General features: G+C 44.2%; 1 protein-coding gene across 2 annotated transcripts; it reads right to left on the minus strand.

Annotated features, from left to right (window-relative positions):
* Window positions 1-14,389: 14,389 nt before the first annotated feature.
* Window positions 14,390-60,688, minus strand: LOC135505950 (EH domain-containing protein 3). Of its 2 annotated transcripts, XM_064925230.1 has the most exons (7): window positions 60,521-60,688; window positions 59,903-60,100; window positions 48,257-48,433; window positions 45,144-45,241; window positions 24,876-25,288; window positions 17,176-17,340; window positions 14,390-16,601 (listed from the first exon to the last, which is right to left on the minus strand). In XM_064925230.1, coding segments are annotated over exons 1-7 (1,584 nt in total). In that variant the 5' UTR covers window positions 60,523-60,688; the 3' UTR covers window positions 14,390-16,070. The 2 variants fall into 2 exon arrangements, with proteins under 2 accessions (XP_064781302.1, XP_064781301.1); XM_064925229.1 differs by having other exon boundaries at window positions 59,903-60,688.
* Between the last annotated feature and the right edge of the window lie 2,046 nt (window positions 60,689-62,734).

Below are 62,734 nucleotides of genomic sequence, written 5' to 3' on the forward strand. Positions count from 1 at the left end.
TGCAATGAATGTTTGTTTGACTGCTCTGTTGTTGGTCAATAGCCTTGAGGTTCGTGTAAACCACAGTGTTTTCTCTGAAAGGAGCTGTTGTGTAGCCATAGACATAAAAATACATTTCAGAGTGTGCATAATCTGATATTATACAGTACCATGTTTTACACTGAAAAAGGGAGATTGTCTTTAATGAATTGTAAAATGTCATCAGCTCTGCAGCTTGCAGATAGAGGTCAACAGTAACGGTATAGCTTTGGTCTTGTGAACATTTCTGGCATGTACACGACAACCAGCGTCCCACTCTTCATCTCCTCTCACAAGGCTACTTGTCCTGGGTTCAATGATCCACACAGTCATTCCACATTACTGTGGTCCTGCTCACCCTCATTAATGCCATGTAAACGATTACTGTTGGAGACGGTCAATTAGCACCAGGGTGTGAGGTGGTGTGGTTCCAGGGTCGGGGCCGGCCACGTGACTTCCCCATACTGCCAGGTTGGTGAGGTAACCTTCCTGGTGACGACTCCGGACCACGGGCACAACTCACTCCACCCTCTACCCTCCACCCCATCATAATATGACTCTGTCTCAAACCTCACCCCTGCTAACCATCGACCCCTGCTGCCCCCCAAGATCAAGAACAATCTCAAACCTAAACTTTAGGAGGCTGTGGGGGTTTCTTTTCAATGTTTTATTTTCATTTTCAAATATATACAGGTTAATTTCAAATAATTCATATAAATGTCATTTTCTTTTTTTATTGGAGAGAACAAAACACAGAACATACAATATGCAAGATAATACAACAAATACATGTATTTTTAAAATATATATGTATATATTAGCAAAGTAACAGCAGTCACTAGAGGGGGCTGTGCCCCTCCTTTAAGACAGCACTAATAGGAGTCACATCAGTATTTACAGTCACTATGACACTTAAACTAGTCACACTTGTGCCTTATGAAGGCTACGTCTCGCCATTATCAAAAAGAGCATTCGTCTTGAGAATACCAGCATCATTCCAACTCTTGAAGACCATATCTAGATTATTCACAATGGTACCAGACAATGGGGATTCTGTATTCCAAAATGCTTCTGTACTCAATTCTAAGATTTCTGGGTGTTAAACTCTTAAAGATGTGTTAAAGATTTTGTATAATTTAAGGCCGTAGTTTTGAGTAGCGCTCACAAGCCAAAACAAATCCCAGAAAATGTTGCACAAATGCATACAACGTCATCCATTTTGTATGATATGTTACGTCATGCAAAAAAAAAGTACAACAAAAAATGCTTAAGATCCCATTCAATTTCTTTAATTGCATCAAAAAGAGAAACAAATGTACAACCAATTGTCTCAAAGGTCTAAGAAGAGGAATTATTATCATCCAATCAGCATTAGAAACTGGGTGGTTCGAGCTCTGAATGCTGATTGGCTGATAGCTGTGGTCTATTTAAGCAATAAGGCCTGAGCAGGTGCGGTATATGGCCAATATACCAAGGCTAGGGCTGTTCTTATGCATGATGCAATGCGGAGCGCCTGGACACAGTCCTTAGCCCTGGTATATTGACCATACATCACAAACCCCTGAGGTGCCTTATTGCTATTGGTTACCTGGTTAACTGGTTACCTGGTTACTTGGTTAACTGGTTACCAACATTATTAGAGCAGTAAAAATAACTGTTTTGTCATACCCGTGGTATACGGTCTGATATACCACGGCTGTCAGACAATCAGCATTCAGGGCTCAAACCACCCAGTTTATAACAGACTTTGTGGGGCCCCAGTGTTGAGGATGAGCGAAGTGGAGTTGTTGTTTTCTACCTTCACCACCTGGGTGGCGGCCCGTCAGGAAGTCCAGGACCAAATTGCACAGGGCGGGATTCAGTCCCAGGGTCCTCGAGTTTAATGATGAGCTTGAAGGGTACATGGTGTATTCCTCTTGTACATATGTACACAGTATTCCTCTTGATGTATGTTGATTCCTCTTGATTCCTCTTGATGTATTCCTCTTTACATTGATGCTGTTGACCCGGATCACTGGTTGCTGTGGAAAAGGAGGAGGTCAAAAGAGGGGTGAGTGCAACAGATGTGAAATGGCTAGCTAGTTAGCGTTACATTGATGCTGTTGACCCGGATCACTGGTTGCTGTGGAAAAGGAGGAGGTCAAAAGAGGGGTTGAAATGGCTAGCTAGATGCTAAATAGTGTTTCAATCGGTGACGTCACTTGCTCTGAGACCTTGAAGTAGTGGTTCCCCTTGCTCTGCAAGGGCCGTGGCTTTTGTGGAGCGATGGGTAACGATGCTTCGTGGGTGACTGTTGCTGATGTGTGCAGAGGGTCCCTGGTTCCTGCCCGGGTATGGGCGAGGGGAAGGTTTAAAGTTATACTGTTACACTTGGATACAGGAACAATGGTAGCCATCTTGAAGCATGTGGGGACAGCAGACTGGGATAGGAAGAGATTGAACATGTCCATAAACACACCAGCCAGCTGGTCTGCGCATGCTCTGAGGACGCGGTTAGGGATGCCGTCTGGGCTGGCAGGCTTGCGAGAATTTACACGCTTAAACGTCTTACTCACATCGGCCACAGGGAAATAGAGCCCACAGTCCTTGGTAGCGGGTCGTGTCGGTGACACTGTATTGTTCTCAAAGCGAGCAAAGAAGGAGTTTAGCTTGTCTGGCAGCAAGACGTTGGTGTCCGCGACATGGCTGGTTTTCCTTTTGTAGTCAGTGATTATCTGTAGACCCTGCTACATACGTCTCGTGTCTGAGCCGTTGAATTGCGACTCCACTTTTTCTCTATACTGTTTGATTGCCTTGCGGAGGGAATAACTACCCTCTCCATATTCCCAGTGACCTTGCCATGGTTAAATGCGTAGCTTCGCACTTTCAGTTTTGAGCAAATGCTGCCATCTATCCACGGTTTCTGATTGGGGTAGGTTTTAATAGTCACAGTAGGTATTACATCTCCTATACACTTCCTGATAAACTCAGTCACCGAATCAGTGTATTCATCAATGTCATTCTCGGAAGCTACCCGGAACATATCCCAGTCCACGTGATCAAAACAATCTTGAAGTGTGGATTCCGATTGGTCAGACCAACATTGAATAGTTCTTAGCATGGGTACTTCCTGTTTGAGTTTCTGTCTATAGGAAGTGAGGAGCAAAATGGAGTCATGGTCAGATTTGCCAAAAGGAGGGCGGGGGAGGGCCTTATAGGCATCACGGAAGTTGGAGTAAGGGGGGTAGAGTTTTGGCAGCGTGAGTACTACAATCATCAATAAGTTGATAGAACATCGGGATCCTTTTTCTCAAATTTGCTTTGTTAAAATCTCCATGGGTGAACTGTCCCCTCCTGCAATTCCTGGTCACCCATGAGTGTGTGGCCAGAAATTTGGCTTGTCACCTAAAACCCTAACAAACTTTTGCAAGTTCCCGCTTGTTATGGGAACTGCACCGCCCGCAACCGCAGGACTCTCCAGAGGGTGGTGCGGCCTGCCCAACGCATCACCGGGGGCAAGCTACCTGCCCTCCAGGACACCTACAGCACCGACGTCACAGGAGGCCAAAAAGATCATCAAGGACAACAACCACCCGAGCCACTGCCTGTTCACCCCGTTATCATCCAAGAGGAGAGTTCAGTACAGGTGCATCAAAGCAGGGACCAAGAGAATGTAAAACAGCTTCTATCTCAAAGCCATCAGACATTTAAATAGCCATCACTAGCAGAGGCTGCTGCCTATATACATAGATTTGAAATCATTGGCCACTTTAATAAATGGAACACTAGTCACTTTAATAATGTCTACATATCTTGCATTACCCATCTCATATGTATATAATGTATACTATACTATTCTAATGTATCTTATTCTATGCCGCTCTGTCGTTGCTTGTCCATATATTTTTATATTCTTAATTCCATTCCTTTGTGTGTATTGGGTATATGTTGTGTAATTGGTAGATATTACTTGTTAGATATTACTGCACTGTCGGAGCTAGAAGCACAAGCATTTCGCTACACCTGCAATAACATCTGCTAAACAAGTGTATGTGACCAAATTTGATTTGATTTTTTAGATTCACAGTAGAGGTGTTATTTTTGGTTAAAGTGAAGGCACTGCAATGTCTCTGGCTGCAGTAATTCAAAGGACTGTGGTAGGGTCTGACGGCCTGGGTAAGGATGAATAGACAAGGGGCCTGGTGCAGAGCTGCTGTTAAGCAGTTGACTTCCATCTAGCAAATATTTCAAAACATAGAAACGCAAGTGTATGTTCTTATACAGTATTTGCTAAATCCCTGTGAATGTGTATTTTGATGAAAAGGAAGTGCCTATATGTACAGGTTAACACTTGTAACCGATTGTAGAGTATCTCATATACCATGGTATCTAGTCTAATTCACAAACAATGCAAGTCAGCCTGTAGTTGACAGCTTTGCGTCTGCGTCAAACTGAGGTCTGAGGTCAATGAACCCTCTTTATTGTCCTGGCTCTTAAGAAGATATAGACGTTAAACTCAATCAGACATTTGGAAATACTGTGATATCACAAGAACATCCTTGGTGATAAAAGATTCCTATTGTTGAACTATGTGTCCGCTGCTGAACGGATTCCAGGAAACATTTAGTATTTTAAAATATTATACATTGTCTCTCCTTCTCTGTGGAGTTTCTGGAAGTCCACCTCTCCCTCCCATCCACTCAGGAGCTGTAAAAACACTGGTTTCTAAAATGATACACAATTATACACAAACAAAGATGAGACATCAGACAGTTGATTATTATGCTGCCTTTTTTGAGCATGCCTCTTTACCTGTTCAAATGTCATTTAAATTAATGATGCACATTGATTATTTAAGAACTTTTATGCCTTAGGAGTTTAGTACAACTGCCACACTGTTATATACTGTATTATCATAGCTCAAGAATTAAAGGTCTTAGTAAATTGTGTCTTATTATTGTAATAAGGAGTTTTGAAAATAATCTTTGCATGCTAACCCGTTGCTATGAATTTCAAAGTAGAAAAAGTCTGAATTCATAGACAATGAATTTGAATTCATTGTCTATGAATTTCCAACATTATACAATTTCAAGGTGGCTAGTATTAGAGAAACAACAAAACATTGTACTTTTATTTATTCACCCAGAAGTAATCAATAGGCTACATACGCTGCATTCGGAAAGTATTCAGACCCGCTGACATTTTCCACGTTTTGTTACCATTATAGCCTTATTCTAATATGGATTAAATAGTTTTGCCCCCCCTGATCAATCTACACACAATACCCCTTAATAACAAAGAAATAACAGATTTGTAGAAATTTTTGTAAATGTAAAAAAAAAAAGAAAACTGAAATATATTTACAGAAGTATTCAGACCCTTAACTCAGTACCTTATTGAAGCACCTTTGGAAGCTTCTCTGCAGATTCTTTCAAGCTCTGTCAGGTTGGATGGAGAGCGTCGCTGCACAGCTATTTTCTGGTCACTACAGAAATGTTCGATCGGGTTCAAGTCCGGGCTCTGGCTGGGCCTCTCAAGCCACTCCTGCGTTGTCTTGGCTGTGTGCTTAGGGTCATTTTCTTGTTGGAAGGCAAACCTTTGCCCCAGTCTGAGGTCCTGAATGATTTGGACCGGGTTTTCATCAAGGATCTTTCTGTGCTTTGCTCCATTCATTTTTCTCTTGATCCTGACAAGTCTCCCAGTCCTTGCGGCTGAAAAACATCCCCACAATATGATGCTGCCACCACCATGCTTCACCATTGGGATGGTGCCAGGTGTCCTCCAGATGTGACGCTTGTCATTCAGGCTAAAGAGTTCAATTTTGTTTTCATCAGACCAGAAAATCTTGCTTGGTCTGAGAGTCCTTGAAGTGCCTTTTGGCAAACTCCATGCGGGCTGTAATGTGCCTTTTACGGGCCACTCTACCATAAAGCCTGATTGGTGGAGTGCTGCAGAGATGGTTGTCCTTCTGGAAGGTTCTCCCATCTCCACAGAGGAACTCTGGAGCTCTGTCAGAGTGACCATTGGGTTCTGGGTCACTTCTCTGACCAAGACCCTTCTCCACCGATCGCTCAGTTTGGCAGAGGCGGCCAGCTCTAGGAAGAGTCTTGAAGGTTCCAAAGTTGTTCCATTTACAGTGCCCTGCGAAAGTATTTGGCCCCCTTGAACTTTGCGACCTTTTGCCACATTTTCAGGCTTCAAACATAAAGATATAAAACTGTATTTTTTGTGAAGAATCAACAACAAGTGGGACACAATCATGAAGTGGAACGACATTATTGGATATTTCAAACTTTTTTAACAAATCAAGAGCACCGCTCCAACCCCAGCCTCGGATGCGTCCACCTCTACTATAAACGCCAAAGAAGGGTCCGGATGCGCCAACACCGGCGCCTCAGTGAACATCGCCTTCAACTTATGAAAAGCTCCGTCCGCCTCTGCTGACCACTGTAAACGCACCGGCTCCCCCTTCAGCAGTGAGGTAATAGGGGCAGCTACCTGACCAAAACCCCGGATAAACCTCCGGTAGTAATTGGCAAACCCCAAGAACCGCTGCACCTCCTTTACCGTGGTCGGAGTCGACCAATTACGCACGGCCTTTACGCGGTCACCCTCCATTACCAACCCAGAGCTGGAAATGCGATAACCCAGGAAGGAAACTGATCGTTTGGAAAACTCACATTTCTCCGCCTTCACATACAGGTCATGCTCCAGCAGTTGTCTAAGAACCTTGCGCACCAGAGATACATGCGCAGAGCATGTAGCGGAGTAGATCAAAATATCGTCAATATACACCACTACGCCCTGTCCGTGCAGGTCTCTGAGAATCTCATCCACGAAGGATTGAAATATAGCTGGAGCATTCTTTAAATCGTATGGCATGACGAGGTACTCATAATGGCCAGAAGTAGTGCTAAATGCAGTTTTCCACTCATCTCCATCCCGAATACACACCAGATTATAAGCACTCCTGAGATCCAGTTTAGTGAAGAACTGCGCTCTGTGAAATGATTCCACTGCCGTAGCAATGAGAGGTAGTGGGTAACTAAAACCCACCGTGATGGAATTTAGACCTCTATAATCAATACACGGACGCAAACCACCATCTTTTTTCTTCACAAAAAAGAAACTCGAAGAGACAGGTGACATGGAGGGCCGAATGTACCCCTGTCCCAGAGCCTCGGTGATATAAGTTTCCATAGCCACCGTCTCCTCCTGGGACAAAGGATACACATGACTCCTGGGGAGTGCAGCGTTACCCTGGAGGTTTATCACGCAATCCCCCTGCCTATGGGGTGGTAATTGGGTCGCCATCTTTTTACTGAAAGCGATAGCCAAATCGTCATACTCAGCTGGAATGCGCACGGTGGAAACCTGGTCTGGACTCTCCACCGTTGCACCGATGGAAACCCCTACACACCTGCCTGAACACTCATCAGACCACCCCTGGAGAGTTCCCTGTTTCCACGAAATCGTAGGATTATGAATAGCTAGCCAGGGAATCCCCAGCACCACTGGAAACGCAGGTGAATCGATAAGGAACAAACTAATTTGCTCCTTGTTATTCCCCTGCGTAATCATCTCCAACGGAATTGTGGCTTTCCTCACCAGCCCTGACCCTAATGGTCGACTATCTAAAGAGTGCACGGGAAAAGGGGGGTCTACTTTTACTAACGGAATCCTCAACCTCTGAGCGAGTCCGCGATCTATAAAGTTTCCAGCTGCGCCTGAATCTACCAGTGCCTTATGCTGGAGAGAAGGAGAATAATTAAGGTAACAAATTAATAAGAACATGTGACCAACAGGAAACTCTGGGAGAGTGTGGTGCTTACTCACCTGGGGTGACCTAGGAGTGTTCTGCCTGCCTTCTCGATTCCCAGATGAATTCCTCCTGCACCGACCAGACGTGTGCCCTCTCCGGCCACAACTGGTACAGGAGGAGCTTCCTCCTCCGATCTCCCTAGACGCAGTCCCTCCTAGCTCCATCGGGATAGGAGCAGGAGGGTCAGGAGGTAGAACTGACAGGACCCTTTCAGAACGTCCGCGAGCAGCTAGCAGATGGTCCAACCGGATCGGCAGGTCTATCAGTCCATCCAGGCTAAGTGTAGTGTCCCGACAGGCCAGCTCCCTGCGGACGTCCTCTCTCAGGCTACATCTGTAATGGTCTATCAGGGCCCTGTCGTTCCACCCTGCTCCAGCGGCCAAGGTCCGGAACTCCAGCGCGAAGTCCTGCGCGCTCCTCGTCCCCTGTCTGAGATGGAACAATCTCTCACCCGCCGCTCGACCTTCTGGAGGGTGATCGAACACGGCCCTGAAACGGCGGGTGAACTCCGGGTAATTGTCCTTCGCTGAGTCGGGCCCGTTCCAGACCGCATCAGCCCACTCCAGGGCTCTACCCGTAAGGCATGTGATGAGGACCCACACTCTCTCCTCGTCCGAGGGAGCCGGCCGAACGGTGGCCAGGTAGAGGTCTAGTTGAAGCAGGAATCCCTGGCACCCCGTCGCTGCTCCATCGTACACCCTCGGAGGCGTAATGCGCAGAGCGCTGGAACTGGATCCAGATGGGGGAGATGGTAGAGTTGCTGGTGGGAGGGTCGGTGGGGTAGTAGGGAGACCATTCCTCTCTCAACGATCCATCCTCTCCATCATTTGATCCATCGCTGATCCTAGGCGATGGAGGATGGACGTCTGATGAAGGACTCTCTCCTCCATAGTGGGAAGAGGAGTGGTCGCTGCTCCTGCTGACTCCATATCGTGGTGCGGGCTTCTGTTAAGAGAAAATGAGTGAGGAGGTGTGGAGTCAGGCGCAGAGAGCAAAAGATGTGGGAAAAAAAATACTCTTTAATGTCCCGGAAAAATAACATGAACAAAAGTAGGAGAACAAATTATCAGAAATATTAACGGACAGCGTGAAACCCAAAATACAAACAAAATACACTCAAACATAGAACAGACGAACAAGCCCGCACGACACAGAAGCGGGCTGAACAAACTATATATAACCCTACCCTAACAACCAAACAAGAAACAGGTGATACCAATCAGACAAAACCAAAGGAACACAGAACAACGGATCGGTGATAGCTAGTAGACCGGCGACAACGACCGCCGAGCGCCACCCGAACAAGAATGGGAGTCACCTTCGGTAATATTCGTGACAGTGCCTAGTTAAATAAAGGTTCAATTTAAAAAATAAAGTTTAGTAAAAGCAGGACCTATCTGAGGGGGCATGAGCCTTTGTGCCCATTATGAGCATAATGCCACTGATGGTTACTACTTTCATATCACAGACAACATTAAGAGTTCAAAAGCAGATCTCTCATTTGATCTCATGATTTTCTATTCAGTAGACATAGTATACCATAGCTTTACATACAATTATTGTGGACATAGTTATGGATTTGGTACTGGGTGAAAACACAAGCCACATTGTGGATGGCTGTAGGGGGAACTGCAGTGAGGAGTAGTCGGCTGTATTCTCAGTCAGTGGACAGGGGTTGGAAAGGGACACGGACAGAGAGCACAGCTGTGACAGGGGCAGCATTTCCTGTAGGAAGTGGAGAGAGTGCCGGAAGTTTGCAACGTATGTTGTACTTCTCAGCTACCTCCGCAGGTCCGTGTGTGTATGTCAAGGCCAGTGGCCTGCTCTTGGCCAGCCCTGGATTCAGGGCTGGGCCTCCCCCTGTTCCCTTAAACCCCCACCTCTCCCCCAAATATCTCCCACGCACACTTACAGAATATCCCGTGACAACATGCAACATTCAGCTTTCCCTTTTCCTCAACGTTATGACACCCTATGGAGTCAGCTGATACTGAGAGTCGGGATTCAATGCAAGGAATAATATAGCACAGCGCACTATAACTGACTTCTACAAGTAAAGCAGGCATGCATGCTCAGCATTTACTATGGATGCAATCTCCACGAACACCGGTCAAAATGCCTTCTAAAAGGTGCATCGTCGCTGCTATATAATAATATATATAAGTTAAATAGTTTGGTCTGAACTGAAGACATCTTCATCTTCATGTCATTATATGAACCTGCAGTAATAATCAGTAATGTCATCCAATTTGTCATTTGGGTGGGTTCTCATCAAGGGGACACATGGCGCCACGTCTCTTCTTATGACCATGACTCTTTTGGCTCCCAGTTGTAACAGTAATCTGGCAGTTTGTGTGCGTGTGTTAGGATTGCACAATGCTGGTGACTTGAAGGATTCCCGGAATAAAGAGGGAATAAGCAGGAAATCCGGAATCCTCCAAACAGGATTTATAGAAAACCGGGGAATTTAAGGAAAGTTATCGTAATTTTGCAACCCTAGCGTGTGTGTGTAGCTGGGATGTTGTGCAGACCAGGGGCCGTATCTGAGGTGACTCACCTCCCCATGGCCAAGAGACACAGGGCTGGGCCAGGAAAGAGGGAAACACACTGGAGCCCTCCAGCCCATGTCCCGTCTCCCTGCTCTGGTCCAGGATGGAGCCACTCTCTGCCCTCCAAGTATACATAAACAACACAGTCTGGATAGCTTGCCCCTGACTCTATAGAAGGGGGAGGGGAGAGGGACTTTGGGAAGGAAGGTGAATGCAGGCAACATCATGGTGTCCAACACAGCTGACAAATGTGGATGTACCGGCCATGTGGATGTGTGGGAAAGAGCAGAGTGATGCAACAAACAGGAAAACATCAATCACGGAATTGGTGACACTTATGATTAACTTCATGACAGTAACCACGGATTTATTCTGCAGATACTAACATTGAGAGGATATGATCGAAAATATGTATTGTAAGAATTTCCCAAATAAAAGTTAACTACCTGTATCATCTTTCCAGTCCTTCCAATAAATATTCTGTTTGATTCATGTCTGTTGGTTACTGTATCCAAAGTACAGAGAAATGGAAAGAGACATCCACTTTACAAACTTCTCATCTATGGTCCAGTCCAGAAGAAAGTTGAAAAACCATAACATGCCAACATTTTGGTTGCTGTATTTAAGGCTCTTGACCTCCCCACTGCTCTCTACATATAGTCATAACAACCAATCGTGACCCACATCTCTGGCAGGGAAACCACAACAACAAAACTCCAACCACTAAAACATATCTTCCCTTCCTTTTCCACACAGTTTCTGAAAATAAAGACATGACATTAGGGAAAAAGGTTATAGTGGGGACATGGTACTACTCCATGTGGACTTACTAAAGAAGAGAGTCAGGGACACAAGCAAACAGCACAATACACTTTGTAATACTGTAAAGTAATGAGGTCTTTATTCCGTTTTCCTAACAGAGCATACTATGAGGAATGTTTTACCATCCAACTTCAGACCAATTAGAGAACAGTTACATAGAACAACAAACACTTGAAAATTGCCACTAGCTTTCTGTAAGTCGGTTAATCACACACATGGAGAATTCTGAGAGACTGAGAGTGGTTTACCAAGGAGACCTCTCATTGTTAGTCATTAAAAATACAACTGGCAAAACAGATCCATATCCCAGAACCCCACTCTCCATCTCTCTATATCAATGACCCAGAAAATAGACTGCACAAACTACACCAACACTCCCACTTGTGATACATACCATTAGCCATTAGCTCAGAGAGTGTCACCGCAACATCTGTCTGAGTATTCTGCACTAGCAGAGAGGGAAGAATGTGTGATCTTATTTACAAGTGGCTGTGTAATGGATTTAGTTGTGATGATGAACACAGAGCAGGCATCCAGTGTTTGTATCGAGTTATCATTGAACTGGTTGTGTACATGTAGCTGTTGAACACAGGTGACATGAGATACAATCAGGAGCTGCAATCTAACTGAAAATACAATACAGTCAAAAGTTTGGACACACCTACTCATTCAAGGGTTTTTCTTTATTTGTACTGTATTGTCGAATAATACGTAGTGAAAACATCAAAAGTATGAAATAACACATATGGTATCATGTAGTAACCAAAAAGTGTTAAACATATCAAAATGTATGTTATATTTGCCTTGATGACAGCTTTGCACTTTCTTGGCATTCTCTCAACCAGCTTCAACTGGAATGATTTTCCAACAGTCTTGAAGAAGTTCCCACATATGTTGAACACTTGTTGGCTGCTTTTCCTTCACTCTGCGGTCCAACTCATCCCAAACATTCTCAATTGGGTTGAGGTTGGAGGATTGTGGAGGCCAGGTCATCTGACGCAGAACTCCATCACTATCCGTATTGGTCATTTGGCCCTTACACAGCCTGGAGGTGTGTTTTGGGTCATTGTTCTGTTGAAAAACAAATTATAGTCCTACTAAGCGCAAACCAGATGGGATGGCGTATCGCTGCAGAATAATGTGGTAGCCATGCTGTCTCTGCCTGACCGGTTCCCCTCTCTCCACTGGGATTCTCTGCCTCTAACCCTATTACAAAGGCTGAGTCACTAGCTTACTGGTGCTCTTCCATGCCGTCCCTAGGAGGGGTGCGTCACTTGAGTGGGTTGAGTCACTGAAGTGATCATCCTGTCCGGGTTGGCGCCCCCCTCGGGTTTGTGCCGTGGGGGAGATCTTCATGGGCTATACTCAGCCTTGTCTCAGGGTAGTAAGTTGGTGGTTTGAAGATATCCCTCTAGTGGTGTGGGGGCTGTGCTTTGGAAAAGTGGGTGGGGTTATATCCTGCCTAGTTGGCACTGTTTTTGGACGGGGCCACAGTGTCTCCCGACCCCTCCTGTCTCAGCTTCCAGTATTTATACTGCAATAATACTTCTCTCTCTCCCTCTCCCTCCCCTCCCGGAGGACCTGAGCCCTAGGACTTTGCCTCAGGACTACCTGGCCTGATGACTCCTTGCTGTCCCCAGTCCACCTGGTCATACTGCTGCTCCAGTTTCAGCTGTTCTGCCTGCGGATATGGAACCTTGATCTGTTCACCGGACATGCTACCTTGTCCCGGACCTGCTGTTTTTTTCAAATCTCTCTCATCCGCACCTGCTGTCTCAAACTCTGAATGCTCGGCTATGAAAAGCTAACTGACATTTACTCCTGAGGTGCTGACCTGTTGCACCCTCTACAACCACTGTGATTATTATTATTTGACCATGCTGGTCATCTACGAACGTTTGAACATCTTGGCCATGTACTGTTATAATCTCCACCCGGCATGTCCAGAAGAGGACTGGCCACCCCTCAGAGGCTTGTTCCTCTCTAGGTTCCTTCCTAGGTTCCTGCCTTTCTATGGAGTTTTTCCTAGCCACCGTGCTTCTACATCTGCATTGCTTGCTGTTTGCGGTTTTAGGCTGGGTTTCTGTATAGCACTTTGTGACATCGGCTGACGTAAAAAGGGCTTAATAAATACATTTGATTTGAGGCTTGTTAAATGTGCCTTGAATTAAAAAATAAATCACTGACAATGTCACAGCAAAGCACCCCCACCTCCATGCTTCACGGTGGGAACAATACATGCTGAGATCATCCGTTCACCTACTCTGCGTTTTCCAAAGACACCAAAAATGTCAAATTTGGACTCATCAGACTAATGTCCATTGCTCATGTTTCTTGGCCCAAGCAAGTCTCTTCTTATTGGTGTATTTTAGTAGTGGTTTCTTTGCAATTCGACCATGAAGGCCTGATTCACGCAGTCTCCTTTGAACAGTTGATGTTGAGATTTTACTCTGTGATGCATTGATTTGGGCTGCAATTTGGGCTGCAATTTCTGAGGCTGGTAACTCTAATGAACTTATCCTCTGCAGCAGAGGTAACTCTGGGTCTTCCTTTCCTGTGGCGGTCCTCATAATAGCCAGTTTCATCATAGCGCTTGATGGTTTTTGCAACTGCACTTGAAGAAACTATCAAAGTTCTTGAAATTTTCCACTGACTGACCTTCTTGTCTTAATTAAAGTAATGATGGACTGTCATTTCTATTTGGATATTTGAGCTGTTCTTGCCATAATATGGACTTTGTCTTTTACCAAATAGGGCTATCTTCTGTATACCACCGCTACCTTGTCAAAACACAACTGATTGGCTCAAACACATTAAGAAGGAAAGAAATTCCACAAATGAACTTTTAACAAGGTAGACCTGCTAACTGAAATGCATTCCAGGTGATTACCTCATGAAGCTGGTTGAGAGAATGCCAAGAGTGTGCAAAGCTGTCATCAAGGCAAAAAGGGTGTCTATTTTGAAGAATCTCAAATGTAAAATATATTTTGATTTAACACTTTTTGGGTAACTACATGATTCCATATGCATTTCAAAGTTTTGATGTTTTCACTATTATTCTACAATGTAGTATAATACTGTACATCTCTGGTACTGTATATCTCTAACGGGTGTGCATGAAAAAAGTAATCTTGTAGATTCATAACTCAGGACTCTTACCGTAATTAGTCTAAACAAAAGCAGGAACCAGAATGAGAAATGCTTGGCTCTGTCACCTTTATTAGTTGCAAGATCTACTCAATTTGATGACAACAGGATACTTAGCGTACTATCAGCAGCAACAGATGAATACACAGCAGAAGAGAAGTAGAGCAAGTATCAGTCAGGGAAAGAAACCGACCACTTGTGTACAGTGTGAGTGGAATAAACTCCCTTAGATACTGTGCAGTATAGTCTTTCAACATTTCAATTTCCCCTAGGAACTACTTTCAGATGAGTGTTCCCTCACTATGATCCCAATAATAACTGTCACTGTATTACTATAGCTACAAAATTAAACTTGCCCTGGACCTTTTCTACATACAATTCTCATATATTTCTGACCTATTCCACCTTTCAGTTTCTGAATAATCAGGTACAAGAACACAGGGTATTTGGATTATGACTTCATAATATTTATGGTGGATAATATCCAGAAGTGGTCTCAACTACAACACTGGATATCATAGAATATAGAGCATAGAACAGTCTCTATGATAGATATACACTGTATGCCGATAGAAAATTGAACGTCAGAGTATAGCAAGACTATAACTATAGTATTTTTTTGTGCTATTTATCGAGGGAAGCAATCGAAGATAATTGGATGCGAGTTGTGATTTGAAACCTTTGCTTTTTAATGGGTTATGCATCCAAGGAGCACAGATGAACAAGGGAATATTTGTATGTATACTGTACTGTGTCCAATTGGAAATGCCCGAACAGGACATAAACATCATCTCCATTGTCAGTTCACCTCCTTATATCTATGGAAAGATTGAAGTCTCTTTCTCTCAACAGTGATTAGAATTACATAAGTATGCTAAATAATAGATTAAATAGGTATTAAACATACAGACGTTTGACAAGGATACTAGTTACTAGAAGGCAATTTCAAACACTATACATTTAAAGGTCTACCAACTCTTAGATTTCCGATATCCCAGCTATACAGTTGTAACAGTCTCTTGGTCAGGCTATGAAGGGCCTGCATGTGTTAGGATGCTGCCTGTTCACAAGAAGAAAATATCATATGCCTACACTACCTACTTATAAAAAGGATTCCTGTCACTACATTTGACCGTTATTGTGTTTTAAAGTGATAACTAGAAGGATTATTAAGAATTAGTATTGATATTAGTTTATCCTTTTGAAACATGCCCATTTTCTGGGGAGATATGAAGCAGACTACAAAACAGGCTCAATAAAATACAAATGAAACACAAATCATTTATGCTGGAGAGAAACAGACAGTGTTCATGTATCCAATGATAATGCAGGTTATTGTGTCACAGATAGCACACTCTCAGTGGTGTATAACAATAGGGCATGTGGGCGGTGCAGAGTTCAATATCAGTTCCCTCGACTCTGAACTTTGAACCAGAACCTTTACCCCCTTCAACCCAGTTCAATAAAAAATAAAAAAAATAAATCAGACATCTCCCAGAAGAGCAAACTAATCCCTTTGCTCCCACTAAGCATAAACACAAAGTTTCTGCTTTTCTTTGTTTCTTGGTGAAGTGTGGTTGTCCAACCTTGATAAATTTACCCCCACACCCCCCATAGATCCTTCACTGTCCTTCCTCTTACCCACTCCCTCTCTTCTTCCCTCTTACTCACTCCCTCTCTTGTTCAGCGCCCTGAGGAGGTGAGCGTGCAGGGGTGTGGTGGGGGGGGGTGGTCTACTCAGCAGTGATTTTCCTCTTGGAGGGGGGGATGAGATGACTGGGGAGGTCGGCGGGTAGCTCGTGCCCCTCCAGTTTGACTTTGATCAGGTGATTGGCCAGGGCAAACTCCTCGTCATCCAGCATCCCATCCTTATCGATGTCAGCCAGCTTCCAGATCTTCCCCAGCACCGTGTTGGGAAGCTTGGACTTCACCATCTCTTTCTTGGCGTTGGCACCAGTCACCTTCCCGTTGACCGGCGACAGCGTGTAGAAGATCTCATCGTACATGGGCTTGTCGCGGGCCACCACCCACTCTGCCTCATCGATACCCTCCCCGGCGCCCTCCCCATAGCCGTGGCCGAAGGGCCCGTTGAGGGTGCCATCGAAGGCCCCTCCCTTCACCACCTGCTGGGGTCGGTTGGTCTCCTCCTGTCTGACCAGCACCATGAGACCGGCGATGTCGTGGGCCAGCATGTCGTCCACCGTGTCCAGCAGCTTTATCTTCAGGGGCTGGAACTTGTTCAGGTCGTGGGCATTAAGTTGCTCCTATAGGAGGGAAGAGAGGGAAGAGGTAAGTGGTAAAAAGAGCAGTGTCTTACTCACTACAAACAGTTTGGGGTCAGTTGATGCATCTCTACATTCTGTTTTGTGTGAGAGGGAGTCGGAACAAGATACATGACTGTCCTGGTCTGTGCATCAGAGATACAGTATGTCAGAAAGGATCAACATGACTACTGCTTACTTTCTGAGCCAAGTCATGTTGGTGCTTCTCTCAGTGAGGAAAACAAAGTGCTCATCAGGCCCAGATGGACTGGGGGTGGTTCAGATCTAATTCCTGATCACAGCCAATCAGAAAGCAGCTTGTTTTGTCACCATTGCTCGAAGTAGTCCCAGTAGGACATGTTTGTATGTTAGCTCAGTAATCAGAGGAAAACAGCACAGATTGTGGGCTTTATCCATCACTCCCTTGGTAAACATGGCATTGTGATGGCATGGCATGTTCGTAGTCATTTTACATTTCAAGGTTTTTAGGTATTTATGGTATGATGTCGTCTGTCCAGCCCATATTTGACACCTACCCGTAGCTTTACTCAAGAGAAGCCCAATCTTTCTATCTCACCTGCATCTTCTTGAGGTTGGGGAAGTCTCCAGGGGAGATCTGGTGTTCTCTCTCAATGCGGCTGTAGATCTCTCCCAGACTGTTAATCAGCTCCTTCTTCTTGCCCTCCTTCCCAAACACACTGGGCATCTCCTTTTTCAGAGAGCTGATGATATAGGCATGGACCTAGCAGGGCACAGAGCATTACACAGTCTACTCAGTGTGGACTGTTTGTTAAGACTGAGTAGGGCAGCGAAAAATCACTCATATACTGGGGCGGCAGGGTAGCCTAGTGGTTAGAGCGTTGCAAGTTCAAATCCCCGAGCTGACAAGGTACAAATCTGTCGTTCTGCCCCTGAACAGGCAGTTAACCCACTGTTTCTAGGCCGTCATTGAAAATAAGAATTTGTTCTTAAATGACTTGCCTAGTTAAATAAAGGTAAAAAAATTAAAAAAATTAAAAATTACAAAAAATACTGCTTCCTCAAATACTGGACCCATACAGGTGTTGCAGCCAGCTTCTATTGGGTCATAGCTAGAAAGATCGTTTTGTTTATGTGTCTATTGTACCACCAAGGGCTCTTCAATGTTCCTCCTAATATCTCAGATGTCCTTGAAACTGAAAATAATTAACATTATGAACATTCAAACAGGAAGGAAGCACTTAAAGCAGTTTTATGGTTTTATGAGAGAGCATGTGACGGGTATCACACCCAGCTACACAAGAGGTTTCCCTTCCTTAGGGTTTCCTAGAACTGAGAGGGAAGGGGAAAATAACCTCATCACACGACTGACTCCCCTTGAGATTTCTGAGAGATATTTCACCAGAACATGTTATGCATGTGCTATATCAGAACGCAGAACTGAACATGGGATGTGTAGTTCAAAAGAGAACACAGATTACATACAGTGCATTCGGAAAGTATTCAGACACCTTGACTTTGTCCACATTTTGTTACATTACAGCCTTATTCTAAAATGTATCAAATTAAATAAAATCCTTATCAATCTACACACAATAACCCAAGTGAAAACAGGCTTTTAGAAAGGTTTGCTAATTTATTCAACCTTAAAAACAGAAATACCTTATTAACAAAAGTATTCAGACCCTTTGCTATGAGATGCGAAATTGATCTCAGTTGCATCCTGTTTCCATTGATCATCGTTGAGATGTTTCTACAACTTGTTTGGAGTCCACCTGTGGTAAATTCAATTAATTGGACATGATTTGGAAAGGCACACACCTGTGTATATAAGATCCCAGAGTTGACAGTGCATGTCAGAGCAAAAACCAAGCCATGAGGTCGAAGGAATTGTCCTTAGAGCTCCGAGACAGGATTGTGTTGAGGAACAGATCTGAGGATGGTTACCGAAATATTTCTACAATATTGAATGTCCCCAAGAACACAGTGGCTTCCATCATTCTTAAATGGAAGAAGTTTGAAAATACCAAGACTCTTCCTAGAGCTGGCCGCCCGGCCAAACTGAGCAATCGGGGGAGAAGGGCCTTGGTCAGGGAGGTGACCAAGAACCCGATGATCACTCTGACAGAGCTCCAGAGTTCCTCTGTGGAGATGGGAGAACCTTCCAGAAGGACAATCATCTCTGTGTGGGGATGTGTGGGGATGTTTTTCAGTGGCAGGGACTGGGAGACTAGTCAGGATCAAGACAAAGATGAATGGAGCAAAGTACAGAGAGATCCTTGATGAAAACCTAATTCAGAGCACTTAGGTCCTCAGACTGGGGTGAAGGTTCACCTTCCAACAGGACAACGACCCTAAGCACACAGCCAAGACAACGCAAGAGTGGCTTCGGGACAAGTCTCTGAATGTCCTTGAGTGGCCCAGTCTGATCGAACATCTCTGGACAGGCGTGAAAATAGCTGTGCAGTGATGCTCCCCATTCAACCTGACAGAGCTTGAGAGGATCTGCAGAGAAGAATGGGAGAAACTTTACAGGTGTGCCAAGCTTGTAGCGTCATACCCAAGACAACTTGAGGTTGTAATCACTGCCAAAGGTGCTTCAACAAAGTACTGAGTAAAAGGTCTGAATACTTATGTAAATTTAATATTTAAGTTTTTTAATTTGTATAAATTTGCAAAAATGTTCTAAAAAACAGGTTTTGGTTCATGATAATGGAGTATTGTGTGGAGACTGATAAGGAAAAAACAATTTAATAGTGTGTGTGTGTGTGTGTGTGTGTGTGTGTGTGTGTGTGTGTGTGTGTGTGTGTGTGTGTGTGTGTGTGTGTGTGTGTGTGTGTGTGTGTGTGTGTGTGTGTGTGTGTGTGTGTGTGTGTGTGTGTGTGCACAGGCTGGCACTACTTGAGTAACCAGCTCCTTCAGTGGAACCTCTGTATCCTCTGCCTCTGTTTCCCTTTGGCGGATGGATGAGCACCCTGCTGCTGACAGCAGAGGAAGCCCACTTCTCTGGTCTGGTCAGGACAGAGGCATAGGACAGGACATGGACCAGGTTCCATGGACCAGGAATAGGGGGACAGGGGACAGGAGGAGGCCGGAGGTGCGTTACCATTTCCTCTCAAGGTGACCACCTGTTTGGGGGTGATTCCTTGGACTGTGGCCAGGGAAGCCCCCAAAACACGCACACACGGGCACACACACACACACACACACTCCCTCCTCAGGACATCCTGCTGTGGCTGTGTGATCTCCAGAACTGAAGTGTTGAGATGAGGTGGTGCCTGTATTGTATGACAACAGAGGACCTGGTCAACAGTCACATAGACTGGTGTGGGGCTAATAGGAGAGGAAGCCCAGAGTTAAGTCGCTGTATAGGCTATGACATAATAACCTCCCGAGCTCAGGTGGCATGTCAAATCAATGCTACCCAATCTCCCTCTCTCTCTAATTTACATCAGAGCGGTCTCTCCTCTGTCTCACTGCTCTCTGATGACTATCTCATGAAGTTCCATTCCACACTAACTGGACAAGAAGCTGATATTTATGTTTAAATATCCAGTTGGAACCACATGGTAAGACCAAGTACATCCCAGGAATTCTGACAACCTCATCAATTAAACACTCCCCACTATTCCTGATCACACACACACACTATCATTTAGCTATGGGCTGAGAAGATTGTACTGCAATTCAAATTTGCCTGAGACGTCACAGTAACTGGTGACAACACCATCTAGTCACGGCTAGGCCCCCAGAGAGACAGAGTGGTGTTAGGGCCTGTGGATTGGTCTGAGTTCAGAAGATGGAGAAAAGGGGGAGGAGATCAAATCAAATCAAAGTTTATTTGTCAAGTGCGCCAAATACAACATGTAGACCTTACAGTGAAATGCTTACGGTGCTACCTAGAACTTAATAAGATACCAGATGGAGAGAGAGACAGAAAGAGACAGAAAGACAGAAGGGGTTGAGGGATTCCCTGGCTGTCTGGGAGGCTGATTCCTCATAATCCTGGACTATCGGACCACCATTTTATTACGTTTGCAATTGCAACAAATAATCTGCTCAGACCCCAACCAAGGAACATCAAAAGTCGTGCTATAAATTCACAGACAACACAAAGATTCCTTGATGTCCTTCCAGATTCCCTCTGTCTACCCAAGGACGCCAGAGGACAAAAATCAGTTAACCACCTAACTGAGGAACTCAATTTAACCTTGCGCAATACCCTAGATGCAGTTGCACCCCTAAAAACTAAAAACATTTCTCATAAGAAACTCGCTCCCTGGTACACAGAAAATACCCGAGCTCTGAAGCAAGCTTCCAGAAAATTGGAACGGAAATGGCGCCACACCAAACTGGAAGTCTTCCGACTAGCTTGGAAAGACAGTACCGTGTAGTACCGAAGAGCCCCTACTGCTGTTCGATCATCCTATTTTTCTAACTTAATTGAGGAAAATAAGAACAATCCGAAATTCCTTTTTGATACTGTCGCAAAGCTAACTAAAAAGCAGCATTCCCCAAGAGAGGATGAATTTCACTTTAGCAGTGATAAATTCATGAACTTCTTTGAGGAAAAAATTATGATTATTAGAAAGCAAATTACAGACTCCTCTTTAAATCTGCGTATTCCTTCAAAGCTCAGTTGTCCTGAGTCTGCACAACTCTGCTAGGTCCTAGGATCAAGAGAGACGCTCAAGTGTTTTAGTACTATATCTCTTGACACAATGCTGAACATAATCATGGCCTCTAAACCTTCAAGCTGCATACTGGACTCTATTCCAACTAAACTACTGAAAGAGCTGCATCCTGTGCTTGGCCCTCCTATGTTGACCATAATAAACGGCTCTCTATCCACCAGATGTGTACCAAACTCACTAAAAGTGGCATTAATAAAGCCTTTCTTGAAAAAGCCAAACCTTGACCCAGAAAATATAAAAAACTATCGGCCTATATCGAATCTTCCATTCCTCTCAAAAATTTTAGAAAAGGCTGTTGCGCAGCAACTCACTGCCATCCTGAAGACAAACAATGTATACGAAATGCTTCAGTCTGGTTTTAGACCCCATCATAGCACTGAGACGGCACTTGTGAAGGTGGTAAATTACATTTTAATGGCATCGGACCGAGGCTCTGCATCTGTCCTCGTGCTCCTAGACCTTAGTGCTGCTTTTGATACCATCGATCACCACATTCTTTTGGAGAGATTGGAAACCCAAATTGGTCTACACGGACAAGTTCTGGCCTGGTTTAGATCTTATCTGTCGGAAAGATATCAGTTTGTCTCTGTGAATGGTTTGTCCACTGACAAATCAACTGTAAATGTTGGTGTTCCTCAAGGTTCCGTTTTAGGACCACTATTGTTTTCACTATATATTTTACCTCTTGGGGATGTTATTCGAAAACATAATGTTAACTTTCACTGCTATGCGGATGACACACAGCTGTACATTTCAATGAAACATGGTGAAGCCCCAAAATTGCCCTTGCTAGAAGCATGAGTTTCAGACATAAGGAAGTGGATGGCTGCAAACTTTCTACTTTTAAACTCGGACAAAACAGAGATGCTTGTTCTAGGTCCCAAGAAACAAAGAGATCTTCTGTTGAATCTGACAATTAATCTTAATGGTTGTACAGTCGTCTCAAATAAAACTGTGAAGGACCTTGGCGTTACTCTGGACCCTGATCTCTCTTTTGAAGAACATATCAAGACCATTTCAAGGACAGCTTTTTTTCCATCTACGTAACATTGCAAAAATCAGAAGCTTTCTGTCCAAAAATGATGCAGAAAAATTAATCCATGCTTTTGTCACTTCTAGGTTAGACTACTGCAATGCTCTACTTTCCGGATAAAGCACTAAATAAACTTCAGTTAGTGCTGAATACGGCTGCTAGAATCCTGACTAGAACCAAAAAAATTGATCATATTATTCCAGTGCTAGCCTCCCTACACTGGCTTCCTGTCAAAGCAAGGGTTGATTTCAAGGTTTTACTGCTAACCTACAAAGCATTACATGGGCTTGCTCCTACCTATTTCTCTGATTTGGTCCTGATGTACATACCTACATGTACATACCTACTACGGTCACAAGACGCAGGCCTCCTAATTGTCCTTAGAATTTCTAAGTAAACAGCTGGAGGCAGGGCTTTCTCCTATAGAGCTCCATTTTTATGGAACGGTCTGCCTACCCATGTCAGAGACGCAAACTCGGTCTCAACCTTTAAGTCTTTACTGAAGACTCATCTCTTCAGTGGGTCATATGATTGAGTGTAGTCTGGCCCAGGAGTGGGAAGGTGAACGGAAAGGCTCTGGAGCAACGAACCGCCCTTGCTGTCTCTGCCTGGCCGGTTCCCCTCTTTCCACTGGGATTCTCTGCCTCTGACCCTATTACAGGTGCTGAGTCACTGGCTTACTGGGGCTCTCTCATGCCGTCCCTGGAAGGGGTGCGTCACCTGAGTGGGTTGATTCACTGATGTGGTCACCCTGTCTGGGTTGGCGCCCCCCCCCCTTGGGTTGTGCCATGGCGGAGATCTTTGTGGGTTATACTCAGCCTTGTCTCAGTATGGTAAGTTGGTGGATGAAGATATCCCTCTAGTGGTGTGGGGGCTGTGCTTTGGCAAAGTGGGTGGGGTTATATCCTTCCTGTTTGGCCCTGTCCGGCGATGTCCTCGGATGGGGCCACAGTGTCTCCTGACCCCTCCTGTCTCAGCCTCCAGTATTTATGCTGCAGTAGTTTATGTGTCTGGGGGCTAGGGTCAGTTTGTTATATCTGGAGTACTTCTCCTGTCCAATTCGGTGTCCTGTGTGAATCTAAGTGTGCGTTCTCTAATTCTCTCCTTCTCTTTCTCTCTCTCGGAGGACCTTAGCCCTAGGACCATGCCCCAGGACTACCTGACATGATTACTCCTTGCTGTCCCCAGTTCACCTGGCCGTGCTGCTGCTCCAGTTTCAACTGTTCTGCCTTATTATTATTCGACCATGCTGGTCATTTATGAACATTTGAACATCTTGGCCGTGTTCTGTTATAATCTCCACCCGGCACAGCCAGAAGAGGACTGGCCACCCCACATAGCCTGGTTCCTCTCTAGGTATCTTCCTAGGTTTTGGCCTTTCTAGGGAGTTTTTCCTAGCCGTGCTTCTACACCTGCATTGCTTGCTGTTTGGGGTTTTAGGCTGGGTTTCTGTACAGCACTTTGAGATATCAGCTGATGTACGAAGGGCTATATAAATAAATTTGATTTGATTTGATTTGATACCATAAATACAGCCTTGGGGAGAAAGAAGCTTCATGTGAGGCGGATTGTTAATCATCAGTGGCTGTGAGGATGATTGTATGAACACAGACACTCTGTACTGTGTTGATTGACCTGTCTTTATCCTTTTTGGGTTCTATGTAGATTCCTCTGTGGAAAAGGTCCTACATGGAACCCAAAAGGTTTATACCTGGAACCAAAAGGGTTCTAGCTGGAACCAAAAAGGGCTCTTCAAAGGGTTCTCCTATGGGGACAGCCAAAGAACCCTTTAAGGTTCTAGATAGAACCTTTTATTCAAAGATTGTAGGCCTTGATCACAGAACCACTGACCTTGCAATCTAGTTTGGAATAAATTATTCATCAATATAATAATATGATCGATATAGTAACACATTTTTCTTATCGCCATAAGACAATAAAAGCATACCAATGCTACTTTGTCACCTCATTATTTGAAAAACATGGTCAATCTGAGGTCAAGTTTTGTCCCATGACTAACTCCATCTACCATACCTTGTTTACATCCAATTGCAATCAACGCTCTATGCCAAATGAACAGTAGTGACCTGTGACTGATAATTGATTTGGTGGGACTGTGTTCTTAGTGCCACCAATGCTTTAGGACTCTATTAAAGTGTAGCTCAGTTGGGAAGGCACCCTGGTACCACCACTGTACCAGCCCCCATCACACCACGCAGTCACACAATGTCCAGGGATTGCAGCTTCGCTCAGTAGGGAAAGGTTATCTTGCCCTGACAAAGTGGATGTAATTGCAGTCATTACTCTTCATTACTCATCAGTCAGGATTGGTAGCGTATTAAGTTCAGTAGCAACTCCTGTATGGAGATTCTGTTCCATTCAAAATACCTATTTAACAATTACTTTTCTTCTCTTTCGAAAAAAGACTTAATAACTAATAAAAGAGAACTTCCTAGTTAGGCCAAAATGACATAACATAGTGCTTAGGAGTACTAGCCAATCTTACTTTTGTGAGAGAATGTGTGTTTGCACGCGTGTGTTGGTCCATGCATATGTGAGGTTAGAGCTTACCTTGGCGAGGCGTGCCCTCTTGATGAGGTCATTGAGCTTCCTGAGGGCAGCGTTGCGGGGCAGTGACTGGATGTCCTTGAACAGGTCCTGCTCCTCCGCCTCAAACAGCTTACGGTTGTCGGGGATGAGCAGCGGGTGCGACCAGAATGACCCTATATAGACACGGATCACCTCGGGTGTGTTGACGATCTTCCCCAGCGACCACATGAGTGCGCCGTAGACCCTCATCAGCTGCTGCGTCTCAATCTGGTCTGCCTTGTTTAGAACCACCCGGATCTTGTCTTCGTGATTCTTCAGGGCCTTGATGACCTCCGAGAACTCGTCTGATATGTCCAGCTTGTGGGCGTCGAAGAGGAGGATGATGCGGTCCACGCGCTCTGCAAACCACTCCAGCACGGCGGCGAAGTCGTAGCCTTTAGACACGTAGGGGGTGAGGGGAAGCAAGGGTGGGGGAGGTTGGGGAGGTGGGAGAGAGGCAAGAGAAAGGCAAGGATGGAGGAGAGCCAGGAGAGAGGCAGGGTAGAGACAGGGGAATGGCAGGGGAGAAGCAGGAGTGAGGCAAGAGAAAGGCAGGCGAGAGGCAGGAGAGAGGCAGGGGAATGGCAGAGGAGAAGCAGGAGTGAGGCAAGAGAGAGGCAGGCGAGAGGCAGGAGAGAGGCAGGTGTGGGAGAGAAGTGGGAGAGAGGCAGGGGAGAGGCAGGAGAGAGGCAGGTGTGGGAGAGAAGCAAGAGAGAGGCAGGCGAGAGGCAGGAGAGAGGCAGGGGAATGGCAGAGGAAAAGTAGGAGTGAGAAAAGAGAGGCAGGCAAGAGGTAGGAGAGAGGCAGGTGTGGGAGAGAAGTGGGAGAGAGGCAGGGGAGAGGCAGGTGTGGAGAGAAGTGGGGGAGAGGCGGGGGAGAGGCAGGTGTGGGAGAGAGGCAGGGGAGAGGCAGGAGAGAGGCAGGGGTGGGAGAGAGCCAGGGGTGGGAGAGAGGCAGGGGCGAGGCAGGAGAGAAGCAAGAAAGAGGCAGGGGTGGGAGAGAGCCAGGGGTGGGAGAGAGGCAGGAGAAAGGCAGGGTCAACAACCAGCAGAACAACAGACTGTTGGAAGACCAGGGCGGCCCAGTGGTGTCCAGCTAAGTAACCAGAAGAGTGTTGTGAGCTTGGAAGGGCTATTGCTCAAGAGTATGACAAGTCATCAATTACAAAAGAGAACAGAACCACATGTTAAGATAGAGGCTGAAAGGCATTTGAACACAATGAGGTAATGGTTGATCATTTGGTATCTTACCACTTACCAGTGAGAACATAACATGATGACATTATTTATTTAAACCCGTGCTAATATATCTTGAACTCACTGCTTGATTTGCACTTAGTTCTCACTACTTGACATGACAGGCCATGACAGGACAGGAGGACAGGACACGACAGTGTGACTCAGCATATAGCTTCACGACCCTCTTCTCCTCTCCTCGAAGCATTAGCCGCCTGACCTCAAGGGGCTGGAGCGCTAGCCTCCCCTAACCTACCCTCGGCCTCACTGGCTGGATAACAGGCTTTACACCAAAGGAGGCTGCTGAGGGGAGGACAGCTCATTATAATGGCTGGAACGGAGCTAATGGAATGGCATACAACACCTGGAAACCATGTGTTTGATGTATTTGAAATCAAATCAAATTGTATTTGTCACATGCGCTGAATACAACAGACCTTACAGCGAAATGCTTACTTACAAGCCGTTAACCAACAACACAGTTTTAAGAAAATACAAAAAAAAGTAAGAGATAAGATGAACAAATAATTAAAGAGCATCAGTAAATAACAATAGTGGGGCTATATACAGGGGGTACCGGTACAGAGTCAATGTGCGGGGGCACCTGTTTTTGAGGTAATTGAGGTAAAATGTACATGTAGGTAGAGTTATTAAAGTGGCTATGCATAGATAATAACAGAGAGTAGCAGCAGCGTAGAAGTGTGTGGGAGGGGGGGGTAGTCTGGGTAACCCTTTGATTAGATGTTCAGGAGTCTTATGGCTTGGTGGTAGAAACTGTTTATAAGCCTCTTAGACCTTGATTTGGTGCTAGCAGGCAGAACAGTCTATGATTAGGGTGGATGAAGTATTTTGATGATTTCTAGGGCCTTCCTCTGACACCGCCTGTTATAGAGGTCTTGTATGGTAGGAAGCTTCGCCCCGGTGATGTACTGAGCCGTACGCACTACCCTCTGTAGTGCCTTGCGGTCAGAGGCCAAGCAGTTGCCATACCAGGCAATGAAGCAACCAGTCAGGATGCTCTCGATGGTGCAGATGTAAAACCTTTTGCCAAATCTTTTCAGTCTCCTGAGGGGGAAAAGGTTTTGTCGAGCTCTCTTCACAATTGTCTTGGTGTGCTTGGACCATGTTAGTTTGTTAGTGATGTGGACGCCAAGGAACTTAAATCTCTGAACCTGCTCCACTACAGCCCGTCCATGAGAATGGGGGCGTACTTGGTCATCCATTTCCTGTTGTCCACAATCATCTCCTTTGTCTTGATCACGTTGAGTGAGAGGTTGTCCTTGCACCACACGGTCAGGTCTCTGGCCTCCTCCCTATAGGCTATCTCATCGTTTTCGGTGATCAGGCTTACCACTGTTGTGTCATCTGCAAACTTAATGATGGTGTTGGAGTCGTGCCTGGCCGTGCAGTCCTGATTGAACAGGGAGTACAGGAGGGGACTGAGCATGCACCCCTGAGGTGTCCCTGTGTTGAGGATCAGTGTGGCGGATGTGTTGTTACCTACCCTTACCACCTGGGGGCGGCCCGTCAGGAAGTCTAGGATCCAGTTGCAGAGGGAGGTGTTTAGTCCCAGGGCCCTTAGCTTAGTGATGAGCTATGAGGGCACTATGATGTTGAATGCTGAGCTGAAGTCAATAAATAGCATTCTCACATACTGTAGGTGTTCCTTTTGCCCAGGTCAGAAAGGGCAGTGTTGAGTGCAATAGAGATTGCATCATCTGTGCATCTGTTGGGGCAGTATGAAAATTGGAGTGGGTCTAGGGTTTCTGGGATAATGATGTTGATGTGCACCATGGCTACAGACGTGAGTGCTACGTGTTGGTATTCATTTAGGCAGGTTACCTTAGTGTTCTTGGGCACATGAACTATGGTGGTCTGCTTGAGACATGTTGGTATTACAGACTCAGACAGGGAGAGGTTGAAAATCAGCGAAAACACTATTTGATACCATTCTATTGGTTCCGCTCCAGCCGTTGCCATGAGCCCGTCCTCCACAATCAATGTGCCACCAACCTCCTGTGCTTTACACAAAGTGGGTAACTGAACCACTTTACTCTCCTCCTGCCAGCAGCAAATAGATAGAGACAGAGGTGTTTCAGCACAGATAAAGAGAATCCCCCAAATGATGGCTAATCTAATGGAGCAATTAGCTGTCTAATCTGAAGGCAGTGATCCCAGAAGCCAGGAGACAAGGAGAGCCGTCGGGGGAAAACAGATTTCACCCGCAGAGAAATGAAAATGTACTCTACTCTCAGATGATGAGTAGTCCATTCCCAAAGCATGTATTTGTAGTGAAGAAGGTAGCTAAGTCTCCCACTGACAAGATGTCAGTGGTAGACATCAATAAGTATGACAGCTTATTTGAATGCCATTGAAATGACAGAGGAGTTCCCATTGGATGGTGATGGTATTTCACTGTATCGTTGATTGAACTCCAGGTTTTCTTTAATCGTTATTTTACCAGGTAAATTGACTGAGAACACGTTCTCATTTGCAGCAACGACCTGGGGAATAGTTACAGGGGAGAGGAGGGGGATTAATGAGCCAATTGTAAACTGGGGATTATTAGGTGACCATGATGGTTTGAGGACCAGACTGGGAATTTAGCCAGGACACCGGGGTTAACACCCCTACTCTTACAATAAGTGCCATGGGATCTTTAATGACCTCAGAGAGTCAGGACACCCGTTTAACGCCCCATCCGAAAGACAGCACCCTACACAGGTTAGTGTCCTCAATGACTGCCCTGGGGCACTGGGATATTTTTTAGACCAGAGGAAAGAGTGCCTCCTACTGGACCTCCAACAACACATCTGGTCTACCATCCAGGAACTGACCAGGACCAAACCTGCTTAGCTTCAGAAGCAAGCCAGCAGTGGTATGCAGGGTGGTATGCTGCTGGCAGGTTAGCTGAGTCCTGACTCCACTTAGCTTTTGGAGAAGTCATTAGCCGAGGGGTTCACATACTTTTCCCAACCTACACTGTGAATGTTTACACAGTGTGTTCAATGAAGATGAAAACGTATAATTGGTTGCGTGTTATTAGTTTAAACAGACTGTGTTTGTCTATTGTTGTGTCTTAGATGAAGATCAGATACAATTGTATGACCAATTTATGCAGAAATCCAGGTAATTCCAAAGAGTTCACATACTTTTTCTTGCCACTGTACATGCTATAGCATTATGAGGACAATACATGAACATACAGGTTATGGGTACCTTGAGAAAGAAAGCATCTGTGAGGAACACACAATTGAGTTGAAAGAAGAGAGACAATTGAAAGGACTATGAAATACACTGAACAAAAACATAAATGCAACCATTTCAAAGATTCTACGGAATTACAGTTCATATAAGGAAATCAGTCAAATGAATCGGGCCCTAATCTATGGATTTCACATGACTGGGAATACAGATATGCATTTGTTGGTCACAGATACCTTAAAAAAAGGTAGGGGTGTGGATTTAAAAAACCCAGTGAGTATCTAATGTGACCACCATTTGCCTCACACATCACCTTTGCATTGAGTTAATCAGGCTGTTGATTGTGGCTTGTGGAATGTATTCCCACTCCTCATCAATGTCTGGGAAGAACTGGGACATTTTCAGCTTCCAGGAATTGTGTAGAGACCCTTGCGACATGCATTATCAGGCTAATGGCGGCAGATGAATGGTACAACAATGGGCCTCAGGATCTCATCACAGTATCTCTGTGCATTCACATTGCGATCGATAAAATGCAGTTGTGTTCATTGTCCATAGCTTATGCCTGCCAATACCATAACCCCACCGCCACGATGGGCATTCTGTTCACAACATTGACATCAGCCGTCAGCCGACGCTGTCTGCCATCTGCCCCATACGGTTGAAATTGAGATTCCTTCGTGTAGAGCACACTTCTCCAGTGTGCCATTAGCCATCAAATGTGAGCATTTGACTATTGAAGTCGGTTACGACGCTGAACTGCAGTCAAGTCAAAACCCTGGTGAGGACGATGAGAATGCAGATGAGCTTCCCTGAGTTGGTTTCTGACAGTTTGTGCAGAAATGATTCGGTTGTGGAAACCCACAGCTGTCTGGATGGCTTGTCTCAGACGATCCCACACGTGAAGAAGATAGATGTGAAGGGCTGCCGTGGTTACACGTGGTCTGCGGTTGTGAGGCCGGTTGGGCATACTGACAAATTCTCTAAAACAACGTTGGAGGTGGCTTATGGTAGAGAAATAAACATTCAAATGCCTGACAACAGCTCTGGTGGACATTCCTGCAATCAGCATGCCAATTCCATGCTCCCTCAAAACTTCAGACATCTGTGAGATAATAAAGCTTTTTCAGCCCACGAAACATGGGACCAACACTTCACATGTTGTGCTTATATTTTTGTTCAGTGTTGAAAAAATACTAAGATGACCACCCAGGACTTCCATTTCAGGTTGATTGTTTGTGCACAGACACATCATAGACACAACAACACAACCTACAACTGTGTTTTTGCAGAGAAGCTGATTATTTCAATATCAAGACACATATGCCTACCATCTATCACCTGCCTCCTGAAGCACCTTCTTCAATCTTTCCAACTCCAGGGGTGCTAGGCAGAGCTCCTCCTTACCTTGGAGCACTTACAGCGAAGGGGAAGAGGTCCACAGAATTCCCAGAATTGAAGACCGCACCAGAAGTTGTGATTAGTGTGTTAATGTTGCTCAAATCACAGGCATGGAATATGGCACCCATGGCCATGTTTCCAGGGAAGGATGTTATCCCATGCCGACACGGGGGATGGAGACGCATAGGCCTCATCCCTGACTGATGATTTGGCAGTTTCACTATGGCGCTTTATTGTTACCTGCGGTAGGGATGGACAATATATCTATCTTACCTTTTCTTACAAGGGTGGTGGTGTTTATTACCTACTTACTACTTCATACTCCTGTTCTAGTGTTTCTCTCGAGTTTATTGACTAGATTTACCCGAAAGATATTGTGGATCAACATTTACTGTAAGGGCTTCAAATGAACTAAACACTACGTCTTATTGCTCCTTCGCCTCAGCAGGGACTTTGATACATATAGGCAGCCGAACAGGAGGTAAGAGACTATACGTGAATAATGGGCAGGACAATAAGAGCAGTGAAACTGGTTGGCAGGGATTATAAAACGATGTGGGAACAATAGAGGTTAATGTCAGGGAACCCAGTTATTTCATGGCAGGTCTGGCTTGACGCAGCACTGCAGAAACTCCATAGGGTTTATAGAGTAGTTGTCACGTTCTGACCATAGTTCGTGTGTGTTTTCCTTGTTTTAGTGTTGGTCAGGACGTGAGCTGGGTGGGCATTCTATTTTGTGTGTCTGGTTTGTCCATTTCTATGTTAGGCCTGATATGGTTCTCAATCAGAGGCAGGTGTTAGTCATTGTCTCTGATTGGGAACCATATTTAGGTAGCCTGTTTTGTGTTGTGTTTTGTGGGTGATTGTTCCTGTCTTTGTGTTTGTTGCACCAGATAGGACTGTTTTGGTTTTTGCACGTTTCTTGTTTTGTAGATTGTCGTACTTTCATCTTTATTAAAGATGCACAAAACTAACCACGCTGCATTTTGGTCCGCCTCTCTTTCCCCACAAGAAAACCATTACAGTAGTAGTATAGGCAAGCTGCATTGGTTAACACTGTGCTTTCACTACAATACCTCCATATGGGCATTTACGATACTCGCTATAGCCGGGTCCATGTTCATTCGCAGCTGTACATGGGGAGAGAGAGACACAAACAGAGGTGAAAATGAAATTAAGGAAAAGAAAATTGGGGTTCAGTGCTTCAAGTGGAGATGGAGACGTATGGGTGTACATTATGATAAACACAATACAGTCTAGTAATGCACCTCCCAGTACTGAAACACAGGCAGGGTCCTGGTAGAATAGAAGGCAAAATGTTTAAAGACCTAGTTCAGTCAAAAATGAGATTTTCCTGTCTTTTATATATATTTCCACACTATGATGTTGGAATAATACTGTGAAATTGTGAAATTGATGCCCTTTTAGTGTAAGAGCTGTTTGAAAAGACCGCCTGAAATGTCTGCCTGTTTTGCTGGGATGTAGTTTTGGCCTGCCTGGTGACATCACCAGGTGGTAAATGAGTTAATAGACCAATAAGAGAGTTCCAAACCTCTCTGCCAATAACAGCTAGTTTCCAGTTTCCACCTCCCCACTCAGACCACTCCCAGACAGATATTTCTCTTCATTTATGACCATTTTGATTGAAAACATATATTCTGTGGGGTTACCATAGCAACGAGAGAAACCAGAGAGGGGGGAACGAGACAGAGATGGCAAATATATGCATACTCATACCATTCACACTATAGGGCAAGCCTCAGACAGAGACCGTCAAGAACCATCACAGAAAATGTTAACTAAATGTTAACTAAATGTCAACATTGCAAGTACTTACTATTTGGTATCATGTTAACCCTTCCTTTAACCTAACTCCTACCCTAACCTTAACCCCTAACCCAAGACCTAACTAACGTTGGCTACCTAGCTAACATTATAGCCACCTAGCCACAACAAATTGTAATTTGTAGCATATCATACATTTTGCAAATGTGTTACATATTGTATCAATTGCAATTCATAACATATTGTAAGAACTGCAAGTCTTAAAATATCACATGAATTGTAATTTGTGACATATCATACGAAATGGATGATGGACATCCACAAATGAATACATATCATACGAAACTTAAGATATCATACTAATTGGAGTGTCCCAGATTTGATTTCCTCTATGTTACATCTACCCCTGAGTCCAGTTGGCAAGGACAGGCTCCGCACGCACACACACACACACACACACACACACACACACACACACACACACACACACACACACACACACACACACACACACACACACACACACACACACACACACACACACACACACACACACACACACACACACACATAGCTGTGCTGACTGTGAGTAAGGTGAATTTAGCCTCCATTTATTTGCTATGGGAACACATTGGAGTGGGGGACTTTGTTCTACATATTGATTTTAAGTGGGTGAACAGCCATGGTAGAATAACATTTTAAGACATTACCATATTTTAAGTAGTTTAACTAAAAATTAAAAGTGACGACTATATGCGTTAATAAAGAATTGTATACCTTGGCATACAATAGTTAACAAACCTGGAGCCAATGTTCTGTATGCTCTGCTTCCAAATCAGCTGGAAGGAGTGACTATGTTTTATAAGGTCCAAAGTCAATCCAAAGGTAACAAGTGTCAGAACTATTATATATCAAAACTCCCACTTTCTTCACATCACTGACTTGGAACTGAACTGAACACACAATCAGCTAGCTCTATGACTTTGCCTACACTTGGGCTTTAGAAGCCATAGGGAGTGATTGGAATGGAATATCAGATCCAGGAATCTGTCATTTTCCACAGTTCAATGACAGTACAAAAGTAAGGGATAGTCTCCATGTCTTTCTTAGTGCTGTACTTCTGACTCCTTGGCCATCAGAAGTTTAACTGTGTTACTGGTTGACATGGGAACTCAGTTTTGGCCCTTGGCTGTGAAAGCACTGTACAATCAGACAATGATCTACTTCGGGCAGGCATGCACCCTGTTGAAGATGACGATTGTTTAACTTAAAAGGGTGGAAACCACTTAGTAAATAAATAAATTAAGAAGAGACTGTGGATCTCTTTGTTAGATTCAAAATCAGCAAGCTGAAAATGCAAATGGTTTATAAAGACTTCATAAACTCAGTTCACCTCATCATGAGGGGCCGCAGTTGCTCACTAACTGACTATCAATTAACTGACTATCAGTGACTGACATAACACAAGAAAAACTGATGACATGCAAACCAATTTCGAAATTGCACCTTGTTTATTCTACTATTCTAACTGGCAACTGTAAGTTGAGACCCCGACTGAGTTCCTGAAAAATAATAATACTGGAGATACATGATTAAAAAGCTCCAAGTCATTTTCTGAATTACTTTTTAACGAACTTTTATTATACTGCTTTTTTCATATATTTTTTTAACCAAAGGATAAAACAACAGGGGTATTAGCGATGGCTGCCCATAAACAAACCAGCTCTCCATTTCTCTATGTCTACAAGGATATGGCACACAGTGTGTGGGCTTAGAGACTTTTTTAATAATTGTCCCTTCTGGGCATCCTTACCGAGGTCATTATCCTGCCCATCTGCCAGTTAAGTCTGTGTTTTTAAGAAACCTGCTTCTTCTCTATCCTATGGTTCAGTTCTAAGCATACACAGATGGTCACCCTCCTTGTACTCATGCTGCCATGAAGGGGGACGGTGTGCCATATCTCTATTCAAAGTAATACAATTACTTATTGTGCCAACCCTCCCCAGTCCCCATACATGAGTACTTGTCCCTGGCCAACTGTCGTCCGGCCTCTGGGACTGAAGTAGTTAACAGAGATATGCCCTGTTTACTACTTAGCTGCGACTGGCACTAAAGGATAATTCTGTGAGGTACTTGAAAGTATCAAGCAGTAATTGTCCCTCAACTTTAACCTGTTTCAAACCCACCACTCTCTCTTAAATGTTTGACACAAGCCATCTTACTCAGTTGATGACTGCAACATAAACGTGGTCATGAGTGATGTTATGTTAATTTGTCCACTGATCCAGGAATCCTAAGACAAAAACAAGCCGTGAAAAGTATCCCCGGTTCTGTCCACTACGGTGCTGTACGTAGGATCCTAAGCTGTGCTACACACATTATTCAGCATTAATCCAATTGGCCCTGTCAGGCCAACGCGCAGCGCAGTGGGAGAGGAGACAAAAACAGCAGCAAGTGCACGCAGTACACACACATACAGGCATGTTAGACACTCACACACATGCACCTGTCTGCTCTAAAAGGATTACACTTGTTAAGCATCTTTTCAACAACCCACATCTCCAAACCACATTAAGCTTACAGCTGTTTAACAGAAAGGTTTATATACCTGTTATAAACAATGGTCCTGGGTTTTAAAGTAGTCTCTACAGAGACAAACACTGAGGGCCTATCTTGCTATCTTGTAACACCCAATTGCAAAAGGCAAGTATTTCACAGTGCGACCCAACCTGGTGTGCAGTGTTAAGGCTCCACACACGGCCAGGCAGCCATTCTCATTAGGAGTGCTACATCTGAACATCACACTAACACACTAACGAGAGGGAGAGAGCAGCCTGACCCAGAGCATGGGAGAGAGCACAGCTTGCCATGATCTACCATCACACATACTGTAACACAGAGTGTTTGTGTGCTCACATTAGTGTATGTGCACGTGAGTGACAAATAGAGAGAGAAGAGAGAGGGAGAGATAGAGCAAGAGAATGAGAGGGCAAGAGATAAGATTGTAAGCGTCACACACAGTCAGCCAGAGGGAGGCAGCAGTCCAGGGATTCCAGACCAGGGCTTCAGGCTGCAGGGCCGAGACACGGGCAGCTTTACACGCGAGACCGACAGGAAGAGGCTAATGAGAGAGCAGGTCCAGCCTGCCCTAATGACTTCTCTGCTCCTAATAGGAATGTACAGGGGCAGGAAGACCACAGCCTTCATTGATGCTATGGATAGAACATTTCGACATTATCAGTGATGTAATATATTAATTGTATTGGGAGGAGAGCTTCTGATGTAAAGTGTATGCTTAAACTGTACCTGGAAAAGAGCTTCAAAGTTATCCAACTCTCTGAGGGTGTTTACACACTTGGTCTTTTTCAGATATTTTTGGTGAACTCAATGTGGTTCGCTTATTTTGTTATTCAGTGTGAACACGCCAAAGAACTCAGACCCCTCAAAAGATCCCTCGAAGCGTACCGAACTAAGACCATCTCGAGAGGTGGGTTCAGTTCATTTGAATTCCGCGGTCCAGTGCTCTTTAAGGCAATGTGAACACAAAGCTCCCCAAGGTTCACTTGTCATTATTCCCGCACGACAGACTAGACTACCGCAACACTATTTCCCCTGCCATAACCTCTTACATTGGTGCCACTAAATCAAGAACATGATGATGTGCAGGTTGGTGGAAAATAAATGTTTTTGGATATTGATAAGCGATTGTCAAGGATGCACAGAAATTCCAAAATATGTGTGGAGTTTTGTACTGACACGAATTTCTGATAATTTTTTGCAATATGTGATCTAGTATAAGCTAAGAAAACTTCATACTCTGTTTATTCGATTATGGGGTTTGAATAGTGTCAGAAGACAAAGACATTCGGTGAGAATCACAACATAGGGAAGGTACAAAATCAAGGTCCGTGCAATCCAGAATCCTTGGGACATCACAACTCTGACGGTACCCCATTGAAGTTGTCATTTAAAATGGTTACGGTAAGGGTTAAGGTTAAGGTAAGGGTAGGGGTTACAGTTAGGGTTAGGATTTAGCATAGGGACGTCCCAAATATCCCGGATAGCACGAGCCTTCCTTTCTAAAGATAGCAAATGTGAATGCAAAGAGAACTGAGTTATATCACTTTTTTTTAATCACAGACTTCACTTTAAAGAGGACTGAGATTGTTTCTTTTAAAGAGGACTACTGCATATGTGAAAACACCCTGAGATCGCCAGCAAACTCAAAACTGAGTCCAAGAGTACATTTTATGAATACCCACTATAACACACGAGAGTGGTTTTTAAGGGCCACTTGGTTAACATCGGCTTTGGGACACGCTCACTTCCTGTTATGAATGCTTTAGGGGCATGAAAGGCACAAGTGTATCACCAATAACAACCGGGCCAAATTATAGGGAGAATACGCGGACAAACAAGTAGTAACCTGCAATCACAGGCTTTTGATGTTGCCACGTTAGAGTCCCTATACTTTAACTCTAGAATCTAGATACTCGACCAGCAGTGTGAATTTGAAAGTACATGTAGGCACAATTTTGTGCCTCTGGTCTAATAAAATAGGAACTACTTGACTATACAAAGTAAGATCCTCAGCATATTAGTCATTCAAGCATTTCCAGTAGTCCCAAAACAGGGATTGATTTCACTAGTAAATGCTAAGCTTTACATTTGAATACACATTCAATGACAACATAGGCCAACTCTGCATAAACTGCTGCATACAATTTGTCTCCATAAGCTCTTTTGAGTTTGGTTGTGGCACAAATGATGTTACACAGTTTACTGGACATTTGTGCTTATGTGACGACATTGGAGTTGCTCTGTATGTAGGGGCTCTGGTTCTGACTACTCCATGTTCCCTGTGTATAGCTCTAAAGCTGGGTTCTCTCTCTGCTTCCTCTCTCCTCTCTGCTCTCCTGAATGAGCCCTAATCCGACTGGACCGTGAGCTCACCAAACACAGAGCCACAGACACACAAGCCACCACACCACTGCAACACACACACACACTGGCAGCCCAAAGGAAAGTGCTGACGGCCGGGGTGGGCCGTGCTGGGTGATTACTGTGGGCTATCGGGTGGGTGATGGACTTTGGCTGAATGTGGAATGAAGTAACTAACCATGCACAAAACAAACAGGAGGACACGGACCCCCGCAGAGATTGGCTGGCTGATCTCAGGGGAAGATTACAACCGAGTTAAGCCTGATGCAAACACAGAGGCACACATCTATCTGCCACACCACATGTCCTATAGACTTGGCTTCAGTAGAGTATACAATGGTGAGGTAAGGTTTTATGGGTCTCAGACAGTTCATAGAGAAGAGAAGAAAGGCACAGCACAGTGTGATATGCTAGAATAGAGTAGAAGATTAGAGGTGTAGCGGTAAGGTGAGATGAGATGATAACTAAGGTACAGTAGAAGAGTAGAGGTGCAGTGGTAAGGTGAGATGAGAACTAAGGTACAGTAGAAGAGTAGAGGTGCAGTGGTAAGGTGAGATGAGAACTAAGGTACAGTAGAAGAGTAGAGGTGTAGCGGTAAGGTGAGATCTAAGGTACAGTAGAAGAGTAGAGGTGTAGTGGTAAGGTGAGATGAGATGAGATGATAACTAAGGTACAGTAGAAGAGTAGAGGTGTAGTGGTAAGGTGAGATGAGATGATAACTAAGGTACAGTAGAAGAGTAGAGGTGTAGTGGTGAAGGATGAGATAGAAGAGAGATGATGAGATGATAAAGGTACAGTAGAAGAGTAGAGGTGTAGTGGTAAGGTGAGATGAGATGAGATGATAACTAAGGTACAGTAGAAGAGTAGAGGTGTAGTGGTAAGGTGAGATGAGATGATAACTAAGGTACAGTAGAAGAGTAGAGGTGCAGTGGTAAGGTGAGATGAGAACTAAGGTACAGTAGAAGAGTAGAGGTGTAGCGGTAAGGTGAGGGGAACGGCACCGCAGTACCTCCAGGCTCTGATCAGGCCCTACACCCAAACAAGGGCACTGCGTTCATCCACCTCTGGCCTGCTCGCCTCCCTACCACTGAGGAAGTACAGTTCCCGCTCAGCCCAGTCAAAACTGTTTGCTGCTCTGGCCCCCCAATGGTGGAACAAACTCCCTCACGACGCCAGGACAGCGGAGTCAATCACCACCTTCCGGAGACACCTGAAACCCCACCTCTTCAAGGAATACCTAGGATAGGATAAAGCAATCCTTCTCCCCCCCCCCCCCCTTAAATGATTTAGATGCACTATTGTAAAGTGGCTGTTCCACTGATGTCAGAAGGTGAATTCACCAATTTGTAAGTCGCTCTGGATAAGAGCGTCTGCTAAATGACTTAAATGTAAATGTAAATGTAGATCTAAGGTACAGTATAAGAGTAGAGGTGTAGTGGTAAGGTGAGATGAGATGATAACTAAGGTAGAGTAGACGAGTAGAGGTGTAGTGGTAAGGGGAGATGAGATGATAACTAAGGTACAGTATAAGAGTAGAGGTGTAGCGGTAAGGTGAGATGATAACTAAGGTACAGTAGAAGAGTAGAGGTGTAGTGGTAAGGTGAGATGATAACTAAGGTACAGTAGAAGAGTAGAGGTGTAGTGGTAAGGGGAGATGAGATGATAACTAAGGTACAGTAGAAGAGTAGAGGTGTAGTGGTAAGGTGAGATGAGATGTAAACTAAGGTACAGTATAAGAGTAGAGGTGTAGTGGTAAGGTGAGATGAGATGATAACTAAGGTACAGTAGAAGAGTAGAGGTGTAGCGGTAAGGTGAGATGATAACTAAGGTACAGTAGAAGAGTAGAGGTGTAGTGGTAAGGTGAGATGCGATGATAACTAAGGTACAGTATAAGAGTAGAGGTGTAGTGGTAAGGTGAGATGATAACTAAGGTACAGTAGAAGAGTAGAGGTGTGGCGGTAAGGTGAGATGATAACTAAGGTACAGTAGAAGAGTAGAGGTGTAGTGGTAAGGTGAGATGCGATGATAAATAAGGTACAGTAGAAGAGTAGAGGTGTAGTGGTAAGGTGAGATGAGATGAGATGATAACTAAGGTACAGTAGAAGAGTAGAGGTGTAGCGGTAAGGTGAGATGATAACTAAGGTACAGTAGAAGAGTAGAGGTGTAGTGGTAAGGTGAGATGCGATGATAACTAAGGTACAGTATAAGAGTAGAGGTGTAGTGGTAAGGTGAGATGATAACTAAGGTACAGTAGAAGAGTAGAGGTGTGGCGGTAAGGTGAGATGATAACTAAGGTACAGTAGAAGAGTAGAGGTGTAGTGATAAGGTGAGATGAGATGAGATGATAACTAAGGTACAGTAGACGAGTAGAGGTGTAGTGGTAAGGTGAGATGATAACTAAGGTACAGTAGAAGAGTAGAGGTGTAGTGGTAAGATGAGATGAGATCTAAGGTACAGTTGAAGAGTAGAGGTGCAGTGGTAAGGTGAGATGAGAACTAAGGTACAGTAGAAGAGTAGAGGTGCAGTGGTAAGGTGAGATGAGAACTAAGGTACAGTAGAAGAGTAGAGGTATAGCGGTAAGGTGAGATCTAAGGTACAGTAGAAGAGTAGAGGTGTAGTGGTAAGGTGAGATGAGATGAGATGATAACTAAGGTACAGTAGAAGAGTAGAGGTGTAGTGGTAAGGTGAGATGAGATGATAACTAAGGTACAGTAGAAGAGTAGAGGTGTAGTGGTAAGGTGAGATGAGATAATAACTAAGGTACAGTAGAAGAGTAGAGGTGTGGCGGTAGAAGAGTAGAGGTGGTGAGATGATAACTAAGGTACAGTAGAAGAGTAGAGGTGTAGTGGTAAGGTGAGATGAGATGAGATGATAACTAAGGTACAGTATAAGAGTAGAGGTGTAGTGATAAGGTGAGATGAGATGATAACTAAGGTACAGTAGACGAGTAGAGGTGTAGTGGTAAGGTGAGATGATAACTAAGGTACAGTAGAAGAGTAGAGGTGTAGTGGTAAGATGAGATGAGATCTAAGGTACAGTAGAAGAGTAGAGGTGTAGTGGTAAGGTGAGATGAGATGATAACTAAGGTACAGTAGAAGAGTAGAGGTGTAGTGGTAAGGTGAGATGAGATGATAACTAAGGTACAGTAGAAGAGTAGAGGTGTAGTGGTAAGGTGAGATGAGATGATAACTAAGGTACAGTAGAAGAGTAGAGGTGTAGTGGTAAGGTGAGATGAGATGATAACTAAGGTACAGTAGAAGAGTAGAGGTGTAGTGGTAAGGTGAGATGAGATGATAACTAAGGTACAGTAGAAGAGTAGAGGTGTAGTGGTAAGGTGAGATGAGATGATAACTAAGGTACAGTAGAAGAGTAGAGGTGTAGTGGTAAGGTGAGATGAGATGATAACTAAGGTACAGTAGAAGAGTAGAGGTGTAGTGGTAAGGTGAGATGAGATGATAACTAAGGTACAGTAGAAGAGTAGAGGTGTAGTGGTAAGGTGAGATGGATGATAACTAAGGTACAGTAGAAGAGTAGAGGTACAGTGTAGTGGTAAGGTGAGATGAGATGATAACTAAGGTACAGTAGAAGAGTAGAGGTGTAGTGGTAAGGTGAGATGAGATGATAACTAAGGTACAGTAGAAGAGTAGAGGTGTAGTGGTAAGGTGAGATGAGATGATAACTAAGGTACAGTAGAAGAGTAGAGGTGTAGTGGTAAGGTGAGATGATAACTAAGGTACAGTATAAGAGTAGAGGTGTAGTGGTAAGGTGAGATGAGATGATAACTAAGGTACAGTATAAGAGTAGAGGTGTAGCGGCAAGGTGAGATGAGAGCTAAGGTACAGTAGAAGAGTAGAGGTGTAGTGGTAAGGTGAGATGAGATGATAACTAAGGTACAGTATAAGAGTGGAGGTGTAGCGACAAGGTGAGATGAGAGCTAAGGTACAGTATAACAGTAGAGGTGTAGTGGTAAGGTGAGATGAGATGATAACTAAGGTACAGTAGAAGAGTAGAGGTGTAGTGGTAAGGTGAGATGAGATAATAACTAAGGTACAGTAGAAGAGTAGAGGTGTGGCGGTAAGGTGAGATGATAACTAAGGTACAGTAGAAGAGTAGAGGTGTAGTGGTAAGGTGAGATGAGATGATAACTAAGGTACAGTATAACAGTAGAGGTGTCGTGGTAAGGTGAGATGAGATGATAACTAAGGTACAGTATAAGAGTAGAGGTGTAGTGGTAAGGTGAGATGAGATGATAACTAAGGTACAGTATAACAGTAGAGGTGTCGTGGTAAGGTGAGATGAGATCTAAGGTACAGTAGAAGAGTAGAGGTGTAGTGGTAAGGTGAGATGAGATGATAACTAAGGTACAGTATAAGAGTAGAGGTGTAGTGGTAAGGGGAGATGAGATGATAACTAAGGTACAGTAGAAGAGTAGAGGTGTAGTGGTAAGGTGAGATGAGATAATAACTAAGGTACAGTAGAAGAGTAGAGGTGTGGCGGTAAGGTGAGATGATAACTAAGGTACAGTAGAAGAGTAGAGGTGTAGTGGTAAGGTGAGATGAGATGAGATGATAACTAAGGTACAGTATAAGAGTAGAGGTGTAGTGGTAAGGTGAGATGAGATGATAACTAAGGTACAGTAGAAGAGTAGAGGTGTAGTGGTAAGGTGAGATGAGATGATAACTAAGGTACAGTAGAAGAGTAGAGGTGTCGTGGTAAGGTGAGATGAGATCTAAGGTACAGTATAAGAGTAGAGGTGTAGTGGTAAGGTGAGATGAGATGATAACTAAGGTACAGTATAAGAGTAGAGGTGTAGCGGCAAGGTGAGATGAGAGCTAAGGTACAGTAGAAGAGTAGAGGTGTAGTTGTAAGGTGAGATGAGATGAGATGATAACTAAGGTACAGTAGAAGAGTAGAGGTGTAGTGGTAAGGTGAGATGAGATGATAACTAAGGTACAGTATAAGAGTAGAGGTGTAGCGGCAAGGTGAGATGAGAGCTAAGGTACAGTAGAAGAGTAGAGGTGTAGTGGTAAGGTGAGATGAGAGCTAAGGTACAGTAGAAGAGTAGAGGTGTAGCGGCAAGGTGAGATGAGAGCTAAGGTACAGTAGAAGAGTAGAGGTGTAGTGGTAAGGTGAGATGAGATGATAACTAAGGTACAGTAGAAGAGTAGAGGTGTAGTGGTAAGGTGAGATGAGATGATAACTAAGGTACAGTAGAAGAGTAGAGGTGTAGTGGTAAGGTGAGATGAGATGATAACTAAGGTACAGTAGAAGAGTAGAGGTGTAGTGGTAAGGTGAGATGAGATGATAACTAAGGTACAGTATAAGAGTAGAGGTGTAGCGGCAAGGTGAGATGAGATGATAACTAAGGTACAGTAGAAGAGTAGAGGTGTAGTGGTAAGGTGAGATGAGATGATAACTAAGGTACAGTAGAAGAGTAGAGGTGTAGCGGCAAGGTGAGATGAGAGCTAAGGTACAGTAGGGTAGGAGTTCTCAGCAGGTTGCTATCAGCTGGAGGTAACCCTGACCCTGTGGTGAGGAATGAGACTGGACTGGTTCACAGGAAGCCAGAGTTACTCTCTCTTTTCTCTCCCTGACAAGGAACAAAGAGACCCTTTTTCCCAGAATATTGGTGTGTCGCGTGTGCCAAGACATACTTCCGTTCAATCACCTCTGAGGATTCTAAGAATGTTATTTGCATCTCTCACTGTGACATCTATCATCAGTGAAAAGACACAAGAGTGAGGGAAACATTGGCACACACTAAAAGAAAAATGAATGCACTTTGTACATACAATGTTGACAATCCATTCTAGCCAGCTTCTTCCACAGAGGGTTTATGGGGTCAGCCTATGGCGGCCTGCTAGGCTCAGTGATAAGCACCATATATGTCTACTGCAGAGTATTGATGTCCTTGTTGATAGGAGGGCTGGAACACTGTGACATCATGGTGACATTGATCAGTACTCCTGTCCCCTTTGCCATTCGCAGAGCCACAGATGCATTCAGAATACCAGAGGGCATAAATGAAGGTGTATTTACATACTTTGCAGCTTTGAAACCCCTATGAGAGTCGTCACTGAAATAAAACACAGATTTGTTATTAGGATTAAGCAGAGTGTGCTCAGAGACTAATAGACAATGGTCTTCACTGTTTACTGGAATTCATGTGGAAAGAGCTGCTGGACCATGTTACACAGTCCTATAAACATAGGGGTGCTGCATAGAGTATCTCACGCTGATCTCTGGTGTCTTTCAACACATCATGACTGAATGCAGATTTAAACAATGCCACAGCTACACGTTTCCCTGACTTCCCAAACAGTATGTGGTTTTAAAGGGTCAAAGGGTCAGATGAAAAAAAAGGTCAGTCACAGAGAAGCAGGATATCTGAAGTTTGCTTGCTATTTTCACCACAAATATTGGGAATTAAAAGGTCAAACATGTCCCAGAAAATGCTAAAAGAGTAATTCCAGAAGTGGTTTCAGTGTAGAAGACACAATCACACGGAAGGTTTTGATCCAGAACTGGCTATGCAAATGTCTCAGTGGGTTCAGCAGCACAGGTGGAGAGAGGAGAGGAGGTTGTATGGGGTAGAGGGGTTGAGAGAGGGGTGAAGAGAGGGGTAGAGGGATTGTAAGGGATGGAGAGGTTGAAAGAGGGGTAGAGATAGGGGTGGAGAGGTAAAGAGAGGGGTAGAGAGGTAAAGAGAAGGGTGGAGAGGTAAAGAGAGGGGTGGAGAGGTAAAGAGAGGGGTGGAGAGGTAAAGAGAGGGGTGGAGAGGTTGAGAGAGGCGTGGAGATGTTGAGAGAAGGGTGGAGAGGTTGAGAGAAGGGTGGAGAGGTTGAGAGAGGGGTGGAGTGGTAAAGAGAGGGGTGGAGTGGTAAAGAGAGGGGTAGAGAGGTAAAGAGAAGGGTGGAGAGGTAAAGAGAGGGGTGGAGAGGTAAAGAGAGGGGTGGAGAGGTAAAGAGAGGGGTGGAGAGGTAAAGAGAGGGAGGACGAGGTTGAGAGAGGGGTGGAGAGGTTCAGAGAGGCGTGGAGATGTTGAGAGAAGGGTGGAGAGGTTGAGAGAAGGGTGGAGAGGTTGAGAGAGGGGTGGAGTGGTAAAGAGAGGGGTGGAGTGGTAAAGAGAGGGGTAGAGAGGTAAAGAGAAGGGTGGAGAGGTAAAGAGAGGGGTGGAGAGGTAAAGAGAGGGGTGGAGAGGTAAAGAGAGGGGTGGAGAGGTTGAGAGAGGGGTGGAGAGGTTGAGAGAGGCGTGGAGAGGTTGAGAGAAGGGTGGAGAGGTTGAGAGAAGGGTGGAGAGGTTGAGAGAGGGGTGGAGTGGTAAAGAGATGGTTGGAGAGGTTGAGAGAATGGTGGAGAGGTTGAGAGAGGGGTGGAGAGGTAAAGAGATGGTTGGAGAGGTTGAGAGAGGGGTGGAGTGGAGTGGTAAAGAGATGGTTGGAGAGGTTGAGAGAATGGTGGAGAGGTTGAGAGAGGGGTGGAGAGGTAAAGAGATGGTTGGAGAGGTTGAGAGAGGGGTGGAGTGGAGTGGTAAAGAGATGGTTGGAGAGGTTGAGAGAATGGTGGAGAGGTTGAGAGAGGGGTGGAGAGGTTGAGAGAGGGGTGGAGAGGTTGAGAGAATGGTGGAGAGGTTGAGAGAGGGGTGGAGAGGTTGAGAGAGGGGTGGAGAGGTTGAGAGCCGTACCTCTGCTGATCCTCTGCTTCTCTCCAGACAGGATACCAGGAGTATCAATCACACTGATGCTCTCCAGAACAGGGTTGGGCAGCTGGGCACACACAAACCTACAGGACATAAGACAAGATTTAAGAAACAATTAGATTTGGACACAGTTTGTCTTAGGATTCAAAAAGGCAACTGGTAATGTTTGACATTCAACCATGTTCCAACTGTGACATTGGCTTTTTCTTATCTATGGAAACTTGTTCACACTGATGTCGGAAATACAACTGATAATAAATCAGAATGCTAGATACATAGTTGGGCTGAACTCTACCCTTTACTCTTGGAGTCTTCACTGCTTAGGGCACGTGCATTATACACATGTTTATCTGTTTTCTGAGCCAAAGCAAATTTCTGTATACTTACTGTGGCACGACAAAGAGCGGCCATAAGCCAAGAACCCTAACAAACCTTACTCCACACATTTGTTCTGCTACTTAACATCAGAGCCACCCGCTGAAACGCTCACAAACCATGTGTTCATATCATCTTCCTTAGGACACACTCTATTAGACCACAGCCTTGTGCTGACATTGTAAAGCCCTACGTTGATTGCTCCCTCAACCTCTCGTGATCCAAAGTATGAATAGCATATTTAAGAAACACTTAATAGGTAATAAGGCAATAAGCAGCGAGCCCTGACCCAGAGCGAAGTGTGAGGTATGTATGACACGCGCACATCAGATGATAAGGGTTAACAGACCCACTGACGGTCTGCCACTAAAAGGGAAACACCTGGACGGTGAGCAGAGGGAAATTCAATCAGAGGTGGAATGTAGAGCTTGTGTAGCAGGTCTCTCCTCGTGGCATGACATCGTCGTGTGACATGGTATCATCCTGTGACATAGTAAACACAGCTACCGTTGAGGCAGGCTAAACTTAAACTTTCACTCTCCCTCCTGCACTCAGTCCGCCTCCCTCCCTTTCCTTCTCTCAAGGACTGTGAGTTTCATGCCAACTGAGAAATATTTAATACTTTGGGATCAGTAAGCTAAGCAAATTACATTGCTTCCCTACATAAATCAAAGCGTGGGGGTATTCTCAAACAAATTGGAATTTCAAATTAAATTGTAATCTGAAACGTATTGGAAACTCAGCAGGAGCACAGAGAAACACTCACATGACTAACTAGTAGAGTTTCAGAGAAATCTTTTGGCCATTTGAGCTCAAAGCAAGTTTGAAAAACGTATTCTCCCAGGGGCCTTTAGAATGTGGAACTCAAAAAACTGATGCACAGTATTGATATTCAATGCTAATAAGTTACTGAACATTCACCATTCTATCTTTGATAAGGCATCTAAAAACAACCAGTAACAGTGTGCTTTTCATTTGCTGTATACAAACATGAGTCATCCAACTATATAGAGCAGGTATTCCCAAATTGGGATACACGCAACACCGTCGGGGTAAGCCAAATAAAAATGTGATTCACATTTAAAAACGGTCCATTTATACTTCCAACGGGGCCATACATTTGGGTGAGTTTTTTTTCTTGCCTGAGTAGCCTCGTTTCACTGCCAAAAATAAACTTAAACCATCTAGTGTTCAGTGAAAAAACAATACAATGTCAAATACAGGGAGCCTAGTCAAATAACTAACATCCAATTACATGAACCAATACTCTATCCACTAACGGTCCATATGTAGCCAAATGTAGCTGCTGCTCATTTTGGTATCTGTACTGATGGCACAAAAGCCATGACAGGGAGATGGAGTGGTAACGCTCGTGCAAGCAGCTGCTCCAGACGTCACTTGGGTTCACTACAGCATCCACCGAGAGGCTCTTGCTGCCAAGGGAATGCCTGACAGCTTGAAAGATGTTTTTAACACTACAGTGAAAATGGTTTACTATGTTAAAGCAAGGACCCTGAACTCTCGCTCTTTTCTGCACTATGCAATGATATGGGCAGCGACCATGTAATGCTTTTACATCATACAGAAGTGTGCTGGTTATCAAGGGGCAAAGTATGGACACATTTATTTTTTAAGTTGAGAGATGAGCTTAAAGTTGTCTTAACTGATTTTCACTTGTCTGACCGTTTGCATGATGATGAGTTTCTCACACGACTGGCCTATTTGGGAGATGTTTTTTCTCGCCTGAATGATCTGAATCTAGGATTACAGGGACTCTCCGCAACTATATTCAATGTGCGGGACAAAATTCAGGCTATGATTAAGAATTGGAGCTAATTTCTGTCTGCATTAACAAGGACAACACACAGGTCTTTCCATCATTGTATGTTTTTTTGTGGGCAAATGAACTCAAGCTTACGGACAACGTCAAATGTGATATAGCAAAGCACCTGAGTGAGTTGGGTGTGCAATTACGCAGGTACATTCCCGAAACGGATGACACAAACTGGATTCATTGTCCCTTTCATGCCCTGCCTACAGTCCACTTACCGATATCTGAACAAGAGTCTCATTGAAATTGCAACAAGCAGTTCTGTGAAAATTGAATTTAATCAGAAGCCACTGCCAGATTTCTGGATTGGGCTGTGCTCAGAGTATCCTGCCTTGGCATATCGCGCTGTTAAGACACTGATGCCCTTTGCAACCACGTACCTATGTGAGAGTGGATTCTCGGCCCTCACTAGCATGAAAACTAAATACAGGCACAGACTGTGTGTGGAAAATGATTTAAGACAGACTCTTTCCAATACAACCCAACATTGCAGAGTTATGTGCATCCTTTCAAGCACACCCTTGTCATTAACCTGTGGTGAGTTATTCACAATTTTCGATTAACAAATAAGATGGTCAAATAAAGAGCAAAAATATTTATTATTATATTATTATTTGTGCCCTGGTCCTATAAGAGCTCTTTGTCACTTCCTACGAGCCGGGTTGTGACAAAAACTCCCACTCATTCTTATGTTTAATAAACATATTGTTTAGTGTGTGTGTGGCAGGCTTACAAAGATGGCCACAAACAACATTTGAGAGTTCGCTGACCCTGGTGCTAGAGGGTTGTACGCAGCTGGAGGTTGAATGTTTGAAGTTGTACAGGACTATAAAAAGGGAACCACTGATAAAGATGAATAAAAAACACTACATGTGGACTGTTATAGTCTCACCTGTTGAGAAATGCGTTTCCGAAGGCGTTGAGCTTCCTGAAGGGTTTCTTGGGGTCGACCACCAGGGCATTGCCAGGGATCAGCCCCTCCGTGTCTCCATGCATCACTGCAATGAAGGAGTCTGTGGTGGGCTCTGGCCCGATCCGCATTCCAGGGAAATCCTGCTCCAACAGGTATCTGGGAAGTAATAGGAGACATGGATCTCTGGTTATGCTTTTCTTTATTGTCCACTATCTTAGTTGACCTGTTACTTTACAGCCCCTATACACCTGCCCTTTACATGACAAACCTGTACTAATGCATCTTTTAAAATAAAATATTAGCCATGTTGAATTATAGGGTCACGGTCCAAGAGTTTACACTTGAATGAGTCTGAATTGATATCACAGATGTCAAATCTCTTCTAAATAGAGATTTGTGTGTAATATTGTAAAGATTTAGTATAATTCTATAGAATGTGCAGAATCCTACAAATGCATTGAATCGTAAATACTTGATTTCTCTGGTGATTCATTACTCAAGGCAATAAATTGTCATTTTAAACCACCTTCAACACTTAAAGCACTAACAGATGTGAGGTCAACCAGCTGATACTCTATGTATCCACTCTACACACACCGTGTCATAGGGGTCAACAGTGCTGGCTAGTACAGTTTCTCTGTATACACTGTTCAACTCCATAATACAGTGCCATTGCAATGATAGATGTGAGGAGCACTGACACAAGCCAGAATATATTGTCTTACTGTCCAGACCCAGATGTTTATCCTTCCCACTAGGGTTGAGCGGTATGTAGATTTCCATACCATCATACTGTTTCTGTACCATACCGGGGTATACGGTATTACCGGAAGTGCACACAAGGGGCGCTATACCCCCCCCCCCAAAAAAAAGTATATACATTTTTGACCCACAAAATAATTTAGGCAACAAGGACTTTGATCCAAGTGGGGATTAAATGTCTCTACTATCACCAAGAAGCTTGGTCTTGACATCTAGCTCCTTCACTAGATAGTCAACAAACCAAATGAATAGCTGGAGCCCTGAGCTGCATATCCTTTATTTGACACGTCTTAGAATTGTTCCAGTTATTCTTAACTTATAGTTATAAGGAGTGGCGTAGCATGCACCCCCGCAGCCCCCGTGAGACGTGGGTGCCCCCAACCCCCCGCATTTAAAAAAAAATATTATTATTGTTATTGTTATTTATGGCATTTAAAATCATACCGTCGTTATTTCGAAATACCTCGGTGTGCAGTATAAACGGTATACCGCCCAAGCCTACTTCCCACAGCTCTGCCACTGAGGCTTCGGTGAGATGAAGGGAGGCAGAGGGACTGTGTTATGTCCATCATGATGGCAACGTTAATGACTGACCTTGTGTGTGTGCAAGTGTGTGTGTGCGTTCAAGTGTGTATGTGTGTGTGCACGCGTGTGTGTTTGGAAACAGACTAGAGAGGAAAGAGCTAAGCCTGTATGCTTTCATAACACTTAGGACTGAGGAGTCAGCACACACACACACACACACACACACACACACACACACACACACACGGGCCTAGCTCTTTCACTGCCACTTTTCCTACTGCAGCCGCTGCTGCTTGCTGCTGCCACATAGGCACATCCTCTATGAATAATGCACCACAGCACAGGAAACTAAAGACGCTGCCTATGGCCCCATCCTGCAGGACAGTGGCCTCACGTAGGGCACAAACCACAGAGAAATGGAGAGTAGCCACACTAGCCCAGTCCACCTCTCAGTTTCCTCTATCCCCAAGCCATTAGAGAGGCTAGCTCTGGAAACTCTTGACAATGGACTGAACCATAACCGTCAGAGGCAGAATAGGAAACCAACACAAAGCCATCACCTCACTTGGTCAGTGCTGAACCGTAGCTGATTAAATATTCAAACATTTCCAACTTTTGAAACTAACATATATGGCCGGGATTCAGCATAAATGATTTGTCAGTGCTTTATGATGCTTCAAAATATGATTTAGCAAAGTAAACTATAGAGTGCACAAGCAACAAAAAAAATCAGTATAATTATATTAAAAGCTTCCAGAGATGAGAAAGATTTTTGTCCAGGGATTGGTATACCTGGAATTCAGCGTAAGCCTGGTACAATCGCAACCAGAGAGACATTTCAGGGATTTCTCTCTCTGTCTGTACCAAGGGACCACGACCACGTCTGGTTACAGAATGTTATAATAGTGCCAGAGGAGATGGCTGCTGTTTTACGATCCCCTAAACAATTGTGATATTGTGTGTTGTTTCGCGTTATTTGTAACTTATTTTGTACATAATGTTTCTGCCACTGTGTCTTATGACTGAAAAGAGCTTCTAGATACCAGGACAGCAATTACCTCACCCCGTACTAGAGGAATACTTTTTCTTTACCGAGGAATGGGAAGAATTTACTTCAGACATCCGACAAGGCCCTCATCCCTGTCATTCGTAGGGGAAAGAGACAGAGATATCAGGGACGAAGGTCTGGCTGCCTTGTAAGGATCCGATGGTGAGTGTGTAATCTCCCTTTACCATCGGTCCTATTAGCAAATGTACAATCAATAGAATAAAAATAGACAAACTACAATCACGTGTATATCCTACCAACGGGACATTATAAACAGCTGGTGGGTTTATGCTTTATCAGCAGGATAAAACAGTGGCGTCTGGTAAGAGGTGGTCTATGTTTATTTGTAAACAACAGCTGGTGTATCTCATGATAAGCTGTAGACCACGCTATTTACCAAGAGGATTTTCATCTATATTCTTCGTAGCTGTCTATTTACCACCACAAACCGATGCTGGCACTAAGACATCACTCAATGAGCTGTATATGGCCATAAACAAACAGGAAAATGCTCATCCATAGGTGGCGCTCCTAGTGGCCGGGGACTTGAATGCGGGGAAACTTAAATCTATTCTACCTCATTTATACCAGCATGTTAAATGTGCAACCAGAGGGACAAAAACTCTAGACTAACTTTACTCCACACACAGAGACACGTACAAAGCTCTCCCTCGCCCTCCATTTGGCAAATCTGACCATAATTATATCCTCCTGATATCTGCTTACAAACAAAAACTAAAGCAGGAAGCCCAATCAACTCGGTCAATAAAAAAAGTGGTCAGATGAAGCAGATGCTCAGCTACAGGACTGTTTTACTAGAATAGACTGGAATATGATTCTTCCGATGGCAATGAGGAGTACACCACATCGGTCACTAGCTTCATCAATAAGTGCATTGATGACGTCGTCCCCACAGTGACCGTACGTACATACCTCAACCAGAAGCCATGGATTACAGGAAACATCGCACAGAGCTAAAGGGTAAGCTTTAATAAGCTTATAAGAAATCCCACTATGCCCTCCGACAAACCATCAAAACAGGCAAAGCGTCAATACAGGACTAAGATTGAATCATACTACAACGCCTCCAATGCTCGTTGGATGTGGCAGGGCTTGCAAACTATTACAGACTACAAAGGGAAGCACAGCCTCGAGCTGTGGCAAGTAACACTGAAACACGAGGCAAGTAACACTGAAACATGCATGAGCGCATCAGCTGTTCCGGACGACTGTGTGAGTAAGACCTTTGAACAGGCCAACATTCACAAGGCCGCAGGGCCAGACGGATTACCAGGACGTGTACTCAGAGCATGCGTTGACCAACTGGAAAGTGTCTTCACTGACATTTTTAACCTGTCCCCGACTGAGTCTGTAATACCAATATGTTTCAAGCAGACCACCATAGTCCCTGTGCCCAAGAACACTAAGGTAACCTTCCTAAATGACTACTGACCCATTGCACTCATGTCAGTAGCCATGAAGTGCTTTAAAAGGCTGGTTATGGCTCACATCAACACCATTATCCCAGAAACCCTAGACCCACTCCAATTTGCATACTGCCGCAACAGATGCACAGATAATGCAATCTCTATTGCACTCAACACTGCCCTTTCCCACCTGGACAAAAGGAACACCTATGTGAGAATTATATTCATTGACTACAGCTCAGTGTTCAGCACGATACTCGTAAGGGTAGGTAACAACACATCCGCCATGCTGAACCTCAACACAGGCGCCCCTCAGGGGTGCGTGCTCAGTCCCGCCCTGTACTCCCTGTTCACTCATGACTGCATGGCCAGGCACAACTCCAACACCATCATCAAGTTTGCGGATGACACAACAGTGGTAGGCATGATCATTGACAACGATGAGACAGCCTATAGGGAGGAGATCAGAGACCTGGTCATGTAGTGCCAGGACAACATCCTCTCCCTCAACGTGATCAAGACAACAGGAGATGATTGTGGACTTCAGGAAAAGGAGGACCGAGCACGCCCCCATTCTCATCGACGGGGCTATAGTGGAGCAGGTTGAGTGCTTCAAGTTCCTTGGTGTCCACATCACCAACAAACTATCATGGTCCCCCTCAGACGACTGAAAAGATTTGGCATGGGTCCTAAGGTTCTACAGCTGCACCATCGAGAGCATCCTGACTGGATGCATCACTGCCTGGTGTGGCAACTGCTCGCCCTCCGACCGCAGGCACTACAGAGGGTAGTGTGTAAAGCCAAGTACTTTACTGGGGCCAAGCTTCCTGCCAATCCAGGACCTTCATACCAGGCGGAGTCAGAGGAAGGGCCTAAAAATTGTCAAAGACTCTAGCCACCCTAGTCATAGACTGTTCTCTCTGCTACCGCACGGCAAGCAGTACCGGAGCACCAAGTCTAAGCCCAAAAGGCTTCTTAACAGCTTCTACCCCCAAGCCATGAGACTCCTAAACAGCTAATCAAAGGGCTACCCAGACCCCTCTTTTACACTGCTGCTACTCTCTGTTTATTATCTATTCATGGTCACTTTAACTCTACTTCCATGTACACATTACCTAAATTACCTTGACTATCACCTCGGTGCCCCCGCCCATTGACTCTATACCGGTACCCCCTGTATATACTGTAGCATCGCTATTGTTATTTTACTGCTGTTGTTTAATTACTCAAAAAAAATGTTTTTTACTTAACTAACACTTACAGCATTTCACTATAAGGTCAACACCTGTTGTATTCGATGGGTCATGTGACAAATAACTTTCGATTTGATTTTGATTTGTTTTAGTTTCACTGTGGATTTCAAAGGACTGCCTAATTAAGATCACTCATTTTGCCAGAATGAGACAGAACCCTACCAACAAACCCACAACCAGCTGTCATTGTCACCCACATATGCAAAAGCATGAGAACAAAGCTCTACTCATCTCCTGCTATTCAATTACATAACCGCAATATGATTACTTGATTGCAAATAAGTACTACAACCTAAAGCTAATAGCTCATTTAGGAAGTGCCCCAAAGCTTTTCAGACCTTACAACCTGATCCTACACAGTAAGTGCTTTCCGTGGCCAGGGGCATTCTCTACATGATTCTAGACTGATGTCTCGCACTTGCCTCTCTATAACTCCTGGACTAGTCGCTCTGGAAACTATTAGTGACTATAAGTTGCTATAGCAATAACGGAACGGATTGAAGGGTTGGAGACAGCAGGGTTTATCAGTGACACCAGAAGACTGCATCTCACCATTGGTCTTAGGATGGCAGGAGAAATACTAGCATGCACTGGCATTACTGCATGGCAAGAGGGATGCACTTAGTCTCACTGGTAAAGTTTGATGTGGAAACACGTCACAAAGGCAATGATACAAGTAGAGAGCAGGAAAAGGTTACTAGGCTACACATCTCAACACACAGAAGAGGTTCAACTACTTTCTGCCTTTCATATGCCCATACAGCACATATATCTGATTTTAGTTAATTATACACTGAACAAAAATATAAACGCAACATGTAAAATGTTGGTTCCATGTTTCATAAGCTGAAACAAAGGATCCCAGAAATGTTCCATACACACAAAGCCTATTTCTCTCAAAATTCGTGCACAAATTTGTTTACATCCCTGTTAGCGAGCATTTCTCCTTTGCCAAGATAATCCATCCACATGACAGGTGTAGTATGATCATTACACATGTGAACTTTGTGCTGGGGACACACAACAAAATGCAACATATTTTTGTTTTGAGGGAGCGTGCATTTAGCATGCTGACTGTAGGAATATCCACCAGAGCTGTTAACAAATAATTTAATGTTCATTTCTCTAAGCCACCTCCAACATAATTTCTGAGAATTTGGCAGTACGTCCAACCGGCCTCACAACCGGTGACCACGTATAAACACATCAGCCCAGAACCTCCACATCTGGCTTCTTCACCTGCGGGATCATCTGTGACCAGCCACCCAGACAGATGATTCCTGCACAACCTGCCATCTGCGTGCTCGTCGTCCTCATCAGGGTCTTGACCTGACTACAGTTTGGGATCGTAACTGACTTTAGTGGGCAAATGCTCAGCTTTGATGGCCACTGACACGCTGGAGAAGTGTGCACGGTTTCAACTGTACCAGACAGATGGCAGACAGTGTGAACGGCTTCGAATGGACAAGTGGTTTGCTGATGTAAACATCGTGAACACAGTGCCGGTGGGGTTATGGTATGGGCAACCATAAGCAACAGACAACGAACACAATTGCATTTTATCATTGACAATTTGAATGCACGAAGATAACGTGACAAGATCCTGAGCCCTGTTGTCGTGCCATTCATCCGCCATCACCTCATGTTCCAGCATGATAATGCGCGGCCCCATGTCGTAAGGATAGGTACACAATTTCTGGAAGCTGAAAATGTCAGAGTTCTTCCATGGCCTGCATACTTATCAGACATGTCAAAAAAAATTGATCATATTACTCCAGCGCTAGCCTCCCTACACTGGCTTCCTGCCAAAGCAAGGGCTGATTTCAAGGTTTTACTGCTTGCTCCTACCTATCTCTCTGATTTGGTCCTGCCATACATACCTACACGTACGCTACGGTCACAAGACGCAGGCCTCCTAATTGTCCTTAGAATTTCTAAGCAAACAGCTGGAGGCAGGGCTTTCTCCTATAGAGCCCCATTTTTATGGAACGGTCTGCCTACCCATGTCAGAGACGCAAACTCGGTCTCAACCTTTAAGTCTTTACTGAAGACTCATCTCTTCAGTGGGTCATATGATTGAGTATAGACTGGCCCAGGAGTGGGAAGGTGAACGGAAAGGCAACGAACCGCCCTTGCTGTCTCTGCCTGGCCGGTTCCCCTCTTTCCACTGGGATTCTCTGCCTCTAACCCTATTACAGGGGCTGAGTCACTGGCTTACTGGGGCTCTCTCATGCCGTCCCTGGAAGGGGTGCGTCACCTGAGTGGGTTGATTCACCGATGTGGTCATCCTGTCTGGGTTGGAGCCCCCCTTGGGTTGTGCCATGGTGGAGATCTTTGTGGGCTATACTCTGCCTTGTCTCAGGATGGTAAGTTGGTGGTTGAAGATATCCCTCTAGTGGTGTGGGGGCTGTGCTTTGGTAAAGTGGGTGAGGTTATATCCTTCCTGTTTGGCCCTGTCCGGGGGTGTCCTCGGATGGGGCCACAGTGTCTCCTAACCCCTCCTGTCTCAGCCTCCAGTATTTACGCTGCAGTAGTTTATGTGTCGGGGGGCTAGGGTCAGTTTGTTATATCTGGAGTACTTCTTCTGTCCAATTCGGTGTCCTGTGTGAATCTAAGTGTGCGTTCTCTAATTTTCTCCTTCTCTCTCTCTCTCTCTCTTTCTCTCTCTCGGAGGACCTGAGCCCTAGGACCATGCCCCAGGAATACCTGACATGATGACTCCTTGCTGTCCCCAGTCCACCTGGCCGTGCTGCTGCTCCAGTTTCAACTGTTCTGCCTTATTATTATTCGACCATGCTGGTCATTTATGAACATTTGAACATCTTGGTCATGTTCTGTTATAATCTCCACCCGGCACAGCCAGAAGAGGACTGGCCACCCCACATAGCCTGGTTCCTCTCTAGGTTTCTTCCTAGGTTTTGGCCTTTCTAGGGAGTTTTTCGAGCCACCGTGCTTCTACACCTGCATTGCTTGCTGTTTGGGGTTTTAGGCTGGGTTTCTGTACAGCACTTTGAGATATCAGCTGATGTACGAAGGGCTATATAAATACATTTGATTTGATTTTGATTTGATTTGATGTCACCCTTGATTATGTTTGGGATGCTCTGGATCGATATGTACGACAGCATGTTCCAGTTCCCGACAATATCCAGCAACTTCGCACAGCCATTGAAGAGGAGTGGGACAACATTACACAGGCCACAGTCAACAGCCTGATCAACTCTATGCAAAGGATATGTGTCACGCTGCATGAGGCAAATGGTGGTCACACCAGATACTGACTGATTTTATGACCCATGCTCTGGGTATCTGTGACCAACAGATGCATATGTGAAATCCATAGATTTGGGCCTAATGAATTTATTTCAATTGACTGATTTCCTTACATGGACTGTAACAGTAAAGTGTTTGAAATTGTTGCATGTTAGGAAAGAAAAATGTTCAGTGGTTAAAGTCTAGACATGCATAGAGTTCCCATGTTGTTACTCTGGGGGTAAAAATGTTATTTAATTCATAGTTCAGTTAAGGTGTTTGTCCTATATTTGGCATGTTTGGCTGGCAGTCATGGTGACCGTTATTAGATCAAATGAGTGACCTTCACTGCATGGAAGCTTGATTTAATTCTAGTCTCCCATCTTCAAAACAAAGTGTGCTTTGTCATAGGCTCAAAGAGACCATAACACTTGCTTTTAGGTCCAATGTTTTTGCATCTGCCCTTGTATTCCTTTGATGAGCACTAAGTGGGATGGTCAGAATACCATTAAGCAGTCCATAGGGAAATGTTGGAATTTAGCATGGAAACATGATCTGTTTGATGGTCATGGACAAGTTTGCAGACAAGTCCTTGGAGTAGCTGACATTCCTGTGTTTGGGCTGTGACTACAAGGGAAAATTGATGCAGCTAATTAGTGTAAGATAAGAGAATATATACACTATATATATACCACAATTATGTGGACACCACTTAAAATTAGTGGATTAGGCTATTTCAGCCACACCCGTTGCTGACAGGTGTATAAAATCGAGCACACAGCCATGCAATCTCCATAGACAAACATTGGCAGTAGAATGGCCTTACTGAAGAGCTTTTAATGTGTCATAGGATGCCACCTTTCCAACAAGTCAGTTTGCGAAATGTATGTCCTGCTAGAGCTGCCTCAATCAACTGTAAGTGCTGTATTGTGAAGTGGAAATGTCTAGGAGCATCAGCGGCTCAGCCACACGAGCTCACAGGATGGGACCACGAGTGCTGAAGTGGGTAGCGGGTAAAAATCATATGTCCTAAGTCGCAACACTCACTACCGAGTTCCAAATTGTCTCTGGAAGCAGTTAGCTCAAGAACTATTCACTGGGAGCAACATGAAATGGGTTTCCATGGCCGAGCAGCTGCATACAAGCCTAAGATCACCATGCACAATTCCAAGTGTCGGCTGGAGTGGTGTAAAACTCACTGCCATCTGACTCTGGAGCAGTGGAAATGCGTTCTCTGGGGGTGATGAATCACGCTTCACCATCTGGCAGTCCGACGGATTAATCTGGGTTTGGCAGATTCCAAGAGAAACGCTACCTGCCCCAATGCATAGTGCCAACTGTAATGTTTGGTGGAAGAAGAATAATGGTCTGGGGCTGTTTTACATGATTTGGGCTAGGCCCCTTAATTCCAGTGAAGGGAAATCTTAACGTTACAGCATACAATGAAATTCTAGAAGAGTCTGTGCTTCCAACATTTTGACAACAGTTTGGGGAAGACCCTTTCCTGTTTCAGCATGACAATGATGTGCACAAAGGGAGGTCCATACAGAAATCGTTTTTCGAGATCGGTGTGAAATAACTTGACTGGCCTACATAGAGCCCTGACCTCAACCCCATAGAACACCTTTTGGATGAATTGGAAAACCGACTGCGAGCCAGGCCTAATCTCCCAACATTAGTGTCCGACCTCACTAATGCTCTTGTGGCTGAATGGAAGCAAGTACCTGCAGCAATATTCCATCATCTAGTGGAAATCCTTCTCAGAAGAGAGGAGGCTGTTATAGAAGCTAATGGGGGACCAACTCCATATTAATGCCCATGATTTTGGAATGAGATGTTCAACGAGCAGGTGTCCACAAATTAAGTGTATAGTGTATTTTGATGTAGTGTATTTTGAACACACCGACAGTAGCATTGCATTTTGGTACACCAGAATTATGTCCATTTCCAATGAAACGCTGCGTTTGCCTTGCAGCATTGTGTTGCAAAGGCAGTTTCAATGCATTCGGTGTGGTGCATAAGTTGGATTTATAGAACGCATGCGTCAAACTGTATGCTTTGACAGCTTGACAGAAATGGTAGCAGAAGGTGAATGTTGAACTTTGTTGCACACATATCCAGATGATGCTGCGTACTGTTTTGCGCAACGACGCCGTCGGTGTGTTTCGAAGCGTTAGTCCATATGAGATGGAAATGTGTCCTCTGATCATTTTCCCAACCCCTCCCATATACAAACACACATTAGGTTGGAGAGGCTGGAGAAGAGTAACATGTAATCATAAAATGAGAATTATGGGATGATATCTATAACCATATAATAACAAGTGGTGGGAAAAGCACACAATTTTCATACTTCAGTTAAAGTACCTTAATAGAAAATGACTCAAGAAAAAGTGAAAGTCACCCAGTAAAATACTACTTGAGTAAATGTCTAAAAGTATTTGTTTTTTTATTTGGTTTATATACTTAAGTACCAAAAGTAAATGTAATTGCAAAAATATAGTATATATTAAATAAGTAAGTATAGTATCAAAAGTCAAAGTAAACATTAATTATTTCAAATTCGTTACATTAAGCAACCCAGACGGCACAATTTTCTAGTGTTTTCTTTATTTACGGATAGCAAGGGGCACACTCCAACACTCAGACATAATTTACAAGCATAGCATTTGTGTTTCGTGAGTCCGCCAGATCAGAGGCAGTAGGGATGACTAGGGATGTTCTCTTGAACATTGGATAATTTTCATGCCCTGCTAAGCATTCAAAATGTAACAAGTACTTTTGGGTGTCAGGGAAAATGTAAGGAGTAGAAAGTACATTCTTTTCTTCAGGAATGTAGTGAAGTAAAAGTTGTCAAAAATATAAAATACTAAAGAAAAGTGCAGATACAAAAAAAAAAGAATACTTAAATAGTACTTTTTTCTTAAGTACTTTACACCAATGATAATAACATATGATAACACTAGATTCCCATAATCTACTTAAATATTGTTGTAAACTCATCTATACAGTACCAGGTGAATGCCATATAACCATGAAAGAATTTTTGTCTGTTGGAATGTGTTATCCCTCTTCTCAAGTCAGAGTACTGTGTCAAAATTTGACCTGTGTCTGCCCAAGGTTGAACTGCAACCCAGACAACCATCCAGTCAACCCAAAAACTAACACATTTATCTCCCTTGGATCATTTTTGTTGTTCAATAAAAGCTCATTTTTGCATCAAACTGTGAATATGCAGTGTGTCTGCCATGCATTTCATGTACCCTCTGTTTGCATATCAGACCATAACTCACTAGTGTTTTGGCCCACTGACCGGCAAGCAAAGCACCTACCAGTGACATTTCAAACACAGACGTACCGTATGAAGCTGGTCTTTCCAGTGGAATACTGCCCCACAAGGAGAACCATGGGTTTGTTGTCAAAGTCGGCATCCTCTAAGGCGGGCGAGTGGAACTCGTGGAATTTGTAGTGTTCCTCCAATGGCAACAATTTGGTTTTGTAGAGCTTCTTGAGGCCATCGCTGACTGTCTGAAAGACCTCAGGATCCTTCTTCCTCCTGTCATCGGTACCCAACCAGCTGAACATGATGCAATTCGATAATGGACAACCTTATACTCTATAGAGATCTCTATTTTTCTATTTCTATTCTAGTATTCTATTCAAATAATTCGGAGGATCTCTTTGTCATTGATTTAGTAGATGGTTTGTTTTTCCTTTCAATCAAACTATATGCAGACACATCCTTCAATGGAAGCGTTCGTTCCTCAAGTCCTTACAAGCCAAACACGAGACACAGATGCAATCAGACGGCTATAAGCCAGCTAATTAACTAGACACATACTAGCGATGCTAAATCATTTCTACATGCATATTTTCATATCACAGCTATAATGCACGATTTTCATTCAAGCTGAAGAGGAATTCCAAAAATGATGCACGTATCAAGCTTAGCTGTCAAATTGTGATCTCGTCTTACATTTGAATACTGAAGCGAGAAGCTTCAAAATATTGTCCTAAATAATAGACCTTTCTCGAGTAAATGAAGAAACAGCAAAATAGCTATAATAAAGCACTATTCCTACTGCTGCGTAGAATGTTGTGCGGTCACTGGCTTCCCCGGCTTCGTTACTGCAGCAGATTTAAATGCCTGTCTGACAACGAAACCTGATCCGAAAGGATATGCCCAACTCCTGGCAAAGCCACTCCCAGTATTACAACGACTGAAGGCAGTGATGGCAGCGCCATATTGGCGGATGAGGGACAAGTTGAATCTATCCATCTCATTGTTGGTGCTCCTCTAGCGGTAATACAGAGTAACCAGCAAGGCGTAATTACAACATCGAAATCGCTACATTGTTTCAGTCATCAGCTGCATCGTACATTACCAAGAAAAATAGAAAAGTACTATGTCAACATTTTCATATGCCTACGTGTAAACAGTATAAATTTAGAACGTCCCCTCGCCCATACCCGGGCGCGAACCAGGGACCCTCTGCACACAACAACAACAGTCACCCACGAAGCATCGTTTACCCATCGCTCCACAAAAGCCGCGGCCCTTGGAGAGCAAGGGGAAGTACTACTTCAAGGTCTGAGAGCAAGTGACGTCACCGATTGAAACACGATTTAGCGCGCACCATCGCTAACTAAGCTAGCGTTTCACATCCGTTACATACGCATACATTATATTGCTTATGTCATTTGATGTATTTATATATTTTTTTTATAAAAAACTTAAAACAATATTTTAATAAAATGTTCACAAAAGTGCTACAAAAGGTGTACTGGTGATACAGTCCACAAATGATGGAGGGTATGACGGAAGTACAAATTGAAGAAAGGACACAACAATTTGTCTCAAGTGTATGGTAGGTCTACAGTGGAGAATGTAGCCTACAGTGATGTCAAAAGTCGTAGCTTTGTCCAAATTTAGAGAGAGGGGGTAGAAGGCCAGCGCCATAGTAGGACATACACTGAGTGTACAAAAGATTAGGAACACCTGCTCTTTCCATGACATAGACTGACAGGTGAAAGCTATGATCCATTGTTGATGTCACTTGTTAAATCCAATTCAATCAGTGTCGATGAAGGGAAGGAGACAGGTTATAGAAGGAATGTTGAGCCCTGAGACAATTGGATTGTGTATGTGTGCCATTCAAATCAAAACAAACATACATATGGTTAGCAGATGATAATGCGAGTGTAGCGAAAGGCTTGTGCTTCTCGTTCCGACAGTGCAGTAATATCTAACAAGAATTCTAACAAATTCACAACGACTACCTTATACACACAAATGTAAAGGGATGAATAAAAATATGTTCATATGTGATATGGATGAGCGATGACCGTGCAGCATAGTCAAGATGCAGTAGATGGTATAGAATACAATATATACATACGAGATGAGTAATGTAGGATATGTAGACATTGTTAAAGTGGCGTTATTTAAAGTGACTAGTGATACCTCCATTTATAAAATGTATTAACGTTGCAAGAGATTTGAGTCTGTATGTTGGCAGCAGCCACTATGTTAGTGATGGCTGTTTAACAGTCTGATGGCCTTGAGATAGAAGCTGTTTTTCAGTCTCTCAGTCGCAGCTTTGATGCCTGGCCTTCTGGATGATTGTGGGGTGAACAGGCAGTGGTTGTTGTCCTTGATGATCTTTTTGACCTTCCTTTGACATCGGGTGCTATAGGTGTCCTGGAGGGCAGGTAGTTTGCCCTTGCGGTTGTGGATCGGAGCAGTTGCCGTACCAGGCGGTGATACAGCCCGACAGGATGCTCTCGATTGCATATGTAAAAGTTTGTGAGTGTTTTTGGTGACAAGCCAAATTTCTTCAGCTTCCTGAGGTTGAAAAGGCGCTGTTGCGCCTTCTTCACCAAGCTGTCTGTGTGGGTGGACCATTTCAGTTTGTCCATGATGTGTACGCTGAGGAACTTAAAACTTTCCACCTTTTCCACTTCAGATGGTGAATGGACAAGATAAAATATTAAATGCCTTTGAACAGGGTATGGTAGTTTGTGTGTGTAAATAACAGCAATGCTGCTGGGATTTTCACGTTCAACAGTTTCCCCTGTGTATCAAAAATGGTCCACCTCACAAGGCATAACTAGCCAACTTAACACAACTGTGGGAAGCGTAGGAGTCAACATGGGTCAGCATCCCTGTGGAACACTTTCGACACCTTGT

This window comes from Oncorhynchus masou, chromosome 19 (genome assembly GCF_036934945.1).
Source record: "Oncorhynchus masou masou isolate Uvic2021 chromosome 19, UVic_Omas_1.1, whole genome shotgun sequence".
Taxonomy (NCBI): Eukaryota; Metazoa; Chordata; class Actinopteri; order Salmoniformes; family Salmonidae; genus Oncorhynchus; species Oncorhynchus masou.

What these genes read in the sequence shown, in the direction of transcription:
- LOC135505950 (XM_064925229.1), bottom strand. Translation starts at nt 60,129, where the DNA reads ATGTTCAGCTGGTTGGGTACCGATGACAGGAGGAAGAAGGATCCTGAG. An exon ending in GGAAAGACCAGCTTCATACG is followed by an intron (nt 48,434 to 59,902) that starts GTACGTCTGTGT and finishes ATTACTTCCCAG; the next exon opens with ATACCTGTTGGAGCAGGATT. An exon ending in GAAGCAGAGGATCAGCAGAG is followed by an intron (nt 25,289 to 45,143) that starts GTACGGCTCTCA and finishes ACGTGTCTAAAG; the next exon opens with GCTACGACTTCGCCGCCGTG.